The 62,533-nt window shown below is 43.4% G+C and overlaps 1 pseudogene; it reads left to right on the top strand.

The window, feature by feature from the left end:
- Window positions 1-15,950: 15,950 nt before the first annotated feature.
- Window positions 15,951-17,312, top strand: LOC147732890 (uncharacterized; annotated as a pseudogene).
- The last annotated feature ends 45,221 nt before the right edge of the window (window positions 17,313-62,533 follow it).

The raw sequence follows: 62,533 nt of genomic DNA, 5'->3' as shown, positions 1-62,533 counted from the left end.
TTAAATGTTTTTAATGATCTATTTGGGCCACAGCTAATTTGTTTGATGCTTATTTTAACTTCATATATATGTGTATTTATTGGTGCAGAAAGTTTACATTTACTGTTGTGCTTTTATGGTCTGTTTACAAAGATCGAATAATGCTGTGTGAACTGAACTGAAATAAGGGCAGTTGAATTGCATTTAATCTACAAGAGGCTGTTGCAAAAGAAATTGAGACTTTGATAAACCATGATATCATTGAGCACTTTACTGGTCCAACGCCATGGATGTCACCGATAGTGGTTGTACCTAAAAAGGACAGTGGAGGGTCTGTGCGAATATGTGTTGACATGCGTCAAGCAAACAAGGCAATCAAAAGAGAAAGAAACCCAAGTCCGCACATTGCCGGTATGGTTACCCAGTTGAATGGTGCAAGGCTTTTTTGTGCCTTGAGCTGAACAAAGGAGATCATCAGCTCGAACTGGAAGAAAAACGCAGGTACAGTACTACCTTTTCAACTCATGTTGGTTTGTTTGGATAAAAATGATTGAGTCTCAGAGTGTCTTCAGTTGCCGGACTTTTTCAAGATGTCATTCTTCGCAATACACAACCTGTAATGCACGCTTTCAATTACAGTGACGATATACTAGTATTTGGAACCACCCGAAAGGAACATGATAGTGCACTTACACAAGTTTGAGGTCTACTTGCTGATGCAGATCTTATGTTGAATGATATGGGCAGTTAATGTTCCCGGTACATCTCTGACTTTGCCACTGTGAGTGCCCCATTTAGAGAGTTAACTAAAGGGAATGTTTAATTGCAGTAGTCACGGAAGTGTGATCAAAGTTTCAAGACGATGTGATTGAAAATTCTACTGAAATAGCTTGCTTTGATCCAGAATTGCATACAGAGATTGTTGTGGGTGTCAGCCCAGTGGGTTTGGGCGCGATTCTTACCCAACTTAGTGAACATGCAAACGCACAAGGTGTATTGTTGCTTATGCTAGCCAAAGTTTGTCATAGACTTACTCACTTACTTACAGGTTGCTTACTCGCAACCTGAGAAAAAAGCCTAGCTGTTGTGTGGGCTTGCAAACACTTTCATGTGTTTCTGTATGGAAAACATTTTCACTTGTTACTGATCACCAAGCATTGCTCATTATCTTTGGCAATCCAAAGGCCAAGATGCCCCCTCGCATTGGGAGATGGGCGCTGAGACTACAAGAGTATGTCTGCACCATTGTGCACCAGCCTGGAAAAGATCAAGACCTGCAGACTACGTTTCTGGAGTGCCCATGCTGTGTCAGAGTATCCCTTCCAAAATGGCCGAGGCCTACCTAAACTTTGTTGTGATATCCAGCACTCCTGCAGCTGTGTCAGTGGAGCAAATAAGTGCTGCTACCAAGACTATGCTCATCCTCAAAGCAATTATGCATCAATCCTGAGAAACGCATGCTCAACCTCTTGATAACGACATTGAATATCAGAAATTGAAGAAGTGATGTTACACAAGAAGAGATTATCTTGTGAGGGTCGAGAAATGGAATTCCTGAAAGTCTACAACAGCAAATCATTATAATGACACATGAGGTACATTGTGGAATTGTCGCCACAAAGCAAGTCCTCCAGGACCGTGTTTGGCTCCCTCATCTTAATGAGCAAGTTAAGAGAGAGCTCCAGGCTTGTAATTTGTGTAACTATTTATCTCCCAAAACAACACAGCATCCTTTGAACATGTTGGATCTTCCAAGAAACGTCTGGGAGAAATTGCACTTGACTTCCTTGGACCCCTTGGAAATGGGCATTACCTCATAGTAATTATAGAGGAGTACTCCTGGTTTCCTCTGGTGGAAGACTTTTTGTCAATCACTCATGATCGAGTCATTGAAAGATTAGAATATAAACAAAAAAGTTGGTTCTGTGGGGAACACACTTGAATTGAAAATTGTCTTGAATACATATAGGAAACCAATTTACTAAATGATATATCAAGGAGGACACAAAACAATGACCACAGTGGAAGAGACAGGTCAATCTTTAGTATTTAACCATTTTGCATAAATTCAAAAAGCAGTATTTAAACAAGCTTTCCAAAACACATCACAAACATATACTAGGAATACATTGAGTGGGAGAGTCCTTTGCCAGGGCCGGTTTTCGTTCCCAGTCCGGCCCTGGTAGTAGGTGTATTATTCGAGCGTTCTTTGGTTTGCGGAGGTTGTCAGCTGAATAATACCTGCGGCATGAATTGCACAATAATTCTATAAAAAAAGGGGGGTAAGGTGACACTCAGATTTAAATTCTATCGGAGTACTGTATATCATACAGGATATGGAGGCAAGGGAGGAGTCTACCTTATGTCTTTATTTAGAATCCTCAACACCAGCCGGTGCGAAGATTGTGAAGGGCTCCTCCCTTGCCTCCATATCCTGTATGATGCACAGTACTCCGATATAATTTATATCTGATTATGATTAATAACTCCAGGGTGTATTAGATTTCACAATTGCCTTAGTATAGCCCTTCGTGAAGGAGGAAACAGTCTTTCCTCGCACACACTTATCGGCACGTACGCAATAGGTGTCGCATGTCAAACAGGCACCACCAGAGGGCCCGGGTTGTCATTCGGAGAAATACACGCATGCAGTGAGACATCCCGAACGCGCTCCCTGGGTGCCACTTTACCCCCCTTTTTTATTGAATTATTGCGCAATTCATGCCGCAGGAGTTATTCGGCTGACAACCTCCGCAAACCAAAGAACGCTCGAATAATACACCTACTACCAATAAGGTGAGCACAAAAGGCCGTGTTTAGAATAACGCCACCCCTGGCTTTTAATAGTGACACACACCAGGCTCTTACCACATGTTAATTTACATCCATAGGCTGTCCTACCATATTCGAGTCCTGATGAAGACCTGCCCTTGATGCACACAAACCAGCGCAATTTTGTTAGGGTCGAAACATGGACGTTCTGTATATATCTCCACCTGAACAGAGTCCAAAGGAACCTAAGAAATTATTTATTCTCCTGAGACTATTGTAATGCACAGTGGATACTTTAAATGTATTGTTTTGTGTAATTGTATGATTCGGTTTGTAATTGTTTTATCATTTTCAACACTTAGGGCCTCATCAGAAGCCCGCCCGCCACCCTAGCGGTAAACGGGACCGTCGGCCTTAAGGGCGGGGGTCCCGGGGATGGCAGTAGGATGTGCCCGCCACAGTGGCGGTCACATCCTGTACTTTTAGCATTGTGGCGGGCGGTGCTCTCTGCACCGCCCGCCACAATGCTAAAAATGCATTGCAGCATTTCCATAATGAAAGCGGCAGGCACCGCGCAGTGCCTGCCGCTTTCATTATGCAAATGCAGGGGTGTACCATAGGTACCCCCGTGTGCACCCCCCTACTGTGCTTCACTCTGGGGGCCTGCAGGGGGCCCCCAGAGTGAAGTCCACCTGCCTTTCCATGGCGGCATTGCCGCCACGGAAAGGCATTGTAAAATGCCCATTATAATATGGCTGGCGGTGTCTGATAGACACCGCCACCATATTATTCCTTTTCCTCCCCGGTGACCGGGGCGGAAAAGCAGCGGACGGTCTTTCCGTCCGCCGAGGTCACCCCCCCATACTAATATGGCGGGGGGAAACGAGGGATGATGGCGGGCGGATTGCCCCCGCCAGGCTGGCGGTGGCCACCGCCAGCCTGGTGGGGGCAATCCGCCCGCCATCATAATGGACCCCTTAGTCACCAGTCACGACTCTCCCACTCAATTTATTCCTAGTATATGTTTGTGTTGTGTTTTGGACAGCTTGTTCAAATACTGCTTTTGCAATTTATTCAAAACGGTTAAATACTAAAGATTGACTTGTCTCTTCCACTGTGGTCATTGTTTTGTGTCCTTCTTGATATATCATTTACAAAGTAAATTGGTTTCCTATATGTATTCAAGACAATTTTCAATTCAAGTGTGTTCCCAATAGAACCAACTTTTTTGTTTATATCCCTTACGCAGGTTCTGAGGGTTACTGGGTTACCCCATTACTTGTAATGGCTTTCTAGCACAGGTGCATACCTGCGAGGGTACATCCACACATTTATTTGTGTCACATAAAATTGTAATAACATGTCAGAAAAATAAACATTATCGTACACGGAGGAATATATTAAAAAATGAATCCAGGAACAGGGTGAATTTGACTACCTAGGCACAGGACTGACTCCTGTAGATACTACCCTGAATGACAAATTGACACGTCTAGAAAGACTAGAGAAGAAATTGATTCGCACACGCCTGCATGGTCACTTGTTTACAAAGTATCTACAAGAGAACATTATCCCAAAGGGATTGCAAGTGCACAACGAACCTGGGATCTTCATTGAAATACCCAAATTCCGCGAAGGCTTCAGCTTTGTCGCCAACAACTGCTCCAGACACTGGATGGTGTTGGGTGTCGAGACAGCACTGGAGTACGTGAAAAAATTGATCCAAGAGATCGCAGACCTTAAAAAAGAAATTCTGGAAGACAAATCACTGAGGAACGCTAGAGAAGCACTGGAACGGGCTGAGAAAGACATTTCTGAGTTCAATACCATAACACTGAATAAAAAACTAGAAAAACTAGCCAAGGACATCAAGACGTATGATAAAAGTCACTTATCCTTACATCTGTGACAGTTATTACATCCAGGATTCCCAAGGACACTATACGAATCGGAACAGACAGAACAATAGAAGATTCACCACTTTTTCAAATTCTTCCTTTGGGAGTGGCCCTGACAGTGAGTCAGAAAGAGCAAGCACCAGCTCGGATCCAAGGACCTACCAACAAGTACCATCCTATCAACCACAAGCACTTAACTTCCCCACCGCGGCAATACACCAAGGTGGGCTACAAACCAAGAAAAGTTGGGTCCCAGAATTTGTTCTCTTTTTTAGGGGATCCCTCTTGGAACAACAGAGACACCAACTGGGCAAGCCCACCCAGATGGATCCAAGGGAGAGGCAACCGCCTGGGCAACACAAGAGTTCCGTTCCAGCCAAAACCTCAACAGAAATACAGAGAAATCAGCACAAGACGTCAAACGTACCGCTGGTAAATACCATCATGACAGCAAGACCGAGTGAAGCTAACTTACGGATTGGAGGCAATATTGAACAACAAAGCATCACCAACATGAAAGATCCCATCTTAAACATCTCCAACTACTCCTTGAATACAGCAGAGCATGATATCTTGGCAAAGGGCTTATCATTCATACCGACAGTCCCCCTAACTCCTTCAACGTTAAGTTGAAAATACAAAATTTCTTTAGAAAAATCAGTTTAAAGTACTTCTTCGCAAAAAGAGAAGAGTACACAAGAAAACCAGCAGCTACAGACTTCCGTCCCCCATCAACTTTCAACCCTGCCTCATATCTCATGAATGAGTAAATATTTGCTTATGAGAAAGTCGTAATGACAGAGATCATGAACCTCCTACAGAACACGAAGTACATCAAACATAACATCACGAAAGAAGAAAGAGTGGCACTGCAAACAATGAAGGACAACACAACTATTGTGATAAAGACTGCTGACAAAGGCGGGGCAGTGGTAATCCAGAATACGGAAGACAATATTGCAGAAATCACACAACTAAATTGTGAAAACAGCTACACCCACATACCAAGGGACCCAACGAAGGAGATTGCCAAACTTATCAAGGAACTCACCAAACATGGCCTCGAAGAAGGATTCTTGTCAGAACCAGAATTCAAATTCTTGAACAATGAAGCACCCAGGACCCCAACGATTTACACAATACCAAAAGTTCATAAAAACCTACAGAAACCACCAGGGAGATCGATAGTCTCGGGGTGTGGTTCTATTTTAGAACCTGTTAACCAATACCTGGATACTTCCTACAGCCGTTTGTATGGGAAGCAAGATCATTTATACATGACACCATGCACACCATTCAAATGCTGGAGAATAATCCTTTCGAAAAATCAACCCAATTCTTTGTCACACTCGACGTATGTTCACTATATACGAGCATACCACATGAGGAAGCCATTACAGTCATCAGAAAAGTCCTAGACACTCGCCCTTCACTACATTGGATCCCCACGGATTCTTGATCCAATTACTCACAATCGCAATGACAAAAAACGTTATATTTCAAAACAAGTTCTTTTACCAGTGCAAATGAGTTGCCATGGGGGCCGGATTTGCCCCCAGTCTGGCGAACCTATACATGGACAATTTTGAAAACGGGAAACATCCTTTATGACGCAACTTTTACCACGCAGTACCTTTACAACGCAGGTTTTTCAACGCAAGTCATTACAACGACTTGCGCTGGGGGGGTGCTCCAGGATAGGTAATAGTTTAATTTACTATCCAACACCTTCCCTACTATCCTCGGGGACTGGAGTTGGAATAGTAAATTAAACTATTCACTATCCAGCACCCCCTAACGCAAGTCGTTGTAACGACTTGCGTTGAAAAACCTGCGTTGTAAAGGCATGCGTGGTAAAAGCATGCGTTGTAACAACATACATCCTTTGAAAACCTATACATATACCAAGACCATAACCCAAGCACTGACAACATCACTTCTTGGAATCGATATATTGATGACATTGTAATGATCTGGACAGGCACAGAAGATACCCTCCAGTTATTCCTATCATGGTTGAATGCCCGCTCTACTGACATTCAGTTCACTATGGCACACAACAGAGAGTCGATCCCATTTCTAGACCTTACTCTGGAAAGTGAAGAAGGGAGAATTGTAATGAACCTTTTAAAAAAAACAACTGATCGGAACACACTCTTGCAATACAATTCGCACCACCCCAGAAACCTGAAGGACAACCTGCCATATGGACAATTCTTGCGCGTCCGCAGGAACTGCACAAGAAGAAATAACTACTTTAAGGAAAGTGATCTACTCTTTTCCAAACTGAGGGTGAGGGGGTATCCTAAAGGGCTCCTGAACAGAGCCAGGAAAAGAGCCTGGTACAGACCACGAGAAACCTTACTGGAAGTAAAACCAAAAAACAGGGAAACCGACAAGTTGATTTGTGTTACTACTTTTAATGCAAGAAGACATGAGATAATAAAAGTAATCAAAAAATACTGGAACCTGGTAGGCCCCGAAATCGCAATACCAGAGGTCCCCATGTTTTCATTCAAACGGGCAAAAAATGTTTTGGAACACTTAATTAAATCTCTACTGCAACCTCTGTGTGACAAAATTACCTGTATAGAGCAAACCCTTGCGAAATTTGAAAAATTACAAAGAAAGGACACTTCAAGTATCTTAAAGATCCTTTCCGTACCAATATCAAAGGATAGCTCCCTACCACCCAAAAGTAATCTTAAACAATCGAAGATCATGAAGATACAAGCTAAGATTAATAATCAAAGTGGTAGTTCCGACTTGACACCTTCTCCTCCTGTAAACACTTCAGTGCAAAACACTTCAACACAACCTATACAAACTAATAACAACACAACTGTAGCACTGACCATGCCCACCTCATCTGAGAACCTTACACCTGACATTGATGAGAGTGAATGGGCTGAGTAAGGTTTATCCCCTGAACCACGCGACGGCCAGACTGAGCCCCAAAGGCCAACAACTACACAAAATGCTACATCAGACACACGCCCAAATCAAACACCTAAAACGTTAAACCCGAAAAAAGTTACCCACATTCACCTCCCACCTGATTCTCACCGGCACAACATAGTAATGATTGGTGTACCAGAACTAGAAACAGGTAAAACAGAAAGCTATGGGGACTTGAAAAACAAAGTAAGCCATTGGCTAACTGTTCACAGACCGATCCCCCCCTATATCAGCGGCAAAATAACAAATGTTAGGAGAGTTGACTGGGTGGGAAATAGAGTTAAATCCACAGAGGGCGATTGTGTTGTAGTCAATTTTAAGGATGGTCGTGCGGCAAGGCACATAACTGGTTGGAAGGATAGCTCTATCAGCAGCTTGATCCGTACCATGGATCTGAGCTATTTCTACCCCCGGAATAACCATTCCCTAACATCAGTGCACTCATATCCCACTGCTGAGCAGGAAAGAGCTCCAGATAATTATAACCAATATCACAGTGGAATAACATCCCGAAATCATGGCCATTATACTGCTGGAGAACAAAGGCAGTCTAGGAGGAACATATCCTGGGAACCTAGAGAGGTTAGTTATCAAGGAACTTATCCAGAGAATCGGGAGGTTGCTCATGGGTTGTACTACCACCAAGAACACTCCCAACTTACATATCCAAATACCCACTATAATGTACCTATCACAAATAGGTTTGACGCCTTTTATAATCAGAGTGACTTGGACGGGGTCGACTGACTTCATGCTGGCTCAGTCATAATAACATCAGATGATCCTATACTAAGTAGTTACGCACAAGGGGAGGTACATAAACAAGCCATAATAGCCCCCCACAGATGACAAAGCCAGATAACACCAGTAAGACAGTGACAAATATAGATCACCCAAAGAACAATAGCATATCACCTGTCTTGTCTGAGGCCCATAATTTTCCTCTGGTCTACACAGAACTAAACACGTCTAGCACTGTAAACCTGGGGGCTATACATGCAGAACAAATCAACTTGATGCCAGACCCATTTATCAGAGAATCTGTTTTAGAAACAGCGTCAGGTGATTGTAGTGTGAGTTTAGTCTCCTGGAATATAGCAGGTCTGGCCGATAAAATACGTGACTCTGCCTGGTTAGCATTTGTTAAAAAATACACAGTTATATGCCTTCAAGAGACATGGATGGAGGATAAAAATGCCCACATTGAGGGTTTTCAAAGCTTTGTTATACCCGCAGTTGCATCAACTAGGGGAAGAGCAAAGGGGGGCCTAGCCATTTTTATTAATCTGGGATTATGTTGTAAAATAAGTAACTGTTATAATGCCAATCGGAACATTCAAATGCTTGAACTGAAGAGAGGCAAACATGCTTTGACCCTGATTAATTTTTACAACGCTATTAATGGTAATGGTGAATGTAATATTTTGTCTTTAAAAGAGATGTTGAGAAAAGGTGCAAGCACTCTGTCTCGGAAGATGTTGATTGTAGGTGATTTCAATGTACACCCATGTGGCAACCCAGGTTTCACCCCAATGGGATCGTTGGGATGTAACAGTGTGGAAGGTTTCCATTTTGTCCATTCTAGGGGAGGAGTGAATTTGAACGACCTGGTGAACGAAAATAATTTAACTGTAGCCATGTCCATGGTCCCTGAGACAAAGGTCTATGATGTTCCCACTTTTAAAGGTTTAGGACAGGGGTCCTTTATAGACCACATATTAGTATCTGCAGATCTTGTAATTTGGGTCTCGAGATTTACTATTCATACGAGTATCTACAGTGATCATAACCCCCTAACTATCAACCTGGGTGGGGCTTTATTTGAACAGCGAACGTCCCGTGAAGATCGGGGAACGCTGAGTTGCATAAATGGTAGACGCCGTCTAAAGTGGTCAATGGTAAACCAAGCAAATTTGTACATTGAAATAAATAAGTCATGTGAAGAGGAACTGCTAACCTGCATATCAAAAAAAATCAAACCTAGAGACTATGACCAAATTAAAAATTTGCGCTTGATCTACAAGGAAACATTAGCCGCCAGAAAAAAAGAAATCAAGGCTAACACTATGGAGTCTCTCCTTGACCCATCAGTGCTGGGGAATAGTAATAAATTCTGGCAAATTATTAACAAACCTTTGTTTGATAATCCTAACGATACAGCCCTTGGCACGAATATCCCAGAGGAGGAGTGGGTGACCCATTTCAGTGCAATTTTTAAGAGTAATGAGCAACGGGCAGAAAATGCTTTTTTAACCTTATCTGTGAATTCTCTGTGCTTTTCAGTTAACGAGGTTGAAAGGGGTATCCAAGGACTAACTAGTAATAAGGCCCCAGGCCCGGATGGCTTACCACCGGACCTTTTTGGGTCCAGCATTTCTTTTTGGGCACCCGTCCTCACGGCGGTAGTGAACGCAGCAGTGATCTCGGGGTGCCCAAGGTCTTGGGGGTTATCGACCATAGTCCCTGTATTTAAAAAGGGCGACCGCAGCAGCCCATTATGCTACAGGCCAATATCTTTAATTAATTCTGTAGCCAAAGTGGTAGGTGGTATAATTCTGAATAGGCTATCCACATGGGCAAAAGAAAATAATATTTTATCACCCATACAATATGGATTCAGACCTGGACATTCGACAATCACACAATGTCTGAACCTGTATTTGATCTTAAGTAAATATACCCTGGCCAAACAAGGAACTGTCTATATGGCATTTATGGACTTATCGTCTGCTTTTGACTGCGTGGACAGAGATAAACTATGGGTTACCCTGATAAAGATGGGTGTAGAGAGGAATTTAGTTAATTTTCTGGCTGATCTGCACTCGGATACAAGAGCCAACGTCCGTTACACCCAAGATCTAAAAGTAACGGGGGAATTTAGAATAAATTGGGGTGTGCGACAGGGGTGCATCCTGGCTCCATTCCTCTTCAATTTGTACATCAACGAATTGGAGGAATATCTGCTAAAAACTGGAGCCGATTACCCCTTTGTGGGCCGCAAGGGGGTTCCTGTGCTGCTTTACCATTTGCTGTCCTTATTTCTAGGACAGCAAATGGTCTCCAGAAACTCTTAAATTCCTTCTTTAACTTCATGGAGTCCCGTGGCCTAAGCATTAATAACTCTAAGTCCTACGTCATGAAAACAGGACAGGGTTCTCGAAAAACTAATCTTTTTTGTATAAATGGGGAAAAAATCCCTACCACTAATACTTTTTCATACCTTGGGGTCCTTTTAGATCATAAATTATCCTGGGGCCCAGCTGTTATTAAAAAGAAGGGCGAGGTAACACGTGTCAATGCGGCCATACTTGGCTTTGCGAAAAAAATTGGCAATAGCCCGACGGCCGCTCTGCTTAAATTATATCAGGCAAAAAGTGTTACTGTCGCCTGTTATGGAAGCGAGCTCTGGGGTTATTGTAAGATGAGGGACCTAGAGGTTACAGAAAATAACCTTTTGAAGAAAATACTGAGGCTGCCAAGGGGAATTGGAAATTTCTCGGTGCATGAGGAGTTGGGTGTTCCCTATCTATGTGATAGAATAGCAGTGAACCCGGTATTGTGCTGGTTGAACTGCTGGCTTAACAAAGATATACCCCTCACTCATGATATATTAAAAGAAGCCCTAACATTGGATGGAAGGTTTAAGGTCCCGTGGCTGAAGTATATCAAGGACTGCTTGACGGCAATTGGCCGGACTGATTTATTCTTAACCCCAAATTCTATCACCAAACCCGATGTTACTTTTGTAAAAAATGCCATGTTGACAACCAGGTATACTGACAGGGAAGAGGTTGAGTTACAGAAGGACAGTGTTAGGAAACACGTACTACTTAAAACCTGTCTACAAATGGAACCATACTTATCATGGCCTATGACTGGCTATGAACGCTACCTGCTAACAAGGTTCCGTTTTGACTTATTCCATCTCCTATTGGCGGTACCAAGTGGGGCTCATCGGGGTGAGGTGTTGCCAGCTTGCGGCTGCGACGGGAAGTCTCCGCAAGATCTGGCACACTTTTTATTCATTTGTCCTTATTACATAACACCCCGGAAACTATACTTAAAACCCTGCCTTAAAAAACTGAATTTCGCACAGATAAAACCTGCACTTTATTACCTCCAACTATTGAAATGCGATTGCACTTTATTTGTTTGTAATTTTCTGAAATTAGCAATCACTTTCAGGAAAAGTATGGAGGGATAATTATGCTGCTAATGCCTTGGGCATTTTTTATCTTTCATATTGAATTATTTATGTATTTATTATATTTTTAAAATGTTTATGCTGCCCGCTGCTTTTATCTCTCATATTGTATAAAGAATTCTGTATCTGACAAATGAATTATCCGGATTGCTTTTAACCGTCTGTTGATGAATTGTACTTTCATGATTGTAATGCTTACAATCGAATAAAGATATTTGATTGAATGAATGTGAAAGATTATGTGGTGTCTTCATTTCTGGAAATCACTCCAACACCAGATCTGTTAGGTCTTCCACCCATCACTGGACATCAAAGGTGTGGCAGCTGCAAAGCTTGCAAATACGCAATAACTGGAAAAATGGTCCCACACCGTGGTAAGACATATACCCTCAATCACTTCACGAATTGTAACAGCCAGAATGTTATATACGCAATAAGATGCCCATGCCTATTGGTCTACATAGGCCAGACGACACAAAAAGTAAAGACCAAAATTCTACAACACCAAAGCAGAATAAGATGCAAAGTACAAGGAGCACCATTAGTAGACCACTTTTCTACAATGGGACATACGCATGAACAAATGGAATGGATAGTACTGGAAAAAGTGATCACCCATAAGAGAAGTGGCAATATCGCCACGCAATTAAATTTCACGGAATGCCGTTGGATACACAACATCGAGGCAATAACCCACGGCCCCAATGAACAGGAAGAGACATTTGTACAAATGAGTAGATTGTAACTCCATGACAGGAAAGGCTAGATTGCAGACTTTACTTTGGCCACCAGAAAATGCACATAGATCTGTGTTACACACCATACATGGGATATCCAAGATGTAACAGACCTCTACAGCTAGGCTGACAAGAATAACAGGACCACTAGTCAGTACACGTGTAATACATCATACACATAGGGCTATCCTTACACCTGTTATTGATATACCTAGTCCCATGTTTATATATTGAAATGTAAATTTTTATGTTTGTAATGTAATGTAAAGTGCAAAAAGTGTGTATATGCCTCGATTCATGGAAAGATAGAACATTTATGTGATTTACTTCTCTATATCGCATTAACTGAATTACCAGTATGTACACACCTTAACATGTATACAATCATGCGAACTGCCGTTTCTAATGCATAGTACTGGCCATGACTCACACCTGGAAAGACTATTGAGGTGACATAAATCTCAAGATCGCATGAATAGAACCAACAGTGTAAACATGTAAGCAATCTCAGAAATCTTAATTGCTAAGAACAGATGTTGAATTAGGACTCTGTAGACAGAATGTTTAAGCCTAATATATAAATGCCACGACCTTCCTAATTATGACTATCAATGAGTTTAACTTCTTTAAGATATGCTTCGGGCAGGCTGTCAGGCTCGAAATGGAATGGTTTATATATTACATTCTGTCCGCATAAACATCCCCTTTCGAGATCAATATCTAGGGAGCTTAGTTTTACCCGGCCACATTTCACTTCCAATTATGATGTATAACTACAGGGTGTATTAGATTTCACAATCGCATTAGTATAGCCTGATGGAGCAAGGTGAAGAACAAGATTTTGTTCAAACTTGTGAAGTTAATCTTCCATAATAGTAATCAAATTAATAAGCTTATGATGAAATTACTAATCAACTTAGTTTAAGAATACATTCATCAATACACGTGGGATAAACTAATGTGCTCTATGTTGCATACGCAAAGAAAAAATAATAAACTAACCTTGTCTATTGTCTTTGTCAGTATTAAATGCGGCAGTTAAATTAATGGCATGTGCCTATTTTATGTGCTAATGTTATGTTTTTCCTGTGATGAAAATCTTATGGAGTTCGTGATGATCAAAAAGGAAAAGTAATTATAATGCTGCTTGTATGTGCTTATTGCTAGGTAACATAATTAACAGGATTAATTAGTAAAGGGGGCGGGTAACAGAATGGGTCTCAATTCTTTAATTAATTGATGTCGTGTGTTTGTTTAAATAATAGTTTCCGAAGTGAGGCCTAAAGGTAGTACAGAAAATATGGCTGACAGAGCTGCAGACGTGAAACCTTGTCCAGAGTGAAGTCTTTGCACAGGCGTAGCTGTGAAGATTTTTACTGCATTGTCATTGCTGATTGAAAAGCAGTTCTTTGGTCGTGTTTGAACGTGCACATGGAAAAAGGCTCAAGGCTAGGAAGTAAATGTTCGAAACCCGAGGAAAAAGTAACTTTCTTGAGGAAGCTGAAAGATGTGGAAATGAAAGACAATAGGGCTTATTTGAAGCCTGGACTTAGTCAAGAGTCTGAGATTACCTAATAAATTTTATCATGGACTGACACTGGACAGCCAATGAAAAGCTCGGATTTGCTTAAAAGAATGTAAAATGTAGAAAGTTTAGCTAGAGAGAAAGGTATAAAGTCTGACACTATGAGGAGGGAAATAACTCTTAGTTTCCGATTCCTGAATGACGTGACATGCTGTTGGACCTTTGGCGCATGTAAGGACAGCAGACTTTAAATGATTTTTTCCTTTTTAGGTGAAGTAAGAAATAGTCAGGGAAATAGATTTAGGGAATGGAAACTGTTATTCTGCTAATACTTCGTTTTTCTGAGCTTGCCTTGAAAATGTCAGTTTTAATTCATTTCCTTATATAAATGCTGCTTTCTTAATTGCTTATGAAATAAAGATTCTTAAACAAAAATTCTTTTTCTTTATGAAAAATAAAGTTAATAAATTAGATTTGAAAAAGACAAGCTGGTCTTGTTTATTCATGGTCTAGTTTCCATCAGTTGATCCAATGGCCTTAGTGGTCAGATGAATAAATAATAAATGTTTTTAAAACCATGGTAAAGATGATAAAACTGCAGTTGTATATAATAATGTAAATAATAAGTGAGTAGATTTATTAATCATACCACCTGATTCAGCTGCTCAAAAATTGTCTCATTGGTATTATGGGCCTTTATATGTGTTTCATGATTAATGGTGAGTATTGAGGTTTGGATAGCGTTTGTGAGACAGTTTTTCAATCAGAGCGCTGGATCAATTACTTGGTAGCAGAGTTACGGTTTCTATGGTAACTAGCATGTTACATGGTAAATACATAGGATTAATGTCTAAAACATGTTAAGTTTGTTCAGTTGTTATATGTAGTCGAAAGGTTTTTTCCAGCAGTGTGAAAATTCCTGGTTTGTGCCGGCATGAGAAGTGTGACAGGTGAAGTTACACAGCGCATTTGTTCTGCTTCAAAATAGTGGTATCGCCGTATATCACAAGTGTTGTGGTCGTACAGCACAAGTTTAGGGATTTTAGGTGTGTAAGGTAAAATGCATAGTGAGGATTGTCTATGAAATCGTAGCCTTCGAGTATAGGGACTAGTGTCCTGTTTTAAAACTCACTGTGAAAAGAGTAGTAGAATTTATCTAAGCTTGAGTGAAGGGTAAGGAAGCGTCGTCTATCTTACTGGCGAGTGAGGATTTCTATTAGTGGGCTAAAGTCCTACTAAAGATTTATGTATGCATGGTTAGGGATTTTTCTGTATGAGTGTGCGTAAATTTGTAATATACGATCGAGTGAAACTCTAAATTGTCTCTAAGGAGGTATAAAATATCTCTGTATGTGCATTTAGAGAGAAACGAGTTCCTTATTACTTGCTAGAAGGGTAAAGTAGCCTTACTTTATCGACGAATTTATATATTCTGTGAAAATAGCGTTGTCTATTTCACGCGAAAAGAATACTTGAATGTTTGGGAAAGCTATCACTTTATTTTAGCGAAACAGGCAAATGGTTTGTTTTTGTGGAGTTATTAACTGAATTTATTTGAAAGATTTGTAAATATGGCGGTGTGAAAATTTTTTGTAAAGGAGGGGTCAGTTTAAGGAGTGGAGCGAGGGACAGGGAAGCTGCAGCGGTAGCATACGTCACAAGTGTTGCGCTGTGATTGGCTAACATACGTCACAGTATTCGCGCAGCTGATTGGCTCATCCTGAAAAACAGTAATTCTATTGATTGAGCAAAATAGTGACGAAGTTTAACTTGATTAGTTTGTTGGTATGTTTCACGCACGGATTGGTTGGTGTTGCGGAGTAACAAAGTTATTACGATCTTTTCCGAAGTAAGGGAAATTGTTTAAAAACGTGGATTACTATTTCATGAAGGAGAAAAAGAAGCTTTCATGGTTTCAGAAATTGAAAAACAAAATTAAACCTGACAAGAAAATTTCAACGCAAGGTGGAAGGTTACTTCATAAGTACAAAACACCTGCAGCTTATATGTTGGGTGAATATGGTTATCATACTTGTCTTTGGATTGAGAATTGGATGAAGTATACTGAAAATGATGGTGTATAAGCATGGCCAGAAGATGGATCATTTAACATAGCAGTTTTGAAAAATCAAAGAGAAAAAATGATGAAACTTGTACCAAAGCCTAGACCTACTCAATTTGAAGCTTTATTTGAATGGGAAGATGAAATGTTTGAATTAGAACGAGAGAGTAGAGGCATATTAAGGGGAACAGGATTAGGTCCTGATAGAGAAACACATGAGGATAGAATGCGTCGATGGAGAAGTGCAGACATGTCTGATGGTTTATATCCAGTGAGATTAATTGATGAGGTAACTGGACAAATGAGTGCCCAAAAGAAAAATAGAATTAGTGAAGAAAGTGATTCAGAAGATGCGGTATTAGAAGAAATGTATACAAAAAAAACGCCACCTTATCAACCAGTTTGTTCATGGTCTTCTCCAAGTGCCCCTCAAAGAGAAATTATTGATGAGACATCTCCTAAAACAAATCCGAATTATAGAGAAACACCTGAAAGAGTAGAAACAGGACGTAATTCAAGTATATCAGGAGACAATAGAAATTATACTAAAACCCCAGTTCAAAGAAATGAAACTTCAAGAAATGGAAATAGAACAGAAAGGTATGAAGAATTACCAAATACCTCAGAATATATTCGTTCTACGAATGAATTAATACAGCAGTTAACTAAAAGCATGGAAGCAGTAAAAGTACCTGTAACGATTGGACCTGTTCTTCCAGTATTTGATCAAAAGGAAATTAGACATTCAGCTTTAACTGTTCCATTAAATTCTGAAATACAGAAAATGGCTGAAAAATGTTATTCAGATTTGTCTGAAATACATCGAGAGAAAATAATGATGCCTGACTTAACTTTAAATCAAAGTTCGTCATGTAAAACTCCATCTGGTGCAGAATCTGACTCTGGAACTCCGGAAAAGAGTCTGAGTAAAATAGATTTAACACAAATCCCAGAACCAAAATTACTTGATGTTGCAAAATTGAAAGCAGATTTAGAGGAGTTAATAAATGGAACGATTGGAGCTGACAGATTGAAGGCATATCAGGATGATGAATTATTATTTATTTGCAAAAGCATAACATGGAAAACGAAAAACAAATATGAACAATTAGAGGATATGGCTTATGAATTAGAAGTAGATTTAAGTAAGCAGAAGAATTTGCAGAAAAACTATTGAAAATATGAATATTACAGGAAGAATCATTCATATAAAAGAGTTAATTGTGATTTTGAGAAAATGGGGTGAATTAAGTAAATGGAGAGCGAAATGGTCAAAGAAAAGAGATGAAGACAGAACAAGTTTAGCTTTTCCGGTCAGAGAAAAGGAAAAAGTAGTAAATGAGTTTCCAATGAGAGAAATAGCGGGAGGAGGGTATGTACATGTCCCATGGACAAGACAGGACATTTTAATGTTTACAAATGATTTTCCTGGATTAAGAGAAAAACCTGTAGAATGGTATCGACAGGTAGACAGATTTGTGAAAGTTTAAAAAGTTTTGCGGATTGATCTTGATGGATTCTTTGACATAGTTGTCCCATCAGATCTTTGGGCAGAATGTAAAATTACTATAGATTGGCCTAAAGAAGAATATGCTCGAGATAAAGTAACAGGTGCTCATTCTCCAGATGTAATGAGAAAGTACGAACAGGTAATTGTGTTTTTGAAAAACAAGATTCCCCCAAAAGAGATAGATTGGGTTAAAATAGATAGAACAATACAAGAGTCAAAGGAATCAGTACATTCATTTTATGAAAGATTACTGCTAGTATTTAAACAATACAGTGGTTATGAACATTTAATTGAAAAAGACATAAGCCATTTTATATACAGATTTGTATATGGTTTGAGACCTGAAATTAGTGAAATGGTAAGAACTGGAATAGTTGGTTGGCAATCAAACACAGTAGATGAGATATTGAGAAAAGCAAAATATTGTAGTGATGAAATAGAAGCTAAACAAAATAAGTTGAAATAAAAGGCTATGTGGGCACAGGTAAAAATGGCTGAACAACAATTAGCAAGTTTAGGAAACAAGAATGTTGAAATATAGAAGAGTTAAAACAGAAAATCCCATGTTTTAATTGTGGCGAAATTGGACACTGGAAGCGCGAATGTAAGAATACGCCCAGAAATTAGTTAAAAAATACATCATTAAATCCACAGATGCAGAATGAGATAAATGAGCAGCAACAGCTACAGCGACAGGTAGTGATTCAGCAAAGTCAGTTACCACAACCGCCACTTCCAAACTGTGTAAATGTACAGAGATACAGTGCAGAAACAGGATTCAGCAGAGGTGAACAGGTAAACAGATCGCCAAGAGTGAATGTGTCGAATGTATCTCAACAATATTGGTTGAAAGAAGATGGAGGGAGTGAATCTGAAGAATACTTCTGATGGTGCCTGAGAGAGGAGGAAGAGTGTGTGCTTGGAGCCACTCTTGAGGTAGATCAATCTGGTCCATTTGTAAATGGTAAAGTGAATGATGTAGAAATTGCTTTCCTAGTGGATACAGGTGCTACCCGTTCTACTGTTAGATCAGTGGAAATAGAAAACCTTCCTCTCTCTGGAGATAAAATCCAAGTAGTAGGTGCAGCTAATCAGCAAATTAAACACAGATTTAACTGAACCAGTTGAAGTTGAAATAGGTCAATTTAAAGACATGCATAGATTTGTAGTTTGTGATAGCAGTCCTGTAAATCTATTAGGTAGGGATATACTTTGTAAAATGAACTGTGCAATATATTGCTCACCGGATGGTATAGAGCTTCAAACTCCAGAAGAAGATGGACTTTACAAATTAACAATGTCAATGGTTGAGGCAGAAGAAAGTAAATTATTTCCTGTGTTCGATAAGAATAATTTACCTGAAGAATTAAAAAACACAGTGAATGTAAAAATTTGGGATTTCACTGGAGATGAGATGGGTTTGATGAAAAACGTAGATCCAGTAAAAATATCAGTAAAACAAGGAGTAGATTATCCAAACATTCCTCAGTATAAAATGAAAGCAGAAGTGATTGAAGGAGTAACTCCTGTAATAGACAAATTCATAAAACAAGGTGTTCTAAAAGAAATTGAGAGTAGTCCATGTAATTCACCAATCATGGGAATCAAAAAGCCAAATGGAACTTTCAGAATTGTGCAGGACCTGAGAAAGGTTAATAAAATTGTAATTCCATGTTGCCCAGTTCTACCAAATCCAGCGGTAATTTTATATCAGATTCCGCATGATGCAGAATGGTATACGGTTATTGATTTGTGTAATGCATTCTTTACTGTTCCATTGCATCAAGAAAGCCAACAAATTTTTGCGTTCCGGTTCAAAGAACGTATTTTAGCATGATGTAGAATCCCTCAAGGGTACACCGAAAGTCCATCTATTTTTAATCAGTTGCTAAAGAAATCATTGGAAAATCTAGATTTACCTGGAACATCTACGTTAGTACAGTATATTGATGACCTCCTTGTGGCTGCAAAAACAGAGATAATTGTGTAACAGATACCATTACTCTTTTAAATCATCTGGCAGATGAGGGACATAGAGTATCTCCTGCAAAATTACAGTTTTGCAAACAAGAAGTAAAATATCTTGGTCATAGAATTGCAAAGGGAACGAGACAAGTGACAACAGAAAGAATAAAAATGATTCAAGCAATGCAACCTCCAAAAACACAGAAACAGGTTAGAATGTTTCTAGGAATGGTAGGTTATTGTCGCCAATGGATTAGTGGGTTTTCAGTAATCGCAAAACCACTGCAGAGACTGACAAAAGCAGACATAAAAGACCCAATTAGCCTAACAAACACCGAATTAGAAGATTTTGAACAGTTAAAGAAAAGTTTGTGTGAAGCTCCAGCATTGGGAATGCCTGATTATGAGGAAGAATTTGAGCTGTATTGCAGTGAAAGAGAAGGATGTGCATTATCAGTTCTGATTCAAAGACATGGAAGACTGAGAAAGCCAATAGCATATTTCTCAGCTGTTCTTGACCCTGTTACAAAAGCATTACCAGGTTGCTTAAAAGAAGTAGCTGCAACAAGTGTAAGTTTGGAACAAAGTGAAGGAATAATAATGGGATTTCCTGTAAAAGTATATGTACCACACTCAGTCAAATTCTCCTCACCAGAAGCAGAACACAACATTTGACAAATAATAGGCTAACAAAATATGAAAAGGTTATTCTTGGTTCGGACAATGTTTCAATTGCGAGATGTGTAAATTTAAATCCTTCCACATTATTACCTGACACTACTGAAGCAGAAATAAGGGATGAGATTGATCTTGAATGCCTGGATGTATTAGAATATTGCACTAAACCAAGACAAGACATAAAAGATGTCCCGTTAGCTGAATCAGATTATGTTTTATTTGTTGATGGTTCATGCTTAAGAACAGATGAAGGTGTTCTGAGTGCAGCATATTCAGTATGTACAGTTGCAGATGTGATTGAAGCTTCCTGTATCAAAGGAATTCGTTCAGCTCAAGTAGCAGAATTAATTGCTTTGATTTGTGCATTTGAATTGGAAAAGAGCTAAAAATTACCATAGTGACTGATAGTCAATATGGTTATGGTGTAGTCCATGACTATGGCCAGCTCTGGTCTCAAAGAGGTTATTTAACTTCTGCGGGATCACGCGTAAAAAATGATCAGTTAATAAAAAGATTGATTGATGGAATTCAGCAACCAGAAAAAATTGCAGTAGTAAAGTGTACAGCACACAGAAAAGGAGAAGATTACATAACAAAAGGAAACTCATATGCTGACTCAATAGCAACATTCTGTGCAAAACATAATGTGTCCGTTAATCGGAAAAAGGAAAATGAACATGTTTTGAACTCACTTATGCTAACATCTGTAGTTGAAACTTGGCAGGGAGTAAAACAGTTGCAAGATGAGGCAAATGATGAGGAGAAAAACACATGGTTAAAAGCAGGATGCAGACAAAGAGAGGAAGATGAGGTTTGGGTTTACAAAGATGACAGAGTAGTAATGCCAGTTAGTATGATTTCTGACATGGCACACATGTACCATGGTCCAGGACATATTGGAAGAGATTCTATGATTAGATTATTCAGGCAAATATGGTACAATCCAAAATTCAGAATAATTGCAGAGTCCTTTTGTCAAAGATGTCTTATCTGTCAACAGATCAACCCAAACAGAAAAACTGTTGTGAGCATGGGAACCATAGGACGGTAGGGTGGTCCATTTACCAGAATACAGCTTGCCTTCATTGACATGCCACCTCACAACAAACTCAGATATGTTTTGGTGATAATCTGTTTGTTTTCAAGACGGGTAGAAGCATTCCCAACACCTCACAATGATTCAATTACTGTGTCAAAATTGCTTTTGAGAGAAATCATACAGAGGTATGGATTTCCAGTAACGATCGAGACAGATCGCGGCACACATTTTGAAAACAGATTGCTAAAATTGATTTGTGAAGCATTGGATATAAACAAAAATTACATTGTGCTTACAAACCAGAAGCATCAGGTGTTGTTGAGCAAGTGAATGGTACAATAAAAAACAGAATAGCAAAAATGTGCTTAGCAACAGGAATGAAGTGGACAGATGCACTTCCACTTGTTTTGATGTCTTTGAGAAGCATTCCAGATAGAAAAACAGGATTCAGTCCTCATGAAATCCTAATGGGCAGGGTTATGAGGTAAGCATTTGTTCCAGTTGATAAACTGTTAAGCATTAATGATAGCGTCATTATGGATTATTGCAAAAATCTATCTGATGTGCTGACTTCTGTGTTCCATCAGGTAGGAATTGAAGTATAGACAAAAGAGAAAGAACAAGCTCATGATCTGTTACCAGGAGACTGGGTAAGGACAAAAGTTCATGGAAGAAGAAATTGCCTAGTACCAAGGTGGCAGAAGGCAAGACAGGTGATATTAGTCACAACAAATACAGTAAAGTGTAGGAGATTGAAGGGATGGATTCATGCTAGCCACACCATACGTGTGCCAACACCTGAGAATCCCGACGAAGGTGAAACTACAGCTGATTCAGATTCAGAAGAAGAACCTGAAAGAAATCCAGATTCTGAAGATCGACAAGAAAGTCGACATCTGGAAAATTCAAATGTGAATGAAGCATTGAATGAAGAAAATGAAGAGATTGTGATACAAGATTCTGAAGAAAAAATGATAAAGACCTGCTAGATCAAGAAGCAGAAAAAGAAGCTGAACAAGAAGTGATTCAAGATCAAGATCAGGAGAGTATTGAAAAGCAGATTGAAAGCTCTGGAAGAAGGAACGAAAATTCTGAAACTGGTGAATTAGAAGTAATTGAAGAAGAAGAAGAAGAAGAAATTCCAAGTACCAGCTATAAGGATATTGGGCCAGATGTAGCAAAATCAGAAATACCGACTCTTAATTACCGAATTTTACCGATTCGGTAATTAAGAGTAGGTATTTCTAATGTAGGTACCAATTCGGTAAATTTTACAGAATCGGTAAAAATCGGTATTTACCGATTCGGTAAATACCGAATCGGTATTTGCTATTGAATCCTATGGGCCTTGAAGCCCATAGGATTCAATATCAAATACCGATTCGGTATTTACCGAATCGGTAAATACCGAATTTTGCACGGGTGCAGGGCGTGTCACTTTGACACCTTCTGGCACTCCTGTTTTAGGCTTGTGTGCCATGTGGCACACATACATGCCCTTAAAATCAGGTATGTAAGTACAACAATGTTAGGCATGTATGTGTGCCACATGGCACAGGTGTACATGCACAGATGTGCATGTACACCTGAATCGGTATTTTACCATGCAATTGTATTGCATGGTAAAATACCGATTTTCAAAGCCCTGTGTCAATGTTAAAATTGGCACCTACATACCAAACATGCATTTTCGGTAATTTTACCGACCGGTATATTTACAGATTCGGTAAAATATACAGAATCAGTAATTTTATCAATTCTGTAATTTTACCGAATCGGTAAAATTACTGATTCGGTAAAATTACCGAAAATGCATGTTTTTTATCCCCCTACATCTCCATGGCCATTTACCGGTCGGTAACGGCCGAATTCGGCCGTTACCGGCCGGTAAATGGCCAAAATCTCCCACCTACATCTGGCCCCCAGTTCCTAACAGAATGAAACTGCTGAGTAAAGAAGTATCTGAATCTAAAGAAGAACCTGATACAATAAAACTGATTATTATTAATCATTATTAATTAATCAGCTGACAACACAGAAAGTGAAACAGATGATAGTAGAGATGAATCAAAAGTCAAAAGATCAAGGAAAAGAGCTTAGAGAGTGGAATATAATTTAGCAGAACCAAAAAGAAAATTATCAAGAAAAGGAGATAATTGGCCAAATGAAAATGAAGGCCTAAAATTTAAATTAGTGAATAAAGCAAAGGAGCAGGTAAATGAGATCACAAGTCAAAAAGAAGAAGATCTAAATAAGAACAAACAAGCAGGAAAGAAAATAGAAGTGATAAACAGCAGAGCAAAGAGAATAATAAAGCCAAATCAGAAGTACAAGTCACCTGAGTGGACCTATATTATAATTCCACCAGTAGTAGAAGTGAATAGTAGTCAAGAAAATTTAGATGATGCAAGTGATAATGATTGAATTTGTTCATTAGGTGACACAAGGTTGAAGAAACTGTGTTAGGTGACACAAGGTAGAAGAAATTGTGTTAGCTGGAAAACACATTGATGTATGACATAAGGTCGAAGAAAAGCTGTTAGGAGTTATTTGTTAAAAAAAAGAGGGGACTATATTTAGTAATTTTTAAATGTTTCATTTTTTTTTTAGGGCTTTTGTTTGAAAGTAAAGATGCCTTATACTAATAATAATTCGAGATGCTCAATTCTCAAAAGATGTTGCAAATTGTCTTCAATATGTGTAATTATGATAATTTTGGTTTGGATAATTTTAGCTGTCATTTTTCCTTTTGGAATAGATAAAGAGATGTATAAAACTAACATGACTAGTAAAGTTATGGTTAATCATGATAAAGTTGATAAGACTGATAAAATTATTGTACATAAACCAGAGATTCCTCAAGATAGATCTGTGGGAGATTTTTCTAGTAATACCTTTTCAAGACTTCTATCTGAATATGTTATGGTGATGGATGCAAAAGATTGCTACATTTGTGTGAAGTTACCTACTTCTGTGTCCGAAGGTGTTACGTATAATATGCTTCCTCTTACTTATGGCATAACATGTAGTGTAATAGCTAGTTTGTTTTATAAAACTGGACGTTTGGAATACTACTATTCAGATTTTTATGAGATTTTTGCAAATTTAAAAGTTGTAGATTACTTGAATAAAGTGAAATCTGCTAAACAGATGAGGGAATTTTTCCTAACGTCTAGTGAACTCACTTATGAGTATGCTTTTAGAAATAATTTAACATGTAAATTGAGAACAGAAGAGAAGACGTTCTTAAATATGGTGGAAGAGAGAAGGGCAATTTACAAGCGAAATGAGATGTTGAAACCTATTAAATCTAAATTTTGGCAGATTGAAGATTAAAAGCTCAATGGTAGAAATGAAAATGTTGCAATTCATATAGATAAACCTGTTAGTGGAAAATTTTGTATAAGAAGAGAGAATACTTTGTATGATAATTATTTTGTAGGTGCAAGTCAATGTGAAGACACTTATCGTATTATAGGGGGTTGGGGATTTAAGGAGGCAAGGATCCAATTTTTCCTGGAATTTATTTTGTTTGTGGGAATAAAGCTTATTACAATCTCCCAGACCATTCTTATGGGACGTGTTATGTAGGTTTAGTTTTCCTAAATATTTTCATGTAGATAGAAATGCAAAAGGTTCATTTGAAATTAGCAATCACTTGAATAGATTTAGAAGGGAAAGTTTTACAGAAATAATGGGAGATATGTTTGGTGCATTAATACCTATGGTAGGAAAAACCCTGAATGCAAACAGAATTAGGAAAATGTCCACAATTGTTGATAGATTGTCAACAGATACTGCAAGTGGATTTCAATTAGTGAATACAGAGCTTGTTGCTATGAGAACTATGGTGATGCAAAATCGTCTTGCTCTAGACATTTTGCTGGAAAAGAAGGTGGAGTCTGTGGAATTTTGCATGGTCAACATTGTTGTACTTACATACCTGATAAAAGTCAGAATATAGAGATGTATATAAAAAATATTACTGAGTTACATACTGAAATAGAACCTTTAGAAGACGAAAGTTTTTCAGAACGTTTAGGTAAAAGATTTGCAGCAATTAAACACTGGTTTCAAGAGATTGGTAATTCAATTATAAGTAAAATAGTTTTTCCTTTAATAATCATAGCTATAGTGATACTTTTGTTAAAAATGAGTTGGATGATACACAAGAGAAGAAAACATGTAATAGAAAAGAAAAGAATTTACAAATTAAGACAAGAAAAAGAAAAAGAAATAGAATTAGAAGAATTTCGGAGAATTCAATATGAAAAAAGCAGAAAATCAGATGAATCTAAAGTTTAGAAATGCTAATATTAAGAAAGTCCAAAACATGTTCAAGTGTTGAAAATTTATAAATTTTGGGTATTATTTGGTGATTTAGAAATCACCAGATGAGGGAGTTGATGGAGTAAGGTGAAGAACAAGATTTTGTTCAAACTTGTGAAGTTAATCTCCCATAATAGTAATCAAATTAATAAACTTGTGGTGAAATTACTAATCAACTTAGTTTAAGAATACATTCATCAATACACGTGGGAAAAACTAATGTGCTCTATGTTGCATACGCAAAGAAAAAAATAATAAACTAACCTTGTCTATTGTCTTTGTCAGTATTAAATGCGGCAGTTAAATTAATGGCATGTGCTTATTTTATGTGCTTATGTTATGTTTTTCCTGTGATGAAAAGCTTATGGAGTTCGTGATGATCAAAAAGGAAAAGTAATTATAATGCTGCTTGTATGTGCTTATTGCTAGGTAACATAATTAACAGGATTAATTAGTAAAGGGGGAGGGTAACAGAATGGGTCTCAATTCTTTAATTAATTGATGTCTTGTGTTTGTTTAAATAATAATTTCCGAAGTGAGGCCTAAAGGTGGTTCAGAAAATATGGCTGACAGAGCTGCAGACGTGAAACCTTGTCCAGAGTGAAGTCTTTGCACAGGCGTAGCTGTGAAGATTTTTACTGCATTGTCATTGCTGATTGAAAAGCAGTTCTTTGGTCGTGTTTGAACGTGCACATGGAAAAAGGCTCAAGGACAGGAACTTAAAGTGTCTGCCAAGGCTAGGAAGTAACTGTTCGAAACCCGAGGAAAAAGTAACTTTCTTGAGGAAGCTGAAAGATGTGGAAATGAAAGACAATAGGGCTTATTTGAAGCCTGGACTTGGTCAAGAGTCGGAGATGACCTAATACATTTTATCATGGACTGACACTGGACAGCCAATGAAAAGCTCGGATTTGCTTAAAAGAATGTAAAATGTAGAAAGTTTAGCTAGAGAGAAAGGTATAAAGTCTGACACTATGAGCAGGGAAATAACTTACTTTCCGAATCCTGAATGACGTGACATGCTGTTGGACCTTTGGCGCATGTAAGGACAGCAGACTTTAAATGATTTTTTCCTTTTTAGGTGAAGTAAGAAATAGTCAGGGAATAGATTTAGGGAATGGAAACTGTAATTCTGCTAATACTTCGTTTTTCTGAGCTTGCCTTGAAAATGTCAGTTTTAATTCATTTCCTTATATAAATGCTGCTTTCTTAATTGCTTATGAAATAAAGATTCTTAAACAAAAATGCTTTTTCTCTATGAAAAATAAAGTTAATAAATTAGATTTGAAAAAGACAAGCTGGTCTTGTTTATTCATGGTCTAGTTTCCATCAGTTGATCCAATCGCCTTAGTGGTCAGATTAATAAATAATAAATGTTTTTAAAACCATGGTAAAGATGATAAAACTGCAGTTGTATATAATAATGTAAATAATAAGTGAGTAGATTTATTAATCATACCACTTGATTCAGTTGCTCAAAAATTATCTCATTGGTATTATAGGCCTTTATATGCGTTTCATGATTAATGGTGAATATTGAGGTTTGGATAGCGTTTGTGAGACAGTTTTTCAATCAGAGCGCTGGATGAAGCCCTTCGTGAAGGAGGAAACAGTCTTTCCTCGCGCACACTTATTGGCACGTACGCAATAGGTGGCGCATGTCAAATAGGCACCACCAGAGGGCCCGGGTTGCCATTCGGAGAAATACATTCATCCAGTGAGACGTCCCGAACGCGCTGCCTGAGTGAGTACAACTAGACATCCCTGGCCCCCCACTAATGACCCATCATATTAGCAGGTTGGGAATGTGCTTGTAATCAAGCAATTCTACACGCCACAGCAATTTAACCTTTTTATTTACTCGCCCGCATGAATCATCAGAGTATGGCCACACTGACTCCGAGTTTTACCCCCCACCAATATATTAGCATGTTGAGAATGTGCTCGCAGCAAGCAACACAGTTTTCATACAACACGGTAATTTTACCTTTTCATCACGCGCCCACATCATGAGTAATGTGATCACAGCTTCACTGACGCCGGACGGTTTGCATCCCTATATCAACATGAGAATAATGTGCCCGCATGAGTCATAACTACACTGCTCCACCACTATAAACCATGCAGTTATGACCCTTCACTATCGGATATTTACCAGGCACAGTCGGGCTGTGATCTCCAGCCCGTTTATTCATGTCAGTCAATCCCTGACTGTCTTGTCTGAAGACATTCCAGTCTCAAGACAATTATCGGCAGCAGAGCATCCTACACTCGTTTGTAAGGAAATCCATATGCTCCGCTGTCTCAGTTTCAATAAATGCATGGAGGACGTTTTTCACCATCTAGCACAATCTGTGCACAACCGTTTGTCCCGCAAAGCTTTGATATTTTTCACAAAATCGCAATTCACCCACTTATGCATGAGCTTTAGACATAGGACTGATCTGAGCCAATTAATTTGCATTCGCTCAAGCCGCTGCATGGACACAACACCATTAGAGTCCGTATGTTGGCTGTACGTACATATGACCACAGGAGTATCCAGTACTGATCACTGGAACACATTTTCCTCCAAGCAATCGCCACGGCGGCTCCGCCCTTCACAAACTTTGCACCGGCTGGTGTTGAGGATTCTAAATAAACACATAACGTAGGCTCCTCCCTTGCCTCCATATCTTGTATGATACACAGTACTCTGATAGAATTTATATCCGAGTGTCACCTTACCCCCCTTTTTTTATAGAATTATTGGGCAATTCATGCCGCAGGAGTTATTTGGCTGACAACCTCCGCAAACCAAAGAACGCTCGAATAATACACCTATTACTAATAAGGTGAGCACAAAAGGCCATGTTTAGAATAACGCCACCCCAGGCTTTTAATAGTGACACACACCAGGCTCTGACCACATGTTAATTTACATCCATAAGCTGTCCTACCATATTCGAGTCCTGATGAAGAACCGCCCTTGATGCACACAAATCAGAGCAATCTTGTTAGGGTCGAAACGTCGACATTCTGTATATTTATCTACCTGCACAGAGTCCAAAGGAACCTAAAGAAATAATTTATTCTCCTGAGACTATTGTAATGCACAGTGGATACTTTGAATGTATTGTTTTGTGTAATTGTATGATTCGGTTGTAATTGTTTAATATTTTTCAACACTTAGTCACCAGTCACGACTCTCCCACTCAATGTATTCCTAGTATATGTTTGTGTTGTGTTTTGGACAGCTTGTTTAAATACTGCTTTTTGAATTTATGCAAAACGGTTAAATACTAAAGATTGACCTGTCTCTTCCACTGTGGTCATTGTTTTGGGTCCTCCTTGATATATCATTTACAAAGTAAATTGGTTTCCTATATGTATTCAAGACAATTTTCAATTCAAGTGCGTTCCCAACAGAACCAACTTTTTTGTTTATATCCCTTACCCAGGTTCTGAGGGTTACTGGGTTACCCCATTACTTGTAATGGATTGAAAGAATAGAAGGCATATTTGCAACCTGGGGCATTCCATCCATTCTATCATCTGACAATGACCCACCAAGACTTTCTTACTCATTTGAATATCATGCACCAGAAAAGCACACCTTTATGACCGCTGGCTAGTGGCGTTGTTGAACGCTTTATGAACACACTTAAGAAGGCTGTCCAGTGCTGTTCTAGAGGGAGACTTGAGCTTAAGTCTTTTCTTCATTCTACTCTTCGTGCCTACATATCTAACCCCCATTCTACAACCGGCAAAAGCCCGGCCACCCTGATGATCGGGGGAGCCATGGGTACCAAGCTGCTCAAATAGAACAGTAAAATAACAATTGATGCTATGAAAATTTGACTCACTGATTCATCTCACAAGTCCAGAATGAAGACTTATGCAGACAAGCGTTGATGGGCTTGGGACATTACGTTGCAGAAAGAAGACCATATCCTCGACAAGCAGCGGGGGAAACCCAAATCTGATGCTCCATTCGATGCCGATCCCTTGCAAGTTGTGACTAGTTGGGTCACATGGTGACTGCTCACCCTCCTGAAAAGTCCATTATAAGAGACTCCTCACATTTCAAGCGCCTTCCTTAGAATCTGTGAGTTCCAACCATCTAGAGGGAAACTCTGTCATCAGAGTGCCAGGAGAGCCCCTGGACTGCCTCAGTGACTAGCTCACCAGCGCCTGCTGATGCTGTTTCTCCTGTGTCTCCTCAGTCTCACACCATGAGATCTGGGAGAGTGGTTTGAGTGCCTCAACGACTCATTGAGGAACTATGATATATATGTATCTATGTTTTGTTTGTATCTTTTTATTTAACAAAGTGGGAGATGTAGTGTCTTGGATAATATAAAGGGCAGGACCCTTATGTTCCCTAATGAACACCGCTGTGAAGTGATTTAAGGCGGGCTAAAGAATATTCAATGCGGCCACCTCTGCATCTAGTCTGTGGTCACCATATTGTGGTATGCTCTCCCAGGGCATGTCTCCTCTTTCCTGTCGGTTCTTCCCCTGTTCTGTGGGTCGCCGGCCCTCTCTTCAGTGGTGCTGTCTCTCCCACCACAGATTTTGCATTTCTGAATAAATCCTGCAGCTCCCAACTCCACCATCTGCCAGGGATCAGAGGGAGGGTATAGAGCTCCACTGGTGAGTGGCCATCTTCGTGTGGGGTCAGCCACTCCCCTCCCTGATTCCCAACAGGTGAATGTAAAAAAAGACTGTGTTGGGAGTAGTCCATGGTCCAAGTGGCCACCGTCTACTCTCAAGCAAACATTTTAAAAATGTAAAACTTTTTTTCAAACTCATCCCTGTTTCCGTTAAGGAAAACGGACTGCATTCTAAAGATTTTTTCACTAGCAATCACAGACGTGGTGGTGTGCTGACCAGTGAGTCGCAATTTGCAACCAAACAGTGAGGAAATTCGGATTGCGACCCTTTATGATGCAGACTTTTGAGAATTGATCTATTAGTAAACACATTGGTTTGCATGGTTGCAGTTTGTGACCAGTGTTCTTTTGAAGAAATTGAAGAAATAGTTCCTCCTGTTAAGAGTCTAGCCAGACGGCAGAAGCCCAATGGGTACAAAGTCAAACCACCAGCAGCCACAACCTTATTTTTTAAAGGAAGCATGTACATCTCAAAGATTCACCAGTGGAGAGTGACTGGATGGTTTGCTTAAGTCTTCAAAACACCTATTTCAGAATCCCAGTTCATGTTGCCGACAGGAAATATCTCCAGTTTCAGCAGGAAGACTCATTCTTCTGATTCAAACATCTTCTTTTTAGTTCCTTCAACACCATGGTGCTTCACAAAAATAATGAGTCCAGTGGTGGCTCTGTTAAGAGCTGAGGGAGTTTAGTTGATCTTTAATTTAGACAATATTGAACTTATGGCCCAGCATAAAAAGATCAGTTGCAGTCTCAGTTGATAGTCTGTCTTCAAGTGTTACTGAATCCAGGGTTCTAAGTAAATATGGAACAAAAAACTTTCAACCAAAAATAATTCTTGGGGTTCCTTGCAGATACAAATAAATATGTCTTACAACTTCCTAAACATAAAAAAGGGAGATTTAACAGATTCTGAAAATGTACATTTCTCTCTAAAAACTTTAGCTCAAGAAGTCGGCCTAGTGGCCTCAACCACTCAAGCAATATTTCTAGGACCTCAGGCCTTGAAAGGATGCGAATTTGGCACCTGCCTAAAGGTCTTTCTTATTCAAATTCAATAACGCTAGATCAGGAATCTCATACACAGCTTCAATGGTGGTTAGATGATCTGGAGGCATGGAATGGAAAAGCAATTGCATCTTGCACGCCAGATCTTGCATTAGTTAGGGCACAAGATGTGATCAGTACTCAGCTGGGGATACATGGTCAGAACAAGAGTCATCTCTTTACATAAATTGTTTACAGATGGTTGCAGGCCCCTTTTCCATCAGAGCATTCACAAAAAAAACAAGATAAGCTGTTCAATCTTTCGATGAAAGGACAATCTCTCGTGGTAAGGTACATAAATCAGTTAGGGGGCAAAATCCAAACCGCTGGTAGAAATAGCAATTCGTTTTGTGATTTTAGATGAATCTATCAACCCAATCACAGTTCCTTCAGGCAATTTAAACACAATTACGGATTTGTGTTCCAGACACCTTTGAAACTCCAGCGACTGGCATCTACATCCTTTAATATTAAAAAAAAAAAAAAACCTCTGACTGGATGTCTGTGTGTCTTGCATTTAAAGGTTCAACTTCAGTTGGAGGTTGGATTCCCAACCTCTGGCGAATGTTGCTGTTCTGAATTGATTCTAGCATCTCAATTATACCTTTCCCCTATTCCTCATGTTCTCCGAGTATTAGCTCAGATGCAACGCCAAAATGATTCTCTGGTGTTGATAACTCCAATGTCGCAAGCTCAACCATGGGTCTCTAAGGTCCAGGAATTGTCGGTAGGCTATGCAGTTCTAATACCAACCTTTGCCAATCTGCTTCTTATCCCTCTAGGTCAATGATACAAAATGTCCCTAGTATTAGGGGCATGGACTGTTTCGTGTCCTCTTTTGAAGGTAGTAAGGTTTTCTTAAACCGCTATCACCAAAGTATAATCAAATGTGGGATGTTAACTTAATTTGAAGTTTGCTTTTGAGCTGCCCAGATAATCATGATCTTTCTATGAAATTCATATTGGCAAAACTAACAGTTCTATTATACCCAGTGCTTTAAAAAAAATCTCTCTGATGTTAAAGCTTTTGATGTTTCCTCAGTTCAGTATACTCCTACAGGCATTTACTTCCATGTCCAGAGAAGAACGTAAACTAATGTAATGACAATTTACTATGCATATTTTCGTTCTCAATCCAAACTTTGCGTGGGACATTGGTTAAAAATATACATTAATAAAACTGCAAATTTGAGAATGTCTTCCTCAGCTTAATTGATTGTTTCTTTTAGAGGACTGGATACCTTCTACTATCTCAATTCACTGGGTTAGATGTGCAATAAATTTGGGGGGGCATAGATACCAGCAGATTCAATGGACATTCCACTAAAGGGTCTATGGCTTCAAAAGCCTCCTGAGCAAGTGCTGTTTTAGAGGACATTCTCAGATCTGAGGGTTGGTCTAATGTTTCCACTTTTATTTTATTGAAAACCTACTAGTTATGAATTAAATACTGTTGTTTCTATACCTTCCAAAAGCATAATAGGGGCCTCCAGTGTTGCAATGATATAGAGATTTTCCATTCTTTTGTGAAGGAAAGTCTTGATTTTATTAAAGACATGGACCCAAGTATTTTCCCACCACTATTTTAATATTGACTCTCCCGTTTTCTCAGTAGTGCTGGTTGAGCCACAACTGCTTCAACCTAGATGCAAACTACAAATCTATAATAAGCTAGATTTCTTCAGAGAGGTTATGCGCTCAAGTTCCCATATGATGAATGTTTTTTCTGTCTCTCATCATTCTATCAAACATTTGTAACTTACATAGATCAGTAGTGATGTTGAAATCCGCCAAAGACTTCTTCACCTTTCTGATGACATTCATTCTATTTATTATTCTGATGTTATGTTCTGCTCTCGCAATAAAGGAGCTTATTGTTCCCAGTCAATACTATTCATGGATTAGACAATGTTTAATTTGTACAGGCCATTGTGATATCATCTCACAGTTGTTTCCCAGTGTTGAATGGGAAGTGCAGTTCTTTTGTCTTGGCTGCCGTTTAATTAAAGTAAGGAAGGAAATGCATACTACTCGCCTCCCTGTCAATAATAACATTAGGACTTTCCTTCACTAAAGTTAGAAACAGTTCCATTCATTCATGGTTTCCAGAAATGAGCCTCATATGCCTGAGACCGATATCTCAGAACACATGATCTGGAAGCGTCCCGGCATCACACAATCTTTCAACACATGCGTAGGAAGGTGGGGTATTATGTAGTGATCCTGGTTAGACTTCACTATGCAATACTCTCACAATACTCCAAAGATAGTCCTTGGATTCATAAAAATAAATCTTTAGATTATTCCTGGTAGAGTGGCTAAGAGCAGTCAGGCTCTACTAGAGAAACATGTGTTAAGCATTTCAGAGTACCAACATGGACGATTTATACATAAAGCAGATTTTTCAAATATATTTAGACACCAAAACAAAGTAATTGGATATGTATAACCAGAGTCATGGATTTTAGAAGCAAAATTAAATCAGTGCAAAAAAAAATACTGTAAAACTTTGGCATTGCGGTCAATGAGCCAAAGCACTAGTGACAATCTGTCACTTGCAAGTCGTGTTGTGTGGAACCCAAGGAGGGTTAAGATGATGTGGATGCCAGGGCTAAGCCACAACAGTCAGTTCAATTTTACCTGGCTCAAGAAACCCAGGTGCAAAGTTACACTGGCTGTCCGTGGTGCTGAAGCAGGAGCCCTGGGGAATCTGGTTTTACCACTTACATGGTGCTGGGGAGGAAACGGAAGCCAAAGGAATAATTGATGGACAGAATGCCAAACAATGCAAACATTCACCCCCAGTCACAAAGATCTGGGTTTAAACCATTGTTCTTTTGCTGACCGCGCCACCCCAGCTTGAATCCAGCTACTTGCAAATCAGTCTTGACTCTGTTCCTCATGGTAACAGTCCATCTGGAACTGCCAAGCCAGGTCCACCCTGGACCAGAAACAAGCATTCTGGGACCGGTTTCGGGGCATCACTCCTCATCAGCTAGGCTAGATTGAATCCAGTTGTGCAGTGAGCACGGTACCCAAGTTTGGGAATCCCCTTCCCACTTAGGCAACAAAAGCAAAAGGAACAATTGATAAACGGAGTGCTGAACAATGCAAACATACACCTCTGTCACAAAGATCTGGATTTAATCCATCGTTCTTTTGCTCACCAGGTCACACCAGTTTGAACCCAGCCATATGCAAATCCGTCTTGACCTTGTTCCTCATGCGAACAGTCCAGCCCGAACTGCCAAGCCAGGTCCTCCCTGGATCAGAAACAAGCATCCTGGGACCTGTTTTGGGGCATCACCCCTCATCAGCCAGGCTAGCTTGAATCCAGTGGGGCTGTGAGCACCTTACCTTCCCACTTAGGGCAACAAAAGCAAAAGGAACAATTGATGGACAGAGTGCTGAACAAGCAAACATTCCCCCTCAGTCACAAAGATCTGGGTTTAATCCATCGTTCTTTTGCTCACCACCCCAGTTTGAACCCATCCATATGCAAATCAGTCTTGATCCTGTTCCTCATGGGAACAGTGCAGCCCGAACTGCCAAGCCAGGTTATCCCTGGACCAAAAACAAGCATCCTGGGACTAGTTTCAGGGCATTACCCCTCATCAGCCAGGCTAGCTTAAATCCAGTGAGTACTGGTGCAAAAAGTTACCAATGGGGTCACTGCTGGTATCCGGTGAACGTGTTGGGGAGTTCCCACAAGTTGCAGTATTGAGTAAAGTTGGTGGTTGCTGGACTGGCCATCAACAAGCCTTGGTAGCAGTAAGGTCAGCAGAAATGTATTTCAATGTCCGGGGGTCTGGGTGAAAATGGTAGCCCGCTGAAACTTGCTGGAAGTCATGATTACACTTCCCACAGTGCACTGGACCATCTACTTTTGGTGATCACTCATAGGGCCTGATGGCCAGCAAGTCTTTGGTTCTGGTACTTTGTTTTTATCTGCTGTGTGCAGGGGACTAGCGCCACTAGTCCAGGGAAGTCTGGAGTTGCCTTTGGCTCTAAAAGTGGTCCCTCCATCAGGGGAGAACCGGTATTTGGTCAGTGACAATTTGCAGCCATGCAGTTCCAGGAAGGTTGCCACAGGTGCAGAGTATCACACCTTTGGTTTATGTAGCTTCTGCTGTCGCAGACTCTGGTCTCTTTTGTGTCCTTTGTTAGATGCAGGTGGAGGGCTGTTTTCTCCTGTGGGAGGAAGCCTGGTTGCATATACATGGGGTGAAGGATTTTAAGTTCTCCAACTTGATGTGCCACTTTACTGGTCATCCTCAGGAAGGGAGGTGTGACCTCCTTTCTGTCCAGCCCAATGTTTATGATTCCTGGGAGAGTTCAGACCTCCTGGCAGGGGGGCAGATTCCTATCTTGCATCAGCAGCTGCGGGCTGGCAGCCAGAGCACAGGAAAGGCTGGGGAACCCAGGTGGGTAACCTCTAAGGTAGCCATCTAGATGCATTCTACATCACCCTCGTTATAAGTATTGTGTCCGGTATGATGAGCATTGTTGTTTATTACCACACATCACATATTTCGGCAGTACTATAATGGAGCTGGTGACCATGAGGTGGCCTGGGTGTCAGCCCTTGATATTCTATGCAACAACGGCTGCAGGCATAGGTAAGCACAGTGGGGTGGGCAGGGCGTGGCAAGGGGAAGCCGACAGATAATTTATACCTATTCCGTCATATATCAACGCTCCCCCTCTCACGCACCCCTGCCCCACTCCACCACGTTTACCACCGCTGCTATGGACCACTGATCACTTATTTTAGCCCTTAATGGAAAAGGCTACTATGGCAACATATAAGCTTACATTTATATGCCCTCCCCTTTATTATAATGCACCCTGCCTCTTGGGCTCAGGGGGCCTTCTCTAGGGGTGACTGGCATATGTTAAAAATAGTGCATTGACCTTGCCACACATGGTAAAGGCAAAGTCAAGTTCAAGCAGATTTCACTGCTGCTGCAGTCTGAAAAGGCAGGAGTACTGTCATCTGTTTACCTGGGTCACTCAGGGTGGCACAAACAGTACTTCAGGCCCTGGTGATCCCTTTGACTTCCCAGGCGGCATGAGTTACCACACACTTACCTGTCGTTTCAGGGTGCAAAACCCCAGCCCACCCACCAATGCGGCAGCTGCGGGCGGCAAATGCAGTGACCGCCACAGGCAGCCAAAGGGCTAGCTACGCCACTGTCTGTAATGCTGATTTTCGATGTCATAAGCAACAACGGATCACACATGTCCACCATGACATAGGCCTGTCTCATTAATTGCGGTTTTGTTGGACTTGGAGAGGCACCCAAAGTGGTATCTTCATAGTGGTGGAAGGCTACTGCCTTCACCCAGAGTTAAGCAGTACAAATGCTGTGGTGGCAGCATACCCTGTAGTGATCAGTAGGAGTGAACAGGCCCTTTTTAACTTGTGTCAATTGAGTAAGACCTACAAGCTCACTCACTTTGTAAAGTTCTGCTCCTGTCTGCTTCACTCACCCATGACTACATTTGAATGGTGTGAAGTGCTGAGCAATGTAGTAGTGGTTTATCTACGCTGGGTGTATGTATGCTTGCGGTAGGTGCCATGCAGGAACAATGCAGTACTGAGTAGTGCTTGCATGATGTATACATGTGATGGAGGTGCATGTGCCTGAGAGTGGGACAGTGCCTGAAAGATGCAGTGCATGCAGGATAAGTGCATGTGCTGGGTGTATGTGTACTTATGAGTGATACAATACATGAAGTGTGCAGTGCATGCAGGATGAGAGCATGTACTGGATGTATGTGTGCCTGTGAGTGATACAGTACATAAAACACCAAAACCTCCTGTGATTCTGGGCAAATCACTTAATCTCCCCATGTTTAAAATGAATATGTGTCCTCGTGTAACGTAACTGGTGCTGTGTAAAGCGCTCAGATACCCGGTTCGCATTGGGTCTAGTTCTATAAAACTCTACAAAAAATAAAAAAGGATGCAGTGTTGGGCAGTGCACGCCTGATAAATGCAAGTTCTCAAACTGTGTGGGCCTTTGAATGGTACAGTTTATGGAAGATATAGTACTGTGCAGTGTGTGTATGCTGTATAGATACAGTGATTGTATGTGTGCTCATATAGAGTATCAGTGGCAGTCCGTGTAGGTAAGCACAGTGGGGCGGCGGTGCAGGTAAAAGTGACATATGACGGGATAACGTATAGAAAATAAATAAATAAGTAAAACCACCTACCTTGGGCTCACCGCATCACCGAGGCCTCTACCCCCCGTTGGCCTCTACCCCCACAGTTGGGCCCAGTGCCCCCTGTGTGCCCAATGGCCCTCTGAAAGAGGTTCTGACACATGAATTAGAGCTTACTGAGGGCAATGTTTGTGTTAATGTTGTTGATATGAAAATTACAAACTGGCCCAGCAGAACATAAAACAGGCCCACAAGCAGCCAAAAAACGTTCTATACATCAACCTGTCGGACAACGCTTTTGGGCATTCTCTGATTGCCCAATAGACCAGTCCGACCCTGTTCTCGGCTTACCTATCTTGTTCAAATTGACTTGGTTCAGAGTAGGTCACAGTATACCTGCACAAGGAGGCAAGAAAAGTAGTAGCCTGAAAATGGAAGGACAAAGATACAGCAGGAATTTGGCTATGAAAAATCGAAAATCAGGGTGATCACTGACTGGAAATAATGCTACTATTTGAGGATAGAATTAAGTAACAAAGTGGAAAAGATATGGGGTTCACTAGTATCCAAAATAATGAAACAAAGGATGTACCATGTTAAATAGCAAATACTACTGGGCATTATCTAACATTCTGAATTGGAGAAATAGCAGTTCATGAAAATGTGTTCACACGGGGGCGTGGCTTGGAAGCCGATGGAGCTGGCTGTGTGAGCGCCAAGCTCCGCTTCCATCCCGTGAGATCCTGGAAATGCGTGGCCCCCCCGAACTGCCCGATAACAATGTGTGGCTGCGGGGGGTGCGGACCTGCCCAGGCTCCTGATTCTCGATTGCTGACCCGTGTGTTGCGGGATTTCGGCAGGATTCACCCCCGGACCGTCCACCGCGGTGAATCTTAAAATGGTGGCGGTCCGACCAGAGAACAAAGGACATTGCTGTGGGATCATCTGGAGCTGTTAATGGTCTTGTGAATTGACTCGTTAAGACCGAAACGTCGACCTATTTGTCCACCTCTGTGCGACTGACATCTTGCCACCAGTGACTTACCTCTAATCCAGCAGTAGTCATTGTTTATTTTATGCAACAGTTTGGACTTTGTCTTTTGTAATATAGGAAAGATTGTAATATTCCTTGTACATCAGATTTCTCTGTTTGTTTCATTCTCATGACTGATTAAGAACCCTTGTGATTTTACAACAAATAATAACATCTTTGATACAAAAATCCCCTTTGTTGCAAATACTTATTTCTTTAGCCAGTGTGGTAGTTGTTTTTCATTTTCCTCGAATAATTGGATATCTGAATCAAACACAGCAACTGATGTTTACGGTTTGAATCTAAAAAATAAATTTCAGTATAGATTCTACATGCTGTTCAAAATATCTTAGAATAAATCCCTTGCAGGCAATCAATAGTTTACACATTATTCGCCCAAGCCCGTGAGGGTATACTGGGTTACCCACCCCTTCTTTTCATTCACCATAAGGAGTTAGGCAATAAAATGACGGACGCGCTGGAGCTCATACAAGCCTCGGAAAAAAGGGCAGAGGACGCCGAAAGCCGGAATAGGAGGAGCAACATCCGAGTCGTGGGTCTGCCGGAAAAGTGGAAGGGGCAGATATGGTGAAATATCTGGAAGAATGGCTGTGCACGGTGGTGGCGGCGGAGGGGCTCGCACCCTTCTATACGCTAGAATGGGCACACAGGGTGCCGGCTAAGCCCCCGCTGCCTGGGCGTCCCCCTTGCCCAGTGGTGGCTAAGTTGCTGCACTTTAGGGACAGGGACCTTTTGCTTCAGAAGGCCAGAAAAGATGGTCAATATCAAGTGGGCAACAGTAAAGTAACGATATTCCCGGATTATACGTGGGAGATCCAGCACCGTCGAGCCTCCTTTTTGACAATCAAAAGAGAACTGAGATCGGAAGGCATTCAATATGCGTTACTGTTCCTGGCAAAGTTTTTTTTTTATTTATTTTTTTTAAAACCTTTATTGTTCAAAAAGGCAAAACAAATACGGGCCTACAACCATCCGGCCGGCCTCGAAAACATTGAAGCAAAGTTGCAAATAGACGGGTCCCAGCAATATCACATTACAAGGTAGCAAACAGTCCAAGTTACACTGAACCTAGAGGAACTGCCGGGAAACAGGAGGTATGAAGGTTAATTTTAAAAAGTTTTTGCTCAATAATACACTATAAAGAATAGTAACTAGGAAGGATCAGGGACCAAATAACCATCAAGGAACGGGAGCGGGCAACACCATTAGCAGTAAATAAGCAGGCAAAAACATAGGCAATATAGCGGCACGAAGCAATCCATAAGGACAAGTAACCATTAATCATTTCACATGCCGATCGTCACCCCCCCCTCCACCTGTCTACCCCACCGATCCAAAGAAAAAGAAAAGTGAAAGCACGAGCATAGGAGAAGAAAAAATAAGGCCCATAGAACCAAAGACCAACGAAAGCCCCCCCCCCATCCCCCCACCCTACACGCATGCAGAGGCTACGGCCTACCCCCCCCTTGCAGTGCGCCTGTCGCCCAAAAAGTAGCACCCGAAATACAGCTAGAAAGAAAGGAGGAAAAGAAAAAAGAGAATCACGAATGAACCGAGAGGAGGGCCAGTTCTATGTGCTCCCGGTCAACCCAGCCACACATACATCCTCCACCCCAAGTATCACCAGTACAGCAGCAAGTAGCAAATACAATTATAGATGGGGAGAGTCATCTCTTATTATGCATCTGATTCATACAGTTGATACATGTAGCAGTCCCAACCTAATCCCCGCCAGTCAGTGAAGCAATACAACGGAGGAAACCGCCTAGCCCTGGCCCGATCTCGGATGCCCCCCTGAACACACCCCTCGAGGAAAGCCAACCCCCTCTGAAACAAAGAGACAAAATGGTCGCAAAGAGGAAGGGGGAGACTCGTGAACACAAAATGGACGTTGCCAATCACCAAAAAATCAGTTGACCTCAATAAAAAGAGCCTCCGGGGTATCCTGATGGCACAAGCTCCACAGTGGAAAGAACGGAGGCCACAAAGAAGGAGCCTTCGAGGGGGCCAGAAGTCGCTTAGCAGGCACCCGTGTCAATAGTAATGGTAGCGGAAACAAAGAGGCAGTCCCTGGAGGGGGAAACAAAGTATCACAGGTAGAGCTGGCGGACGGCCGTCCGCAGGCGCCAATACAGCCAACACAGCCAACACCGGTCTCTCCATCGCTGGGAGCACTTGGAAACACTGTAGCCCTTTCAAGCACCAACAAAGGAAAATGCAAGCGGTGCTGGGAACAGACCCTCCGCTCCCGCCCCAGAGCAAACGCAGTTTCATCGAGCTTCTCACCTAGCATACGGGAGCCATTTCTCAAAGCTGATCGCAGATCACAAAGGGCAGCCAGGATATCCCCACAGGACAATGCAGGCTGCGGTCCCCCTGTCTCAAGATCACGAGAGGGTACATGCAATCCGGCCCCCAGCCCGGATAGGGTACTGCAGTCCCAGGGCGAGGGTGGGCGATCTTCCCCATGCTGCGACTCAGCCGACACATCCATCCTGCCGATAATCCGATGTAAAAGCCGGGGCGGGTGCGGCATGAATAAGCTACAGTCCTAGCCTCTGATGCTGCCAAGGCCAACTGCAATAGAGCGTCCTCAGCAAGGAGCTGCCTCGGCTCAGAGAGATAGTCAGGGCAAAGGAGCAATCCGCCGATTGCAGGCAAGCACAGCAATGGGGTCTAAGCAGCACGCCCCCAGCACCGAACAAAGGAGCCGCTCGTACAGGACGTCCTTTCCTCACAAGCGCGCTACAATCTCGGTGCGCGACAATCCACGGCAGACAGTGTAGTCCGGTCCGTGTCCCGTACAGAAGGCAACAATCCCCAGGCTCCAGGTAACACGCAGGCAGCCCGGCCGCCACCGCTCCATCGAGGTCCGGCGGCGAGCATCGGTTCACGCAGGGGTCTAAGGCAGCAGGACGGTTTCGCAGTTATCTCCGAGCTCCGGACGAGCAGAGATCCCGGAGGGACACGGGCAGAGTCAGCACAACTTCCCGGTCTGACCACCGCTAAAATATATCAGGATGCTAGGCAGGATAGCAATGCGGGGCTCAAGGGCTGGCGGAGCCGGGAGCCTACACGTCTGCTCCGGTCGCCATCTTGGCTCCTCCGTTCCTGGCAAAGTTAAAGATAATGCTGGATGGTACCACAATGCTTCATGACACTCCGGAAGACGCTTGGGCATGGCTGGAGAATTACAAAGCTGGAACAGGTCGCAATGAACAGCGCTACGGTGAGTCGGGTGGAGGCCTCTCTCAGCGGCAATCACAACACCTCCGGCGTAGGCGACAGGGTCGGCGGTGGCCTTCCCAGGCTCAGACTGAACTGGAGAGGCAGGAAGCACTTGACGCGGTAATGGCTTTGTCGGGAGAACCGCTGATGCAGTCACCTGAAGGGACGGACTCGGAAAATGACAAGGCCCAGTCGGAGACCGAGGCTGCGGAAGCGGGGAGTATTAGGTTGCTGCAGGTCACTCCGGCGACGGCGGATGGACTCTTGGATGAGTAATGGTCCAATTCACGGTGCTGGGTGGGCAAAGCTGGGGCCAGAGCTGGAGACTTGCCTGAAGGCATTGTGTTATAGTGGAGTGGATGCTGAACGGGGGGCCGGGGGATGTCTCTGGATAGTTGGGCTTGGGTGGGCCGTCATCTCCGTGAGCTATACCTGAAATCTCCTGACACGATGCGGGGGTTCTGGGGGGCTAGCTGTGATTGTAAGAGGGGTGGGAGCAGGATAGAGATTATTCATATTTCTCGTCTCTGCATGAACTACATGTCCGGCTGGATGTGGTATTATGCTCACAGCCGGTAGCGGCTACTGTAGTCAATTCAGAGTACCTTACTAGGACACTCTCTGACCATAACCCATTGCTGGTTACCATGCACTGGACGAGGGAAAGATCGGATGTACCGACTTGGAGATTACGCCCAGAAACATTGGAGGATCCTGTGTTCCGAAGAGAAGTGGGGGAAGGGAATATGCACTACTTTGCTGAAAATGCGGGCACGACTTCCACCAGAGCAGTAGAGTGGGATGCCTTTAAGGTGGTGTTAAGGGGAATCTGTATTGTTTAGTATTGTTACATGATGTGGAAAGGGCAGAACTACACTTGAGACTGGCGGAACAAACGCGACCAGAGAGACCAGAAGTGCAGGCCGAAGTGACAGAAGCTAAGTAAGCTGTGGCAGCAGGAGTAGAGTAGATTTTAAGAGTTACCTTGCAAAAACCCATGCAAAGGGTGACAAGGCGGGCACCCTACTGGCATGGCGGGGTCGCCAATATTGGCACTGGCAACAGAGGATGGGGGGGGCGGTATACTCGCAAAAGGAGATAATGACCAAGTTCCAGGAATACTATGAGACATTGTATGAGAGCAAATTGGAAGCAGGGGAGGAGGATATTGATTCCTTCTTGGGGACTCTGCAGCTCCCAAAATTGGAGAAGGAACAGGTGACATACTTGGGTAGAGATGTAACAGATGAGGAGATTCGAAGTGCAGTTAAGGGCATGGCCCGTAATAAGACGCCAGGGGTTGATGGGTTACCAATAGAGTTTTATTCCCATTATATAGATTTACTAGTGCCCAAACAATTGGAAGTTTATGGAGAAGCCCGAGACTTAGGTCAGTTGCCGCTGTCGATGAGAGAGGCGCTTATTGTTCCACTGCTGAAGCCGGGACTGGAAAGCACGGATACGGCTGCATATCGGCCGTTATCGATGCTGTCCCCAGATTATAAGATTCTCAGTAGGATCCTGGCTACTCGCTTGATGCAATATATGACCAGCTTGATACATGAGGACCACGCAGGATTTATTCCAACTAGAAATACCACCATGAATATACGGAGGTTGGTAAGAGTTATGGGTGCAGCATCCGTATTACATCGACTATGGCGACAATACTGTCGGTAGATATAGAAAAGGCTTTTGATAGCCTGGAGTGGCCGTTCCTTTACAAGACAATGAGGTGTTTTGGATTGGGAGACGCCTTTGTGGGCTGGACAACAGTGCTATATACGTCAGCAGTGGCAAGAGTGAAAGTGAGGACGATGATATCGCCCGGGTATGTAGTGGCGCGCGGGACTCGGCAAGGTTGCCCATTGTCCCCGCTGCTGTTTGCCTTAGCGATAGAACCACTAGCAGCATGCGCCCGTCTGGGACAGTGGTATGAGGGCTTGCCGTACAGGGGGGAACTACAACACATTTCGCTATATGCAGATGACTTGTTGATGTTCCTGGCGGATGAAGGGAGAGCGCTAGCAGGAGCGACGAGATTACTGATGGATTTTGGTCACATTTCCAGGTTAAATGTGAATTGGTCAAATGGAAACAAGCATTAGAGCATACCAGGCCACATCTTGAAACTAACCCTTATTCAGCAGACGCGGAGTTGAAAACCCCCTAGATACCGTTCTTCCCAAAAAACCGTATCTGAAACCGAGGAAAAAAGCCACCTCCCTGTGGTTTACACACGAGGTCCGCCTCCTAAAGAAAAATTGCAAGAGACCGGAAAGAGTATGGAGGAAAGACTTCGATCTCAACAGCAAAAGTGACTATAAACGGGCTATTCTCAATTACAAAAAAGCCCTAAAAAATGCTCAAACAGCCTTCTTCAATGAAAAAATTAGCAAGGCATCCTGCTCGTCCAGAGACACTTTCCAAATCGTGAAAAAACTTTTAAAAACCCCAGAACCAACTTGCACATATAATCTCTCGGACAATCACTGTAATGAGTTAGCCACGTTTTTTGACCAAAAAATACAAAACATCCTCCAACATCTCCCCCCTCTTCCCCCTGCGGACCCCCCACTTCTCCACTCGTTGCAGTTCCAGAACCTGAATACAGAATTGGATATGTTCTCTCCCATCAGTGAGGAAACCCTAGGGCCCATCCTTCAATCCCTCAAAAGCGGGTCCCCGCATGATCCAGCACAAGTCAGACATCTAAAACAGGTCGCTCCTACCATTCTTGCACCAATGGTGAACCTGATAAACACCTCTATAGAAAGTGGAACGGTTCCTCCGAGCTGGAAGAAGGCGGTAGTCAAAGCCTTAATCAAAAAACCCAACCTTGACCCCAGCAATCTGGCCAACTTCAGGCCGATCTCCCTCCTTCCTTGCATTAGCAAGATGGCTGAAAAGTTAATCAACGGTCAGCTATCAAACTACCTGGAAACCAGCGAATTGTTAAAACCGTCACAGACAGGCTCCCGCCCGGGCCAGGGCACGGAAACAGCGATGGTAGCGGTTGTCGAAGAGGCTAGGAAGATCATTGATGCAGGAGGATCAGTGGCAGTGATCCTTCTGGACCTCAGCGCGGCATTCAACACTGTCAACCACATCATCCTGGCTCAGCGGCTCAGAGACCTTGGTATCTCAGGGCCGGCCCTGTCTTGGCTAAAATCCTATCTCCACAACCGATATTTCCAGGTGGCGGAAGCTGACTTCATTTCCAGGGAGACCCCTATACGTTGCGGAGTGCCTCAGGGCTCGTCATTGAGCCCGACGCTCTTCAACGTGTATATGGCGCCCCTGGAAAAAATTGTCATCCCGTACGGTATCAAACTCCTGACGTACGCAGATGACACCCAGCTGGTTGTCTCCCTCAGCCGGCAAGATAATCTCACCATCGACCTGTACTCCTGCCTGGGGGACATAGTCAGCTGGATGAACTCATCCCATCTAAAACTCAACGGCGACAAAACGGAGATAATGGTGATGGGCAACCAGTCCCATTTTCACCCGGAGTCTTTGTGGCCCCCGTGCATGGGCCCTCCCCAACCCCCAAAGCTGACATCAAAAGCTTGGGGATTTGGCTCGATCATAACCTCACCTTAAACACCCAGGCAAGGAAAACGTCAGGAACCTGCTTTGGTCTGCTACGCACTACCCGCAAGATCCTCCCCCTGCTCCCTTTCCAGTCAAGAAAGCTCCTCTTACAGGGCCTTATCCTGTCCAGACTGGACTACGGAAATGCCCTATATCTCGGCGCACCAAAGAAAGTTACAGCCAGGCTACAGGTTGTGCAAAACGCTGCTGCCCGGATTCTTACTGACACCAAGAACCGCTGTTCAACTAAACCAGCGATTAGAGCATTACATTGGCTGCCCGTGGAGCAAAGGGTGCAGCTCAAGGCCCTGTGCCTAACCCACAAAATCCTTCATGGAAAAGCCCCGCCGATCCTTAAGGACCTTGTTGTCCCGCATACCACGTCTAGAACTCTCCGATCCTCTAATGCCCATCTAACCCAAATACCCAGGATCAAGAAAGCACGCTCCGGAGGCCGGCGTTTTTCCTATCACGCGTCCAAGTTGTGGAACGCCCTCCCGCTTGACCTCCGTGCCCAACACAACCTTCTGCCTTTCCGAAAGCTTCTAAAGACTTGGCTGTTCCCGTAACCATCTTTTCCGCACTCGCCTGATCCATATAGATCATCTGTTAGCGCTGGGACGCTCACGGGCAGCCATGCACTTTAGAAATCCCATTACAATTACAATTACAATCACTTGCCTGTTCCCAGTAATACCAGGGAGAATGGCGCCGGAACTGCAGTGGACCATGCAATGGGAACCGTCTTGCCTGGACTATCTAGGGGTACACGTCTATCACGAAGCAGATGCTATTCTGGATGGCAACATAGGGAGGTGTATACGTGCACTGAAAGGGAGCATGGCGTTCTGGAGTACTCTGCCATTGTCTGTGATGGGGCGGATAGCTCTGTTGAAAATGGTGGCCCTCCCTAGGATGTTGTACTTGTTCAGAACGTTACCAGTGTGGGTCCCTGGCTCATTATTCAAATTATTGCAGTCCATGGTGGTGGGGTTCCTTTGGGGATCGGGTAGATGTAGAGTAGCGCTGAAGACAATGATGAGGCCAAAAGCAGAGGGAGGGTTGGCGGTTCCAGACCTGGAACTCTACTACCTGGCAGCGCTGTTTCAGCTCCTTACACAAGCGGTGGCAAAAGAGTGTAGGGGACCAGAGGACCTGTGGGGCAGGGGCATACAGAGGCATATTCTCTCCTTCATAGATGTACAGCAACGGTTATACCTCAGGGATCTCTCCCTAGAGGAAAAAACGCTAAAGCTGTGCTGGAATCGGAGTCAGTGGCGAGCAGGTGTCTCCCACCCTTATGCCCCTGAAATCCCTTTGGGAATGGCTACGGCATTGCCCCAAGGGAGAGACTGGTCGTCCTTGCAGGACTGGGAGCGGGCTGGGATTCAGGTGCTCGGAGACCTATATGAGGACGGTGTGATGCTCTCATATCAGACGTTGCAGGAGCGATATGACCTCCCTAGGGGTGGATTCCTGATACATGCTGCCCTGGTCCGTGCATTGCAAAAGCATTGGAAAGGGAGACTGGCAGAGCCTGCAACGACAATGGCGTGCCAATACGTGGTAATGGCGGCGGGTACTTTTAAGGCTGTTACTTGTCTCTACACGAGAATGCTGAACGAGACATTGGTCCTGCTAGACACGCTAAAACTAAAATGGGAGGCGGGGATTGGTAAACCTATACCAGAAAAAAAATGGGGTCAACTATTGCACAGAGCATGGAAAAGCACCAGGAACAAGCGTTTTCAGCTAGTACACTTTTTTTTATAATACATAGGGCATATCTGACGCCGGGAAAGATAATGAGATATTTTAATAGTGACAATGGGGTGTGTCCCAGGTGTGCTGGAATAGGAGTGGAATTGGAACACATGTTGTGGGAATGTCCGAGATTGGGGAACTACTGGAGAGAAGTGGGGGATCTCCTGATATTGATTACAGAGCGCAATCTAGAATTTGACAGTGCTACATGCGTACTGCACTGGTTTCCACACCCCCTCAAAACAAAAGTGACGAGTAAATTTGCAGACATGGGCCTGGTGCTAGCGAAAAGAGAAATAACAATGCACTGGCAGTCCAGTGAAGGTCCCAGCAGATGGAGAGCTGAGTTGTTAAAGTGGGCTAGGTCAGACGATTCAGTCAGGCTTAGGCTAGCACGACGTGTGAATAACGAGAAGGCATTGGACACAGCTCGAGCACGGGGGAATTAGTCCGCTCCCTGGCTGACCACCAGACACGGGAAGATCAGGGACGACACAATGACACGCAGGAAGGCCACTGAAAAGCCTGAAGGGGGGAATCCTGAGTATAGGCCACACACACCATGTGAAACATATCCGTAGACATTTAGAACACACCAGCGCCAGGGGGACAGGGAGGGGCAATGGGGGGGATCGAAAATAGATGTTGGGGTTGGTAGGGGGAGGAGCTGTATACGAACTTAATGTAATTAATGGTTGGGACTGTTGGTTGTGATTTTATATAAGAGTATAAGCCATCTGAGAGCATGTTGCTTGGACTTGGTTGTTGGACAATCACACTGTGGAAGACTATTTGGTTCCTATGGTGATCCTTTGTCTCAATGGGGGGTTGGTTGGAGTTTTCGAGGAGTTAACAGTAAGATGTACGACTGTTGTGCAAAAATGTCAATAAAATGTGTTTTTAAAAAAAATGAAAACGTGTTCACACTTCTCTATGATGATATGAGCTATCAAGCCAATATGAAAAGAAATGTAAAGATTATTCTTGCACTTTCTACTCTGAGTTAAAATCTGGGAGCCAATGTAATAATATTTACCTATTTGTATATAACATTCCAATTATTTAAGAGAATTTATAGAACTCAAAGCAATTCTGTGTAATATTAGTTGCCCCACTGCTAAATATATTCATGTTTTTGAATATGTTGCATTCGATAAAAGAATAATTAGAAACACCTAAATGATTCACAACTGGAGCCAGTAGCAGGAATCATTTGCTTGTGATCAGCCAGTACTTAAATTGTACAAGTGGTTGCAAGTGGTGGGCATTGCACTCCTTTTTTTTAATTCACCATTTTATTAATGTTACGCGCATTCAAAATACAGCAACATGAATGGAAAACAGCAGTTGCAACTTAAACATAGATGGGATGCATAATCATAGCTATCACAGTCGCATATACATTATATGAACTACCTAGGTGTGTCCACAACATTAGGGGGAGGAGCATGTTGCTGCAGACGATTATTTCAAACAGGATTGAGTAACAGTTGAAACTGACTATGGTGATGGGTACTGAGGAAGGCCGGGAAGCCGAAATGCATTTACCGCCGCCACTGCCAGCAATCCAATAAAGCCTGCTGTTCCCTTGAAACCCCCTCTGGCCTCTTATTTCTTCACAGAAATCGTCCTTCATATATTCTGCGCCTGCCAGAGACGCAGTAAAGATGGCCCTGCCTTTCAAGAGTCCCAATTCAAATCTGGCGTTTTCGCTGCTGCAGCGTTTGCAAACATTGAGGAATCAATAGAATTGGTGACCGCCCGGACCCTCGGATGTAAGCGGGAAGACGGAGGTATTTTATCTCGATTGGGCGACATGCCTCGCATTTGGCAGCCCCTACCTGCATTGATTCCGGAGGGAAAACGGCTTGGCACCATGGAGGGGGCCCAGGGGCACACTAGTGGACATTGGGGAGCTGTGTTGAAATAGTTTCCACTCACCTGCATGCCTGCACAGACCTACAGTCTTGGAGCTGCTCTCCCACGCCACCGACCCGACATCTACGACACAGTGCATGCTGGGACAGGTAGTTCCTTGAACATTATATGAACTACCTAGGTGTGTCCACAACATTAGGGGGAGGAGCATGTTGCTGCAGACGATTATTTCAAACAGGATTGAGTAACAGTTGAAACTGACTATGGTGATGGGTACTGAGGAAGGCCAGGAAGCCGAAATGCATTTACCGCTGCCACTGCCAGCAATCCAATACAGCCTGCTGTTCCCTTGAAACCCCCTCTGGCCTCTTATTTCTTCACAGAAATCGTCCTTCATATATTCTGCGCCTGCCAGAGACGCAGTAAAGATGGCCCTGCCTTTCAAGAGTCCCAATTCAAATCTGGCGTTTTCGCTGCTGCAGCGTTTGCAAACATTGAGGAATCAATAGAATTGGTGACCGCCCGGACCCTCGGATGTAAGCGGGAAGACGGAGGTATTTTATCTCGATTGGGTGACATGCCTCGCATTTGGCAGCCCCTACCTGCATTGATTCCGGAGGGAAAACGGCTTGGCAGCATGGAGGGGGCCCAGGGGCACGCTTGTGGACATTGGGGAGCTGTGTTGAAGTAGTTTCCACTCACCTGCATGCCTGCACAGACCTACAGTCTTGGAGCTGCTCTCCCACGCCACCGACCCGACATCTACGACACAGTGCATGCTGGGACAGGTAGTTCCTTGAACATTATATGAACTACCTAGGTGTGTCCACAACATTAGGGGGAGGAGCATGGTGCTGCAGATGATTATTTCAAACAGGATTGAGTAACAGTTGAAACTGACTATGGTGATGGGTACTGAGGAAGGCCAGGAAGCCGAAATGCATTTACCGCCGCCACTGCCAGCAATCCAATAAAGCCTGCTGTTCCCTTGAAACCCCCTCTGGCCTCTTATTTCTTCACAGAAATCGTCCTTCATATATTCTGCGCCTGCCAGAGACGCAGTAAAGATGGCCCTGCCTTTCAAGAGTCCCAATTCAAATCTGGCGTTTTCGCTGCTGCAGCGTTTGCAAACATTGAGGAATCAATAGAATTGGTGACCGCCCAGACCCTCGGATGTAAGCGGGAAGACGGAGGTATTTTATCTCGATTGGGCGACATGCCTCGCATTTGGCAGCCCCTATCAATCAATCAATCAATCAATCAATCAATCAATCATCGCATTTATATAGCGCACTACTCACCCAGAGGGTCTCAAGGCGCTGGGGGAGGGGGGTCCACTACTGCTCGAACAGCCAGGTCTTGAGTTGCTTCCTGAAGGCGAGGTGGTCCTGGGTCAGGCGGAGGTGGGTGGGGAGGGAGTTCCATGTCTTGGCGGCGAGGTAGGAGAAGGACCGTCCCCCTGTGGTGGCTCTTCGGATGCGGGGAACGGCGGCGAGGGCGTGGCCGGTCGATCGAAGCTGGCGTTTGGGAGCGTAGAAGTTGAGGCGGCTGTTGAGGTATCCTGGGCCTTGGTTGTGTAGGGCTTTGTGTGCGTGGGTGAGGAGACGGAAGGTGATTCTCTTGTTGACCGGGAGCCAGTGCAGGTCTCTCAGGTGTCCGGAGATGTGGCTGCGACAGGGGATGTCCAGGATGAGTCGTGCTGAGGCGTTCTGGATCCGCTGGAGTCTCTTCTGGAGTTTGGCGGTGGTTCCGGCGTAGAGGGAGTTGCCGTAGTCCAGACGGCTGGTGACGAGGGCCTGGGTGACCGTCTTCCTGGTCTCGGTGGGGATCCACCGGAAGATCCTACGTAGCATGCGCAGGATGTTGAAGCACGACGAGGAGACGGCGTTGACTTGTCTGGTCATGGAGAGGGAGGAGTCCAGGATGAAGCCCAGGTTGCGTGCGTGGTCTGTTGGTTTGGGTGCGCTGCCTAGGGCGGGGGGCCACCAGGAGTCGTCCCAAGCGGCGGGTGAGGATCCCAGGATGAGGACTTCCGTCTTGTCCGAGTTCAGTTTCAGGCGGCTGTTCTTCATCCATTCGGCTACCTCTTTCATCCCTTCGTGAAGGTTGGCTCTGGCGGAGGCGGGGTCATTGGTGAGGGAGAGGATCAGCTGGGTGTCGTCGGCGTAGGAGATGATGTTGAGGTTGTGCTGGCGTGCGATGTCTGCGAGGGGGCTCATGTAGACGTTGAAGAGGGTTGGACTGAGCGAGGAGCCTTGAGGAACGCCGCAGATGACTTCGGTGGCTTCAGATCTGAACGGAGGGAGGCGGACTCTCTGTGTCCTTCCGGCGAGGAAGGAGGTGATCCACTCCAGTGCCTTCTCCTGGACTCCGACGTTGCTGAGGCGTTGTACTAGGGTACGGTGGCAGACAGTGTCGAAGGCCGCGGAGAGGTCGAGGAGGATTAGGGCCGCTGTTTCTCCGTTGTTGAGCAGCCCTCAGATGTCATCGGTGGCTGCGATCAGGGCGGTCTCGGTGCTGTGATTGGCCCGGAAGCCAGACTGCGAGGGGTCGAGGGATCCGTTCGTCTCGAGGAAGGCGGCCAGCTGCTTGTTGACGGTCTTCTCGATGACTTTTGCAGGAAACGGGAGCAGCGAGATGGGGCGGTAGTTCTTGAGGTCGGTGGGGTCGGCCGATGGCTTCTTGAGTAGGGCGCTGAGTTCGGCGTGCTTCCAGCTCTCCGGGAAGGTAGCGGTGTCCAAGGAGGTGTTGATGATGTCCCGCAGGTGGGGTGCGATGACAGCGTTGGCCTTGTTGAAGACGTGGTGAGGGCAGGGGTCGGTCGGAGATCCGGAGTGGATGGAGTTCATCGTGCGGACGGTGTCTTCGGTGCTGATCGGAGTCCAGGCCCGGAGGGTGGTGGTGGGGGGCGGTGGTTTGGTCGTGGCGTTCGTCGGTTGAGTGCTGAAGCTGTTGTGTATGTCCGCGATCTTGTTGTGGAAGTAGGAGGCGAGGGAGTTGCAGAGGTCTTGCGAAGGGGTGATGTCGTTGTTTCCGGCATTGGGGTTGGAGAGCTCTTTGACGATGTTGAAGAGTTCCTTGCTGTTGTGTGCGTTGTTGTCCAGTCGATCCTTGAATGCGGTTTTCTTGGTGGCGTGGATGAGTTGGTGGTGTTTTCGGGTGGCGAGCTTGAGGGCAGTCATGTTGTCCGGTGTTGGGTCTCTGCGCCAGGTTCTCTCGAGGGCTCGGCAGTTCTTCTTGGAGCTTTTGAGTTCGTCCGTGAACCATGGGGCTTTCTTGCTACCGGGTCTGCTAGGCGGGGTCCTCAGGGGGGCGAGCTCGTCTGCGCAGTCGCTGATCCACTTCGTGAGGTTGGTGGCCGCCTGGCTTGGGTTCGTTGTGCTGGTGGGACGGTTCATGCTCAGGGAGGTCGCGAGCTGGTCGGCTGTGATCTTGTTCCAGCTCCTGCGTGCAACCTGTTGCTGGTGGTGGTGGGTCGTGGGCCTTCCGAAGCTGAAGTGGGCGCAGATGTGGTCCGTCCAGTGGAGTCCGGTGGCGTGGCTGAAGGCGATGTCCTTGCTGGATGAGAAGACGGGGTCGAGTGTGTGTCCGGCGTAGTGGGTGGGGGTGGTCACCAGCTGCTTGAGTCTGAGGTTTGCGAGGTTGTCCAGCAGGGTGGTGGTGTTGCGGTCGATGTTGTTCTCCAGGTGGAAGTTGAGGTCCCCGAGGAGGATGTAGTCAGCGGAGCAGAGGGCGTGTGGGCTGATGAAGTCAGCGATGTCTTCGCTGAATTGTGTGCGCTGTCCCGGGGGTCTGTAGATGAGGGTGCCTCTGAGGGTGGTCTTGGGGTTGATGTGGACCTGAAAGTGCAGGTGCTCCGCGGTTGCAAGGGTGTCGTCGGTGTCGGTCGTGATGCGGATGGTGTTACTGTGGACGATGGCGATGCCTTCTCCGGTGTGGTTGATGCGGTCCCTTCGGATGATCTTGTAGCTGTCTGGGATGGCGATGGCGATGTCGGCCTGCATTGATTCCGGAGGGAAAATGGCTTGGCAGCATGGAGGGGGCCCAGGGGCACGCTAGTGGACATTGGGGAGCTGTGTTGAAGTAGTTTCCACTCACCTGCATGCCTGCACAGACCTACAGTCTTGGAGCTGCTCTCCCACGGCACCGACCCGACATCTACGACACAGTGCATGCTGGGACAGGTAGTTCCTTTAACATTATATGAACTACCTAGGTGTGTCCACAACATTAGGGGGAGGAGCATGTTGCTGCAGACGATTATTTCAAACAGGATTGAGTAACAGTTGAAACTGACTATGGTGATGGGTACTGAGGAAGGCCAGGAAGCCGAAATGCATTTACCACCGCCACTGTCAGCAATCCAATAAAGCCTGCTGTTCCCTTGAAACCCCCTCTGGCCTCTTATTTCTTCACAGAAATCGTCCTTCATATATTCTGCGCCTGCCAGAGACGCAGTAAAGATGGCCCTGCCTTTCAAGAGTCCCAATTCAAATCTGGCGTTTACGCTGCTGCAGCGTTTGCAAACATTGAGGAATCAATAGAATTGGTGACCGCCCGGACCCTCGGATGTAAGCGGGAAGACTGAGGTATTTTATCTCGATTGGGCGACATGCCTCGCATTTGGCAGCCCCTACCTGCATTGATTCCGGAGGGAAAACGGCTTGGCAGCATGGAGGGGGCCCAGGGGCACACTAGTGGACATTGGGGAGCTGTGTTGAAGTAGTTTCCACTCACCTGCATGCCTGCACAGACCTACAGTCTTGGAGCTGCTCTCCCACGCCACCGACCCGACATCTACGACACAGTGCATGCTGGGACAGGTAGTTCCTTGAACATTATATGAACTACCTAGGTGTGTCCACAACATTAGGGGGAGGAGCATGTTGCTGCAGACGATTATTTCAAACAGGATTGAGTAACAGTTGAAACTGACTATGGTGATAGGTACTGAGGAAGGCCAGGAAGCCGAAATGCATTTACCGCCGCCACTGCCAGCAATCCAATAAAGCCTGCTGTTCCCTTGAAACCCCCTCTGGCCTCTTATTTCTTCACAGAAATTGTCCTTCATATATTCTGCGCCTGCCAGAGACGCAGTAAAGATGGCTCTGCCTTTCAAGAGTCCCAATTCAAATCTGGCGTTTTCGCTGCTGCAGCGTTTGCAAACATTGAGGAATCAATAGAATTGGTGACCGCCCGGACCCTCGGATGTAAGCGGGAAGACGGAGGTATTTTATCTCGATTGGGCAACATGCCTCGCATTTGGCAGCCCCTACCTGCATTGATTCCGGAGGGAAAACGGCTTGGCAGCATGGAGGGGGCCCAGGGGCACGCTAGTGGACATTGGGGAGCTGTGTTGAAGTAGTTTCCACTCACCTGCATGCCTGCACAGACCTACAGTCTTGGAGCTGCTCTCCCACGCCACCGACCCGACATCTACGACACAGTGCATGCTGGGACAGGTAGTTCCTTGAACATTATATGAACTACCTAGGTGTGTCCACAACATTAGGGGGAGGAGCATGTTGCTGCAGACGATTATTTCAAACAGGATTGAGTAACAGTTGAAACTGACTATGGTGATGGGTACTGAGGAAGGCCAGGAAGCCGAAATGCATTTACCGCCGCCACTGCCAGCAATCCAATAAAGCCTGCTGTTCCCTTGAAACCCCCTCTGGCCTCTTATTTCTTCACAGAAATCGTCCTTCATATATTCTGCGCCTGCCAGAGACGCAGTAAAGATGGCCCTGCCTTTCAAGAGTCCCAATTCAAATCTGGCGTTTTCGCTGCTGCAGCGTTTGCAAACATTGAGGAATCAATAGAATTGGTGACCGCCCGGACCCTCGGATGTAAGCGGGAAGACGGAGGTATTTTATCTCGATTGGGCAACATGCCTCGCATTTGACAGCCCCTACCTGCATTGATTCCGGAGGGAAAACGGCTTGGCAGCATGGAGGGGGCCCAGGGGCACGCTAGTGGACATTGGGGAGCTGTGTTGAAGTAGTTTCCACTCACCTGCATGCCTGCACAGACCTACAGTCTTGGAGCTGCTCTCCCACGCCACCGACCCAACATCTACAACACAGTGCATGCTGGGACAGGTAGTTCCTTGAACATTATATGAACTACCTAGGTGTGTCCACAACATTAGGGGGAGGAGCATGTTGCTGCAGACGATTATTTCAAACAGGATTGAGTAACAGTTGAAACTGACTATGGTGATGGGTACTGAGGAAGGCCAGGAAGCCGAAATGCATTTACCGCCGCCACTGCCAGCAATCCAATAAAGCCTGCTGTTCCCTTGAAACCCCCTCTGGCCTCTTATTTCTTCACAGAAATCGTCCTTCATATATATATATATATATATATATATATATATATATATATATATACACCTATTTTTTGTGATTCATGCATGACAATCATCCATTTAAGTTAGGTCTAAATAATTTATGGAAGGGGTGGTGGTCTCCAGTATTTCTCATAAATCGACAGTTCCACAACATGTGGACCAGATTGTCCCTATCTTCACACCTCCTGAGCATGGGTTATGTATGATAACCATGACAGTGGTATATTTCTGCGACATGATTTGTTTACCCGAACGGTGGTTCCAACAGCTTACTTTCTGTGGAAGATCCTTCTATTTTCCAGAATCTCTTACCACAGACGCTTGCAACGCTTGAGTTGTAGGTATCTAAATGTGTGTGTTTTATTCACTTCATATTCCATTTTGAGGTGTTTGAAGGGAGCTCTCATATTGCATCGGAGATATCGCTCGGTGTGGAAATACCATTATATCCCGGTTCTAAGAACTTTTGTTCCCACTTATAACGGTGTTTTGGGAGTCTGCCAATTGTCAGAGCCCATATCTTTCTTATGTTTGTGCCGGGTCCTGACAGCGGTGGAATGAGCCAGAAGTATATCATGGTCCAGCAAGCCCCCACAGAAAACATTTGGCTATCCCTTTTTGGGCAGTGCATGTCTACCTACATTCCAGACTGGTTCCCCCAAGGGGCCAAACACACTCATTGATGATTTGTAGTCGCGCTGCGTCATATTATTTCAGTTTTTTGGTGTGTGCTATCCCACTTTCCTATGTGGATCTTTGAAGGAATCTGTGAGATATTCTCTGAGGACCGTTTTCCTATATCAGCTCCCTGGTCTATTCAACCACTTTCTTAAAGAATTCTTCATTTTGCATAACATTTCAAAAAACAATTGGTAGTGCAATTATTTCTACTGGCTAGCTTTTCCTAGCAGTGACAGGGAAAGTGTCTTCCAGTGTTGGATGTCTGTTACTAATTTCTGTGATGGATTTCAATTATCCTTACAAAAGTTGTGTCCTCAAGTGAGATCCAGAGTCCCAGATATTTGCAGTGCTCATGCTCGATTCCTGATTGAACTGACAATTGCCTCTCCACTGTCCAATGCCCCAAAAGGGAACTGCAATGGCTTCTTCCAGTTTATGCTCAGCCCAGGTATCTATCGTAGATATCACATATATGCCTAATTCTAGCCAGGGGCACATTAGGATTTGCTATACATAGCATTATATCATCAGCATTTAGCAATATTCTTTCATCCCAGTCTGTTTTCACCCCCTTAGATGGGCATCCTTCCATATCCACTCCTCCAGCTGCTCCAGTGTCAGAGCAAACAAAGTAGGGGACAGGGAGCATTGCGGCCTTATGCCCTATAAATGGACAACATCCATTATTGTTTGCCATTTGCCCTCATCCTTGCCATAAACCCGTTGTAGAGTAAGCTGGCCCATGATAGCAAGTAGGGCCCAAAGTCTATTCTCTCCAGGACTTGGAACATAAACTGCCTCTCTATTCAGTTGTTGGCTTGCATCAAGTGATGCTTTATTAGCCATCTCAAGGTCAGTCTAATGGATAGCTCTGGCAGGAATCCCAATTGGCCCTGGTGGATCAGTGCAGTCAACAGTGGTGTCATTCAGTTTGCTAGAATCATGGCTGAATTTGGGTTTTCTACTTAGTAGTGAAATTGGACGAAAGTAATTACAACTGCTTTTTGGTGTCCCTTCCTTGTAAATTAGCTCTAATGCTGCTTTCTTAAGCCTGCCATTGGTGGTGGGACTCTTTGAACATGCCTGGCACAGGTTGTTCCATCATTTGCAGAATTCCATCTGTAATCCACCAGAGCAGGTGTTTTGCCAGATTGCAGACCAGACATGGCTGCTTTAACTTCCTCTGGTGTGATTTCTTCCTCCAGGCCCGTCTCTGCTCCTCATTTATTTGATGCATGGGCAGTCCCCAATGATCTGAAATAGATCTTTGTTATGGCAGATAAGCTGGTATTCATAAAACTCCTAGAAATAGTCTGCAAATGCATTTTCATTTGCCCTGCATCCCGGTACTGGTCTGTCTGCATTGGTGGTGATATCTGCTATGTGACGCGTCATTTTACCTAGTTTACTTAACCAGGCCAGAAACTTTCCAGCCTTGTCTCCTGTTTCATACAGCCTCTTTTGTGCACCTAAATATTGTGTCATAACTTATATTTGGGAACCAGGAATTATTTTTTATCATAAAACTTTGACACAAACCAAGAGTGGCAATGGCAGAAATAGAAGGAAAATACATTTGTGATAAATAAAGAAAGCAAAGGAGCAAAACGAACCTGCAGAATTGAGAGAAAGAAACAGTAAGTATAGGGTGGCGTGGTGTCCAGACGAGGCATGGGGTGAAAGCAAGACTTGGTAGCCTTACAAATCTGCAGCCCCGGCATTCAGCTTTTAGGGGCCTCTTAAAAAAATCATTGAGTCCCTGACCTTATGTTTTTACAGTAGTATTGCTCTGAAAACAGCTGTCCCATGACACACGTATTTTGCAGCTCATAGGAAAACATTATTTACAGAAACAAACAGTAATGTCCTCCTGGAGAGTGAGCAGTGCTAGATCTGCCAGACCTGCAGTGCTTAATTTGAGTTAGAGGTTACAGGTGGGGCCGACAAGTAATATTGGATTTATAGAGCGCGAACTAAGCCTAAGGGCGTCAAGGCGCTCATAGTTGGGTACCGGCTGTCATGTTTTAATATATATGTACATATCCACAGTATATCCTCTTTGCTCTTGCTTCCCATGTTCCCTTTCTATCTTTCTCCTATCCTTTTCCCCTCCTGTGCAACGATTGGTTACTGGGCTCGTGCCCGGAATGTTCATGTCATGGGGGTTCTATGGGTTGACAGTTTAATGTGACCGTTGGCATTATCACTGTACGAGGCGTGGAGATCAGAGATTGAGTAAAGATTCTCCTGCTACACATGAGACCGTGTGAAAATCTTCATTCATACTAAACTGCGTTAGCACACCAGCACTTATTTTTCCTCAACAGAACCTGGTCCAAAGCAAGAGAGAAAAAAACAACAAAGAGGGAAAGAAGGAGGACGAGAAAGATGGAAAGGGTTTTGCCGGGATGAAAAAAAAACTGTTAAAATGAGATAAAGAGTCACGTAGTGGCTGTGGGAACTAAAGAGGTATGAGGAATCAAGACTAAGCATTTTCGGTATTCGGTACCCTGTCTTTTGATAGCACCAACCACGGGCTGCTGAACAAACGCTCAGCCCCTGGCACTTTTTCTTTTATAAATTAGGCTTGCAGGCCAATTTTCTGACCTTGACTCAGGATATGACAGTTACAGTTTACAAAGCTCTTTGTTGCCATCTTCTTCACTAAGCGTCTTTTTCTCATAAGGTTTTACTTTTCAGAAGTCAGCCGCGTAGTTTTATTACTGGATAGGTCTAAAAAAAGAAAAAAAGCAGATGGAGCTACCGTCAACTCCAGCAATTCAAAATGGCTGCTGTTTAAAGTCAAGTAAAAGTTCATTTTTGATAATATGCAATACATCACACCAGACTAGCTTTCACAGTTTGAGGTGCGCGCTCCACTCTCAATAACCGCTGCAGAAACGTGACGAGCTTGGAGACTATGCCGTGCTAGGAGTAACCTTGCGGTAATCTGTGCATTGCCAGAGGGCGAGCTAATTGGATTGCTGAATGATTTCAAATATGAAACAGTAACGTGTAAAAAACAAAAACATCATTTTCTGTTTTTTCCATGAGGAGGTTTGCTTACCCACCACCAACCATGTCGCAGCCTGAAGTAATTTGCCTACTGCTAGAATGTTTTTAGAGTTTGGGGAAATAAGGTGAACGCTCCTGTTACCAATTTTGAAGGGCTGCATTTCCCCAGACGATTTGTGTTAAATCCTGGAACCAAGTCAGTGTTTTTTTTTTAAGTCTTTGATTTATTTGTAGGCTGGTTCACTAGTAAATTTGTTTCAGTGCATGTTGTGTGAGAACCGCTTTAAAACAACAACCGGCAAACTGCCTACGGTTTTTCTGCAAAATCCTTTTTAATTGCGCCCTGAAGCTTTAACCACTCATTTTACTGATATTTTGTAGCTCTGTGGTGTACATGCTTCCTTGAAAGGCACATGGAAATGGAGGTAGGACAGAAAACGCTTGCCTTCATTACATAGCATGTGGCTAACTTTATGGAATGTGACCCCTAGAAAATCGCGTGGTCTCTCCCTGTGTGGAATGCTCAATGGACGTTCCACTATACAGGGGAGAGTAACTCAATTTTTATTTTTTTTTGGGGGGGGGGACTAAGCATATGTATATATATATATATATATATATATGTATGTGTGTGTATATATATATATATATATATATATATATATATATATATGTGTGTGTATATATATATATATATATATATATATATATTAAGGTTCCAGAAGTACCTCGCTTAAAAACCAGAAGCTTTGCTGCGCAACAGCGCGACAAATCAAAGACACTCTTGTGGAGTGTGTAGGGTTGGGGAAACGTTTTCAGCTATTGGTGATGTCAGCGGCTTATTACTTCACAAACCTAAACCACATGGCCGTCTGGACTCTAAGCTGTGCCATCATGTTGCATTCCTCCACACCTCTTCAAGCGCTACGTAGCACCTTATAAAACTTCTCAATAAATAAAAATTCTGCAGCACTAGATCAGACCTACCCTTGTGGGCATACCAGCCCCTCTCCCCTTTCCCAGGCCATGTAATACATTTCTTCGCCTGACAGACCATTGTCTCCTCAGTTTCCTTGTCATTTGACTTTCTCAACTGCACTCTAGCCTTGCCTCCTGGCAGTTTTCGCCATAGCGCTGTCAGTTTTCAGATGTCCTTTCCAAACAAACACAAGCCTCCACTCCACCCCCATGTCACTAGTACCTCAACCAAACATATCCTTCATCATTTAAGAACTATTCTCTGTCAATTTTCACCACTTTGCCCAACACCTTCTTGACTATTACAACAACTTTACAACTTTCACTGTCATTACCAAAACCTGCTGTCTAAGCCATCCCACCAGGCAGTAGCGGTCGGCAGTAGGTGTTTCTATAGGGCGGTGACGTGGGCAGGAGGAGGGGCAGGGTGGGGGGAAATAATGTATGGATTACGGAGTTTTACAGGTAAGTAAACATTTAAATACATAAAACGAATTTCGTTGCGCACACTGCATCACCAAATGTGATGCAGTGCGCGCAACGAAATTCGTTTTATGTATTTAAATGTTTACTTACCTGTAAAACTCCGTAATCCATACATTATTTCCCCCCACCCTGCCCCTCCTCCTGCCCACGTCACCGCCCTATAGAAACACCTACTTCCGACCGCTACTGCCACCAGGCCTGGTTGCCCCAGCAACCCTCTCCTCCTCAGTTGGCCACATATTCCTCCATAAAGGCAGGAGTCTCTGTTGTGTAGGTCAAACTAAGCAAAATAGGTGTAGGTGAGGTATAGGATGGTCTGTCCTTCACATCCCTCTCTACAAAGAGAGTGAAAGGACATTTAGTGAGTTTGCAGGACTGCCATCAAAATGGTGTCGACGACAAGTACATCACAGATTTGTTATTAGGGAATTTCGTTAAATCACATAAATGCACTAAGGGATACCATGAATTGTACCCTGAGGAAGGGATATGGTGTTAGTTTGTACTCAACAACCACAGTAGCACAGCAAGCATAGTAGCTGATATATCATAAAGAAATGCAAATAAAAAAGCTAATAGGATCGTCTAGGAATTGATTTTGCATTTAGCAATTGCTAACATGCACCAAAAAGAGTTCCTAAAGAGGCATTCTATTTTATTTTTTATATGAAATTGATTATGGAATTTGGCATTCAAATTGACGTGCACTGCTTCATAACAAATAGACCATTTTCAAAAGGAAATGGGAATTTTCTGAGAGGTAATATAAAAATGTTACGAAAGGAAGGGTGGCTACACACAGTGACATTAAACAATTAAGCAAATAAGTATGTGTCCATGTATGTTAGAACACTATCAGTCTTTTACAATTTGAATTTGGCGTATGTTTAGTATGGATCACTGAAATAATATCGAGGGACAGAATATCGACCATCAAAAATATCGTTGACAAAATATCGACAGACAGAATATCGAGTTTCTATCTACAAACAGGTAAGTACAAAAATATCGAGTTAAAAATATCGTTTACTAAAATATAGTTTATAAAAATATCGACTTTACTAAAAACAATGTTAAATTAAATTAATATTAAAAATGAATTACTAAAATATACTTAAAACTACTTAAATTAACTTATAATAATTAAATAATTAATTAATGAAAGTTATAAAAAAAAATGTTATTCATATTTGTTAAAACATATATATATAATAACAAAATATAAATAAATAATATCCAACATTATTAATGTACAGTAGCGAAGTGTAAAAATTATTATTCCCACTCCTAATAGTGCAATCATAGGGAAAGCGTTGGATAGCGTAGGGGTTAAAATTACTATTCCCACTCCAGTGGGTGCAACAGTAGGTAAAGCGTTGGATAGCATAGGGGTAAAAATTACTATTCCCACTCCAGTGGGTGCAACAGTAGGGAAAGCGTTGGATAGCGTAAGGGTAAAAATTACTATTCCCACTCCAAAGAGTGCCACAGCAGGGAAAGCATTGGATAGTGTAGGGGTTAAAATTACTATTCCCACTCCAGTGAGTGCAACAGTAGGGAAAGCGTTGGATAGGGTAAGGGTAAAAATTACTATTCCCACTCCAAAGAGTGCAACAGTAGGGAAAGCGTTGGATAGCGTAGAGGTTACAATTGCTATTCCCACTCCAGTGGGTGCAACAGTACGGAAAGCGTTGGATAGCGTAAGGGTAAAAATTACTATTCCCACTCCAGTGGGTGCAGCAGTAGGGAAAGCGTTGGATAGCGTAGAGGTAAAATTTACTATTCCCACTCCAGTGGGTGCAACAGTAGGGAAAGCGTTGGATAGCGTAGAGGTTAAATTTACTATTCCCACTCCAAAGAGTGCAACAGTAGGGAAAGCGTTGGATAGCGTATGGGTCAAAATTACTATTCCCATTCCAAAGAGTGCAACAGTAGGGAAAGCTTTGGATAGCGTAAGGGTTAAAATGACTA

The sequence above is a fragment of the Lissotriton vulgaris genome, chromosome 2_1, assembly GCF_964263255.1.
Source record: "Lissotriton vulgaris chromosome 2_1, aLisVul1.2, whole genome shotgun sequence".
NCBI classification, from domain to species: domain Eukaryota; kingdom Metazoa; phylum Chordata; class Amphibia; order Caudata; family Salamandridae; genus Lissotriton; species Lissotriton vulgaris.
Note: the sequence above shows the minus strand (reverse complement) of the source record. Positions and strands in the feature narration are given on the sequence as shown.